Source organism: Watersipora subatra, chromosome 11 (assembly GCF_963576615.1).
Source record: "Watersipora subatra chromosome 11, tzWatSuba1.1, whole genome shotgun sequence".
Lineage (NCBI taxonomy): Eukaryota > Metazoa > Bryozoa > Gymnolaemata > Cheilostomatida > Watersiporidae > Watersipora > Watersipora subatra.
In genome coordinates, this window is record NC_088718.1 from 11187089 (window position 1) to 11256793 (window position 69705).

Genomic DNA, 69705 nt, shown 5'->3' on the forward strand with positions numbered 1-69705 from the left:
CTTCAACAATTGCTTATTTCTTCCACTGCTAAGTTATATTTCTAAATTTCTGTTTTCCAGTTTGTTTCTTTATCTATTTAGACCTTTCACATCATTTTCGAAGTTCTTTTTCTTTTTTCTCGTTCGTCTAATGCCATTTTTTGGGTCCTTAACTCAAGCAAGCATTTCTGTTAGTATTATAGCCTAAGCTGTTTTACATCAGGAAAGTTTTTAATCACGCTATAATTCTGTGCTTTAAAAATATTCTTCTTAAGAGTTGTTAATCCTTTGAAGAGGGAATTGAAAGTAGGTTTTCATACAAGATATAAAATTGTGTGTCACCAATTTTTGTACACTACCTGACTTCCATGCCATAGGGAAGTAGGTTCACAGGCTAACAATATTTTAAAAACTTTTTGCAGGATTGTTACTTTATAGCTACTGGTTATTGCAACTGATTAACAACGTCAGTAGGTGTTTCTTTTATTTTATTGTGTTTAAAAATGGAGCCAAAATCTGTTTTTGCAGTGGTAATTAATCATAAATTAAAAAATGCTAATTTGAATTTTTATAGCAATCCTAATCTATTTATGTATATATTTATTTCTCAAAGTTTTTGGTTATGTGTGTAGTTCTAACTAACATAATCTTGTAATTAAGAATCCGTAGCGCATAAGATTTGATCTCGGACCCTTTGGTTTGCCAGTTCACCACCTTCCTAATTCAGCCACACAAGCTCGCACACAAGCAATGTATGTCGCTATATGGGAGCAAATACGCAACGGATTTCTGTTACTACGCAGGGTGTTGACATAACGTCACGAGAAGCTGGTAGCTCTTATTAGCATGCTTACTCAAATGATTCATTGGCAATGAGTCAAGCTAATAGCAAGTGGCGGGCAACTCTCATTGCTTATAAGCTGATTTTTAATATCTGGGCAACACTGGGTAGCACAGCTAGTATATACATATAAATGTAAGCGTTTGTTTGTCGTTTGTCGGTCTGTAGATCCAAGTAAAGTGATAAAGTTTTAGGAACGAAAAAAGCAATTCGCATTAATATTCAACTCAGAAACCCTGGCTCTGCAGTCAGGCATTCTATCCCACTACACCACATGGACTACCTGCCATACTATGAAATAATTATGCACATGCTTATTACATCTACTAATCTTTTGCGCTGATCAGTTAAAATACCCACGCTTCACGCTACCGCTAGCATGCTTGGGACTATTAGAACAAAAAAACATGTGCTCAGACTTCCCCAAATGCTATAAATACATGTGTATATGTAGGATGAACTTAATTAAATTATAACACACACAAATAGATAAACACCTTCATTTAACAGTTAGAATGATAGACGCTGTATACATTGACTAAAAATAGATTTTCTGTGCAAAATTTTGTATTACCCATGCAACGCTGAGTATTCAACTAGTAAATCAGTATAAACTGGCACATATTTGAAAAGTTCTAATAAAAAGTCACTGATCTGGTGCTCATAGGGATGTTACAATTTTAACCTTTGCGAATTGAATTAGCAAGTTTTCAAACAATTCAAAGCATCAGTTTATAACTCTCCTTTGAACACTTTGCTTTGTAATATGCAATCCTATACCTCAAAAGATCATATCTCAAACAGTACTAGCTAAATGAATTTGAACATTTTTAGTAATACTAAACTTTGCCATAGTAGAAAACAAACTGGGTTTATTGGCATTGAACCTAATGCTAGAAACCTCAACTCAGACCTGCTATACATTGCCCTGGGCAAACAATATTTCTATAAGCTGAATGCGTTGGGTTAGCGCAAGTTTTTTATAATAGAACTATGAAAAATAGGATGTCAAAAGTATGTCTTGCAAAAAAACACTTTGTTCAGGTTCTCAAAATGCGATGTCACAATTATTATTTAGCCTTAGTTAGTTGATCGCTTTTGCTGCCATTGAGGCTGCGCTTTTCTGTGACAATCGGTGCTGGTAAACCCAGAGAGCGCTAATAATAAACTAGGATTCTAGATAATCAATAATGCCCGGGATCGTGCTAACGCCCGACCAATACAAACACATGTTCTCGGTTAATTAATTATGCTTCAATAAATGTACTGTCGTTGATAAAGGTAATGAAATCACATCGATTTAATTGTGACCTGCGGTGGCGTGGCCCTAGACCTACATGTCAATCGCACTTTCCCGAGATCACGCATTGCTTGAAACTAATTAGTCTCAGTCTGCGACCCTCAACATCACAATAAAATGAGAGGGCTAGTGCATAATATCATCGGGGAAAACATAGCATGGTGCTTGGAATCTGAGTTATTTATCATAGAAATAATTTGTACAAGGAGAACTAATGACACTGATTCCTTTGTCATCTTCATCGGTTCTCTGGAGTTGTCCTATCTTCGCCTGACACTAGTGTCATTATCGTAGTTGATAAATATAAGCGGTAAGCAATAAAATAGGCGGTAAGAGCACACAACACCGCACAAGAAAATTGTGACGTCACAATTTCCGAGCCTATGCCAGTAAACATTTTTGCGTAGAGCTCGGGAAATCCTATAAACACCAACCGATGTCTGTCTCACCATGACAAACAATAGCTCATTCGAAAGCCAAGACTGTGATATGTTGAAGTATACAATAAAAAAATTATGTAATTTATGTGCTTTAACAAACAAAAGGAAAAGTGGTAAATGCTTACTACTGGTATCAATGAAAACTGGCTTTGAAAATCTGTTTCCATTTCGCACATTTTTACTTTTCATAAATGCATCCGTTTAGATTAACCACAAAAATGAGGGATAACCAAACTCTAATAACAACCTGTGAATGAATAAATAGGATGAAATATTTATGGCATACACTGAACACGTTTTTTACAAGGTATTCATCCAATTATCTTAGTCTAAAACATGAAACTTTATGATGTTCTCAAGTCATGGCTTTTAATGGTACATCAACATGCATTCACTTATCGTCCATCCACAAATCCTGTCCAACTTGGTTACCTCATGTATCCTGCCCGAGGCAAAAACTACCATAATTCCCCTACTATTATGAGAGATACATAGCTAGACTTCTAGTGCTCCATCTAAACCCCCCAATCATGTAACTCCTTCACATAGTGAGTGTGAAAGACCCTCAAGTATTTACCATCAAAAGCTAACCGAAAAAGTAAGGCATGACAATTTTACCAACATTTTATTGTTGCACCCACATTAATGAGTAATTCCTTCTTATTGAAGCTGGCTTCGGATAATAGGCTAATCAGGAGAGGCTGTCAGATCTCTGTTTGTTCCAAGAAATCGCAACTCCAAACTGGTTGCTAGTTTTAAAGAAAAAATACCACTTCTTTTGGGTCCTGACAAATGGAAATGACCAAGAGAGACACAATTGTCATACTGGTACAGGGAGGCAATTATGCTACTTTGTAGAAAACAAGCCAAATTGGTGCAATTTAGGAGATTGCCAACAAAGTCACTGAATGAAACTACTGCTTGGTGAGGTATTATGCGAATGCTGGTGCAACGCCGACGATTGCTAGCTAGTTAATTCTTGTAGACCAATCCAGAGAAAGTTGCAGTTTGCCTTGTACTATGCACAAGAACAAAGATAAGAATATATGCAGCAATATTTATACCCTAGAGCAGGGGTGTCCAAACTACGGCCCGCAGTCCATTTTTAATTGGCCCGCAAGAAATTTTATAAACAGAATGGAATATGGCCTGCACTTGTAAGTTTTAACACCAGGGGGAGCTACTGTTGATCAAGGCAGTTGCTCTACCAAAAAGGCAAGTTAATACTAAAATAATAGTTGTGATATCTGACGGCAGATATAATATTTTATTACGTTCGTGAATAACGGCCAATATATTGCATACTTTATAGAACGTAGATCTGAACATAAACCGAGTTGCTAATAATAAAACTCAACCGGATATCGATATAAATCTATGACAGTTAGTTAATCTTTATTGAATTAATATAAAATATAATATTATTTGTGCCTCTATTTGCAGGCAAAAATACATATAATCTATAATTAGTAAAAATATTACCAAAAAATATTCGGTTTGTTCAGTCATTCAGTGCGTTCGGCCATTCGGCGCGTTCGGCTTTTCGTATCTACCGCCAAAAAGGCCAATTCCAGAAGAAATTTACCCGTTACTAAACATGGCAGATGGTAAAAAATCTATTCAACAGTACCCGTGTGTTAATAAGCATGCATATGTAGGTAAATACACTAAAGTTAAGGCTATATACCTAATTTCTAGTAAGTGGCGCAGCCCCTCCTATATTTTTATGTATGTGGCCCTCAGTGAAAAAAGTTTGGACACCCTTGCCCTAGAGGGAGGGCCTTAGCAAGTTCAAGAGGGTAAAGTAGATGTGTTACCTATCTATCATTAGTGTTACACGCCACAAATTTTTGTCATATTTTTTATCTTCGTAGCATGTAAATGACTTCAAACCTTGCATATTCAATTCTTTGAAATGATTAAAACTTTTGCACCCCTTTAAGAGGGCAGGGCATCTTAGGGGGATATTTTTGAAAACATTGCATCAGCAATGAAGTACTACATATGTTGTAAACATCAATATCTGTATTATTGCATAAATCTTTGCGATCGGAGGTTGAATTTTTATCGTCTTCATTGGTGATGTTTTTACAGCATCCCTACGCAGCTCTGTTTTCAACCCACGTGTTTGAAAAATATTATCTCTGGAATAAAAAATATTAACTCCGAATTTGAAAGAAATATTTTTTACAGGTTTTAAAATTGACATTTGACTTTAGACGCATTTTAATCGTGTCAGTTGCAATATAAATCATGCGCCCCGTTGTAGCTAAAAGCGCAACAGGCTAATATAAAAAACGCAGAGTTGTGTAACAAATTCTTCGAAGCATGTAAACTCGTCAGCTACAAGCGATTGGGAGTTGTGCAACCACTCCTGCGTATCATGTAAATACGTTCTCCTACGATCAAAACCACAACTTCAAAGCTCAAATATTCGTAGCATGTAACACTAGTGGTATAAGAGTTATGATGATCTGTAGTTAGTAGAAAATAGGCTCCACCCTCAACGCATGATTATACAATGACTAGTCCTATTATAAACATATAACTAGCTGCATTACCCTTGTTCGGAAACAGATTTACGTAAAGCAATAGTTTTATCGAGAGTTGTCTTTCATACTGTAAAATAACTCCAAATATGCAATCTACTGAAATTTTTGTGCTGATCAGACTGCATACACATATGCAGTCTGATATTAAAAAGGACATATATTTTGTTGTTTATGCCGGTCCACATCTATATTCCATCAAATACTGTTAGAATGGTGCGTTAACAAAGTGCATTTGATCTGAAATAGACTTTTGAGGTGTCCATGAACATTTATCACAAATTAATTTGGACCTTTTGCAATTGGAAAGCTTCTGTTTGTTAGCTGCCGCCGAATTTACCTGCTGACGGAACTCATTTGTTGCTTGAAAATGCTGGTCGGCGGAGTTGTGATGCATTAAAACACACGACATAATTGAAGCGTGTGGTAATTTTGTATATATTACAACTTTCTAATGTGCAGTAGACATTTACTGCTACCGCTTAAACCTTCCATGACATGTGATTAGCATAGCAAGTACTTGATGAACGACACGTAAATGAATCAAATAAAACATTCCCAAAGTTCGGCCACATGTGCTGATTGTTTGTTGGTTCTGATCGAAATCACGAAATAAATAAAAAACACAGAATTAATCGGCCGAAATTCACAGAATTGTCAGAGCTGTTGAAATCGTCGACGAAACGCTTTTAATTGCCTAAACAAGTTATTAGCGAGCACGATTCTAGCAACTTTCCCGATTGGTATAGTCTAAGACACGTATTACGACACACAATAAAAGTTCCAGCGTAGTTCAACATAGTACATACAATGCAACTGCTTAGATTGTGCCATTGTTGGTTTTTCATCGTTCGGACACCATAGCTACAAATCGTCTCTTTTTTAATAATAATAATTTCTTTTTTAGCTGCAAAAGTTCTGTTGTAGAAAGAGTTGCCATCTTTAGCGTAATCAAGTCAGTTGTATTGTATTTACTATGTCAAATCGGGTTAGTATTTTTCTTGCATGTCGCATTATGTGCCCCAGACTATATAAATTGCAAATGCTGCTAGAATCGTGTTCGCTAATAATTTTTTTTAGCCAATTAAAAGCGTTTCATCGACGATTTCGGTGGGCATGCACAGTTTTGACAATTCTGTGAGTTTCGGCCGAATAATTCTGCGTTTTTTGCTCATTTTGTGATTTCGGTCAGTCAATCAAATAAACATTCTTAGTGTTTAATGAACAGATTTTTTTTATAAAGCAAGCGTAGAATTATTGTAGCTTAAAAGCATACTATATAAAAACATCTCAAATCATGATTTTTAATGATGCGTCGATAGGCATATTGATTATTAACACTCAATGACCCTACTAACCTATGGTTATTGTGTAATCTTGTTTACCATAATCCTAATAAGCAACTATGAAGATTATATGATTAGAATGTGCATCCTGTGGCCCTCTCCATTTACACATAGAGAATCTAAAAGCGCATTCATATTAGTGAATTAGCCCCACCAATCCAACACACTCTAGATGTACGCACCTACCTATTTATGTCTCTTTAAGGCATATTAACAGATATTTACTTCATCTTGTCAGAGTTTTCTGTTGTACGTCATATTTCATCTTAAATAAAGCAAGGATCACATTTAAAAAGAATATATTATTAGTAAATGCTGAGATGAATGAAGCATACATTTGCTTTATATTGTTAGCACGTCATCTAGACTTATGTTTTGTTAAAGTGCAAGAAACGATCACAGAACTATATACTAAAGCTTGATGACAAGGTGAGTGCATAACAAGGAGATGTAGCATTTATTTTTACTTTCAAACCAATCATAACAAAATACAGCTGTTCATAGATAAAGCCTGCTATACAAGAATCTATCGCCCATAACCACTGTGTACATGTATATCAACTGTAAAAACAAAACTTTTTAGGGTTCACATGCTACCCTACATTTTGCAGCAATTTGGGAATATCCATTAACTATCCAAGCAAGAAAAGAGGTTAGTATCTATCATAAACTCTGTTCACCGTGACGTAGAGGGGTTTATTTGGTGACGCTATGAAGCATTCATGCATGATTGATGTCATGGCTTTAGGCGTAACAACAATGATAACCTAAGTTTTGTGATTTATGATGCCTGGACAACAATCACAGTATTTTGTATAAAGCAAGCGGAAGGCCGATCTTTATGAGTTTGGGAGCCTGCTACAAAAACTTATACATATGTTCAACCCTGTTTGGTTTCTTGTTGATCGTGCTTTCGTACAAAATAGCTTGAAGAGGCTTTGTAGGTGCTTTTAAAATGGAATAAATATTGCAGTAGCTGCTTCTCAGTGAGAAAGATTCTGGTCAAGCGATGATATCAGTTTTTTCCATCAAATTATTCCATGGTCGGTCTTTATACTGAAGCCAAATTATTTGGTTGTCAGTTTTTATACTGAAGCCGAATTATTCGATGCTCGGTCTTTACACCGAAGCCAAATTATTCACTGCTTGGTCTTCATACTGAAGCAAAATGGTTCGATTGTCAGTCTTTATCCTGAAGCAAAATTATTCGCTGCTTGGTCTTTATACTGAAGCCAAATTGTTCGATGGTCGGTCTATATACTGAAGCCAAATTATTCGGTTGTCGGTCTTTATACAAGAGCTTTATACTGTTAAATATGTTTCTGATTTAATATCCAAGTGTTCACATTGAGAGAACTATTTATGTTTCAGACTTGATATAGCAATCTTCGGAGCCACCAGCTATAGCGCTTGCCTTCAAACATGCGGAAGTTGATGAATTATATGCGAAGCTCTCACAGGTTTCATCGTCTCTGCACTGCGATGCACAACGGCTTTCACTTCCTGCATCAGCCATCTTATCTCCTAAACTGCATTGTCGTTTCACTCTGATATAGTAAGCTTCATTTTTTCCTACAAAGTACATTTGTAAAGAAATTTTATATAGTAAAAATTGAGACCATCCCTTGCATTCCTAAAAAAACCTTTGATTTTTTCCTTATAATTTAACAATTAATAATTTTTTACATGTTAGTATGAGGTAAAAGTTCAAATTGTGGCAGAATCAATTTACTTTCTCTGTATAAAAAGAAAAGTATTGGAATTTGACATTATGATTCTTTCTAATAAAGTGCCTTATTTTAGGAGTTGTTTACTCGATGCTGCGATTTCTAAAAATAGAAGATAGAAAATAAGAAAATAGAAAATAGGTATATGCAGCAAACTATTAAAATTTGGTGCGTTATAAAAAGGAGGATTTTGGAAGTGATTCGATTCTTTTTCAGTCTCAAACTTTATTTACAGAACCAAACGTGAATGAGAAAACTCTTCAAACAGATATTTTTACACAATGAATGTGAGAATTTTCTGCAGCTTCAAACCACGACTAGTTGGGGAGGTGTTTCAACAGGGTGCACTGGTAGTAATAATTATTATATTATCTATAATGAAAATTAATATTTAGCAAACTACAAAGTTACAGCGGGGGTGGGATGGGGGGGGGGGGTGCGAGCCGTGGTCCTACTTTCAACTAGCTACATACATGTAGATTTAATGAGCATAAACTACAAAATCAGAGTTACCCAAAACGGTAGGCTGTGTCCAACAGGCTTTCTGTTGCTCTACATCAGAGCATCCGTAAGTGCGCGACCTCCTTCGAACCCCAAGTCCGGCTGTTGAGTCACAAGAACTCCAGCTTGTCCACTCCATGAATGAGCAGTTTACTGCAAAGCCAAATTAAATTTGTGGTGCTTTGATATGCCATGGGTTGTGCAATAAGCTGGACAACTCAGAAGTTACAGTTTCCTTGCACAATAATAATCATATTCCTGTCAAATGGGCTGAAAATCACTTGCCAACAGTTTTTCAGTACAATTTCTCAAAAGTGAAAGCGTGAATAAATCAAAAACCAAAGCAATAAAAAAGCAAACAGGAAGAAGAAAAGTGAAAAAATTACAATGAAAACAGAATTAGAATTAAGTTTAGTGTAATGTAAGATTAAAACTTATTTTTAAATGTGTGTATAGAATATCAAGTTTGTAAAGATAAATTTAAAATTTATGTTATACTACAAATATACTATGTGCTATACTATGTGCTACAAAAGGTGCAGCATACCGAACATGTTGCCATCAAGTCTCTCTCTCACACTACCGTTAGCTGCTACCATCTGTCTCGAAGCTAAGACCTCATACAGTAGTGTTCATATTAAAGTTACCTTTTATTGCAAATAATAAACCTTGGATAGGTATCTTTTGCTTTGTGAGTGTAGGTAGTAAATTAGAACGAATAAAAACATATTTTTCCATTGCAACAACTTGTTTTGTGTTTTTTAGAGATTAGGAACGAATTACTTTTTATTTAGTTATTTTATAAAAAACCTGATTTGAGATACGAGTGCATTGACATATGAGCTCACTCCTGAAATGCATTAAGATTGTATTTTAAGGTTTATATAATTGTAAACTAGTAAAAGTTCTAAGATAATTTTATATCGAAAACACTTTTATTATACCTCCTTTTAAATAGGTCTCAAGGTCAATAGGTCAATTTGTATTTTTAAGCGTCATTTTATTTTTTAAACTAAATGAATTTAGAAAATTCTCTACTTGATACAAAATAAATCAGTTATAAAAACTAGCAGAGCATTTCTTCTCGAGATGACCTTGATGGAAAATGAAGTTTAACAAAAAAATTACAAAGAAGTCAATACGAAGGAATGAATAAGACTATAAATAAAGAAGCTAAATGAAACATTAATTTTTTAAATAAAGAGAAAACAAAACAGTTGCCAAAATAAAGGTTTTAGCAAAAATCGTTTGAACTATGCACAGTTAAAAGAAACGAATAAAGTTACTTAAAATCGTTATTGTAGATTACGTGTAGAACAACACAATTTTTTGAATTAAGTTTAAGTGTCAGAAAGATTTGCAAAAAACTTGATTTTTCTGAGTTTTGGAGAAGCTGATACATAATCTTTTAAAATTGAATCCATGAACTACAACCCAGTTAAAAAAATTATAACATGTTCTCTAAAAGCTCGGTGAGTGCCGTTTTAGGTTTAAGGCAGTTTATTGAATTTATTACAAATCTTTTACGCACAGCAATTACTCATTACTTATTATGGAGTATGCAGATGTGTTGTCTTCTCATTCATTTTGACCATGATTACATAAAGACCAAACAGTCCGCTATGCTATATTTTGATGTACAAAGTAGTTCTCCACATTTACACAAATCTCCGTCTTAGCTTATATTAAAATTATTGTTTAGTTTTATTTTTTAGTAAACAAATTCAAGACAAACTGTTGATTGAACACACGAGTCAGACTATTATTTAAATACTAGTTCAGACAAGTAATCATGCAAAAAAATATGGTTTTATGATTTATCTGCCCATCTTTCAATAATCAGAACAAAAAGAAAGTAATTCCTAATGGAGGCATTGGCAGCTATTAGTGTACAGTTGTTTGTAATATACAAATACAATAACCATACTATTGTTTTATCTTGAGCGTTTGGTGACTATAGCATTGAAAGTTGGCAGTAAATAGAAGAAAAAATGTTTTGATTCAACATCATACATCACTTTTTGTTTATTTCATCTGTAAGTATACCTACTTGTAATTGCTTTTATTACAAATCTGTCAGTTACTACATAAGGTATGTAGACCTTTCCATGAAGTGCGACTATGTCGACAATGCCTTCTATTTTAAGTTGACAGTCCAAAATTTGGTTTTCATTCTGCACACTAGTTTCATCACTGCAGACAACGACGCGACTTTTATTCAATGAGTCCAATAAAAAGACCTCGATGGGGTCAATGTTAGTTACTAGGTGATAACGTGGGGTGAGTGAGATGATTCGTTTGACTGCACTCGTTTCGGTACTCTGCTTTCCAAGAAGCTCCACAAAACTGCCAGATGTATATCGAAAAATGGCGCTATCATGTATCGCTATTGTTCCTTCGACACCTCCTTCAGGCATTGAAAACCCCATCATACTAGTTCCGCTGCCAAAGGTAATCGCCGTGCTGACAGTATTTGCAGTGATCGACAATACTTTAATTTTGTTAAGAGCTCGCTCGGACATGTAGAGAAGCTGGCTATGTTCGTCGTATACGAGTGCGTAAATTCCGCCAAGTCGAGCATTTTCTTTACTTCCGTCAACGTCCCCCTTATTTTCGCAAGCTCCAGCATAGTCAGCAGTGACTAACGAATCTCTTTGCAGAGTTCTGAGGCAGTGGTTCCCAAAGTCGGACAAAACGATTTTGTCAAGCTGCGGGATATAGCAGAGGCTATGCCAATTGAGAAGTAATTCATCACTGTTTCCATTTCTATACCTAAAACCATAAAATAAATATCTTATTGATGTTACTATAAGTAATGTAGGAGGACAGTTGTTGACCGAATAGGCGTCACCAACCAAAATGCCGTATTTCAAAAAGTGCCCAATCAGCGTCGAGCAGTTGCTGGCTTGTGATTGGTCAATTTTGTGTCGAGCTCTGTGATTGGCTAAAAATTTAAAAGATTTGTTTTTCTTTCTTTGGAGTACCTTTGGAGTGTTTTTGCCTCCTTTTTGACTAGTAAATTTCAAAAACGGAACTAGTTTGGCATTAATCTGATTGGTTCATCCATAAAGCTGAAATGAAACCATGAAAAGCTGCAAAATGAATATTCTATTCATGTTACTATACACTATATTTAGGATAAAAGCATTTGCATTGAGCAATACAAGGTTTATCTTCAAACAAAAAATTTTCTCTCTGCTAGCGAGGAATGGCCATAGGCTAGTGGTCTAAGGCATTTTACTTGAGAGCCTCAGGCTAGGGCTCAATTCTCACTAAAGCTGTTAGCACTGACAGGAAGTTCATATGACCTTAAATTGCTCTTTCTCTACCAAAACAACTCTGACAGGGAATCAACTAACTAACACTTTGTGACATAGAGATGACATAGATGATGATGATGATGACGATGATGACGACATGATGATGACATAGAGATCTCTCGCTGATAATCATTCTACACTGATAAACTTTTAAACACAAAGTCAATAACACAATGGCTATTCGCAAGTTTTATTAAAACAAATGCCATTCGCAATATCACAGTTACCCATTATACTAACAAAATGGGATGTTCATCCACTTTTAATTTTGAAAGTTTTGTGTATGGCTGGGTACTCTGACACACATGATGCTCACCATGCATAGTTTGGCTGGTGAGCTAAATGATTTTTCTTGAATGGAATCAAGACCCAATCATACCTGATTTGCAAACATATTTTTCTATTTTGATGGTTGATGTAAAGTCTGAAATCTTTTAGATTTCAGATTTTACATCAACCATCTAAACATAGCTCCGCTGTATACCGAACCAAAGAAGTAAGTTTACAGAAAAGCTTTTACGCCAAAGACTAATCTACAAATCTGCTGTTTTGTATTCACTGCTAATATTGTTTCACGTAATCTTATTTTTATCTTACTATCATTTTTATGTATTTCTTTGGTATTTTTAGTTTTTGCATTTTATTAGACAAAGTAAACAAAACCTGCACTCCCCACTAAAAGTCAGATCTGTGCAGCGTTTGAAATCTCTCACCATACGGCAGCAGATACGCATGCTGTCCAAGTATCTCACCATACAGCAGCAGATACGCATGCTGTTCAAATATCTCACCATACGGCAGCAGATACGCATGCTGTCAAAATCTCTCACCATACGACAGCAGATACGCATGCTGTCCAAATCTCTCACCATACGGCAGCAGATTGCATGCTGTCCAAATATCTCACCATACGGCAGCAGATACGCATGCTGTCAAAATATCTCACCATACGACAGCAGATACGCATGCTGTCCAAATATCTCACCATACGACAGCAGATACGCATGCTGTCCAAATATCTCACCATACGACAGCAGATACGCATGCTGTCCAAATATCTCGCCATATGACAGCAGATACGCATGCTGTCCAAATATCTCACCATACGACAGCAGATACGCATGCTTTCCAAATATGTTTTGTGCTCTAGAATAGAGCAACCTTATCATTCCTTCACTCATTGCTCTATCAATCAGGCGAATGAACTGTCTGTACTAACCAAAAAGGCTTATGCCTCTATTATTCCGAAAGAATGTAAGATATATAAAATATTTATTTGAAATTATATTTTAATTATAATTTCAAAGTTTTAGAAAGTTATAAAAAAATTAAATTAAAAATAATTAACAGAATTTTAAAAATACATTTAAATTGGTCTTATGTAATTATTTTGGTACTTGGGTAATTTTTAATAATCAATTTTGTAATACAGCTCTGCCTGTTATCCGATCTGTGCGGTGTGATTCAAGTACTGTATCTAATTATATTGCTACAATATCTCGAAAAAACATTTTGCTATCAATGTAGCGATGCATTGTCAAGCCTTGCCTTTCATAGGTTAACATTTAAAACAATACACATAGCTGTAATGAAAAGCCACCTTACCCGTCTATGTCAAACTTTCCTGCGAGTGTTGTATCATTTGTGGTGCTGGGGTCAAAGTGTAAAATTTGGTGTGATCGCGTTCCTGCTAAGAAGCTTTGCATGTCACTAGGGTCCTCGATGAGAGTTAGAATACGAGCAGGATCATTGGTTCCGGTCCATGACAGTTCTTCTTGATCAGTGTACTCAAACAGACTAACAAGGACGTAGGAAAGTCTGAGATGCGCCTAAGCCTAAGACTAACAAGGAAGAAACAAGAGTTTCACAGGCTATAATCTATTCTGTGTTGTTTCACACTTTTAACTGTTTTTCATCTTTTAAGCCTCAAATGAATTTAATTGAAATATTATTACAGTCTTATGGTCAAGATTATAATATATGGCTCATAATAACTTTTACATAAAAATCCTTCAGCATTCAACTTGAGTGAAGATTTGTGTCGACAGTTTAGTGAGCAAAAGGAAAAAGCTAGTAGAAATTGAAACCGAAACCTAAAAATAGTAAATATAACACATAAATGTGTTACTTTAAATAATATCCAGCATAAGTTAAGGTAAGTTTTGCCAAATACTTAGCTTTAATATAAATTTACCGTCGGGTAAGATACACGCATGTAAGTAAAATGCGTAACATTGATGTTCGAGTGAGAGAATTAACACAAATAAATAGAACTAAATAAATAAATAGACTCATAATAATAATTTCTTTCGCTGTTTATTACTATTTTTTATATAATTTTATATAATGCATGTCTTAATACTATATGCTTTGCGTTCAGTATTTATTGTCATTCTTTTTTGCTCTGGAACAAATTAAACAATACAATGAAAATTTTATCAGCAGATTTGCTCCATTATGTAATATACAAAGCATATCAAAAATAATTAACCATGTTTTTTATATATTATTAATATATTTATGTAAAACAGGAACATTTTAAGGACTCAAGGCTGAAGTCATTTATACATATGTTTCTATGCAGCAATGAGGGTAGCGAGTGGTCTCATTGAAGTTGAGAAAAAGGAAAACAGAGGCACAAAGGTATTGTAGCATTACCATGAAATCATGAAGATCAATAAAACCAATCATTTCTCCAATAAAATTTACCACAGGATAAAAAATGTAACAGGTACTTGTAACAGGTACTTGTAACAGGTACTTGTAACAGGTACTTGTAACAGGTACTTGCGTAATATAAAGTATAAATTTGAATACAGTTGAGTTTTTTGTTAAACTAAAAGAAGAGTTCAGCAGAACACAGATAGAGAAAGCTAAAAAACTGAAAACATAAGTTTAACTGAAAAATTATGCGTGTTTGAGCTGTAATGTTTCTTTAGAGAAACAAACGCACGCACTGCTAGTATCTCAACAAACTTTTATATAGAAATACAACTCAACGTCACCAAAAACTGTCTTGCAGTGAAAGCTATGTGGCGTGTTCGGAAATTTTTTTGCAGTCAGAACAGTCCTGACAAGTGAAAAGTCCTGACAAGCGACAAATCCTGGCAAATGACAAGTCCTGACAAGTAACAAGTCCTGACAAGTGACAAGTCCTGACAAGCGACAAATCCTGGCAAATGACAAGTCCTGACAAGTAACAAGTCCTGACAAATGACAAGTCCTGACAAGTGATATACAGCTTGCTAATCCAGATAAGAGAGAAAATGGCTTCGTGAAAGATTGTTGATGTATTTTTCTATCTGATTTGGTCAGTGAAGGCTTGAAATACAGCATTTAGAATCCAGCATTTATAATAAGTCAAGTAATTTAGAATGCTGTAAGCCTTTGGTGTTCGCTAATAGGTGATTTCGTGATACAGGCAAATCATAAACAAAGCCACAAGCAATGAGAGAGTAAGACCATAATGTGTGATGACAATGGCTATTACAGCCGGTCTGAAAACTCTACCTCAGAACTGTGACACTCAATTAGTAAGAATAAAAAATATTTAAGGAGGTTTTATCATAAAGGATATGGACAATTATGTTTGAAATCTGCTAATACTGTTTACTGAGAACAGCCTTTGTATTTCATCCATGAAATTATATGCAGAAAGACAAGTACTTCCACTATTAAGAACCAGTATTGATTGTTCTATTTGCACTTGCAGTGCTGATGGAACGATGCAGTGTCACGATGTGAGATAGGTAAAACTATCCATGACATGATCTAATTATGTATACCAAATCAATCACTTACAGTCTCTTGTATTCTTTTGTGCTAGGGACTATAAGCGATGTCAATGTCTATTTCAACGGGCAAACTAAAAGTCATAAAATATTACTTAATGTATTACAGAGAGAGGTTTAGATTGTATCAACCGGGGACTTGCTGCACGGCATTAGATTGAATATTTGTTATCATCTTATGCTGTAACTCTTCCATCTCATATCAACAGCCCTTAGGCAGCGAAAGGTTATGGTACATAACAGTAAGTCCAAACTTTATAAAAATGTGCAGATGACCTCCCCCCGCACTATTATGGCTATGAACATTTCTCAGTCTAACAAAATAACCTGTTATGCAGCCTATTTATGGTAAAAGTGTCAAGCTAGCCTATATTGTGGTCCTTACATAAAATGGCAGCCCATTTCACTCCCGTACTAACACATTTAGAGATTGGCTGGCCTACCATCTATTTTAACCATAATATTAGCGGTAGAAATTTCTGGTTATTATTATATAGATATTATAATATTATTAATATTATCGTAATAATATTTATTATAACATATTATTATAATAATAATATGATATAATATTATCATTATATAATTATTATCATATAATAATTACTATAATAATATTAGTTATTATAATTAATATTATTAATTATAATAATCACCATCTATTATTATAATAATATTATTATAATAATATTATAATAATATATGGTACAGCAGAATTCATCAACGACTTTGTCAGATTTTGTTAAGAAATTAAATTTCCAGAATAACTGCCTTTTTGTTGAGAGTAAACTTGCTGGTTCTGCTGTACAATGGCCTGATATTGATTGTTGCCATGGAGACATGAAGTTTTTACCTTACTTAGCATAGTTGAACCATATGCTATGGAGTTGGTTATCTTGTAGCTTACTGTCACTTATTTTATAATATCCATTGTATGAGATTTGAGCCTGGTCTCTACTAGCCTGCAATACTGCTAATTTGGAACACACTTGTTTTTTTTAATAATTTTCTACAAACAACATATATTCTTGAATTTTCTGAATTTTTACATACTCATAAGTTTCAAAAAATAACATTGACCTGTTTTGCCGCATACATGTATTATGAAACTTACGAAATTAAAGCCCTGCGTACAAAGGTTAATCCGTTCTGAGATTTTTCATATATTAAACTGTACATGTATGTTGCAATAAATATTCATATACAAATACCCTGAAATCTGCGCGAGTAGTTCAACAGCGCAATAATCTATGTTAATACCTTGAGAAATTCTAGTAAGGCAAATAAATACACGCAGCGCTGAAACAATTACAGTACACAAAACAACTAGCTGAAATACCTATCAGGGCTTGAGAGAAATTTTATCTTAAGATTATTCTCTTTATATTTTTGTCTATGCATCTATCTAATACTTTATTTCATTCGATGTATTTATGTACTCAGTATAATTGATGTGCTTACATTACTGATGATGATGCTTACATTATGATCAATTAGCTGTAGGCGATCGCTAATATATATATATATATATATATGTGTATATATATATATATATAAATCTCAAAGTTTGTGTGTCTACTTTTCTGTGATTCTGTACTTCGGTGTGTCTAGCTAGAGGTATAGAAACTTTGGAATGAAATATCCATTCCATACTGGATTGAACTCACGAAGGTTACAACCGAATATTTATAATCCAATTCTCTAACCACAAGTCTATTGTATTGCGATTGTCAAGCAATTTCATAGCTCTTATTATAAACGCACTCTGTATCTTTTTCTCGATTTCACACACTGAATGTGTACTTTTTATTATTAATTAATATTATCTTTTGCATTTGTTGTTTTTTAAATGTTCTAAAAGTTAGTTTTTTGCTGCCATCACCTAATTTTTTAATTTGTAATTTTGAAAGGCTGTTTCAATTTCAAATGTGCCCTTACAATCCTATTTCCGGTTTCCCCTAACGTTTGTTTGCCAGATCTGTAAAGGCTAAATTCTTTTCACGTGGACAATTGTATTATCTCGAGTAGGTATAGCCTCTTCATTCTATCTCCGTTCGGTCAGGCAAAGTACCAGATAAAGACAGTCTGATTTCTCATTTTTACATTTGTACCAGTATCGTCATATTCAAAGTTTTGATGGATAGCTCCTGCTGCAACAGTAACCTTTTTTATGCACACACTTCTATTCACTCATTGTTATTATTAATTCTACATATTCAATATTTTTATTTTTTTTTTCAGGTCATATTAATTTTATCATTGCAAAATAATTTTTCATTGTGATTGCAGCAAAACAGACTTTATTTAGCCATTACTTGCTAATTATTTCACATTTACAAATAAACACTTTTAAAGGTCCTTTATTTTTCTCTTTAATTTCTTTGACCTGCACAAAACATTTTTCTTATGATATGATGTTTGAAAGTTAGACCGGTAACTGTGGTTATTTGTTAAATAAAAATAACTTTTCTGTGCAAAGACTTTTATATTACCCTGGCCACGCCGGGCATTCACCTAGTTTCACATAGTTGTAGCTGTTTTGCAGTATGTATAACAGATGCACTATCTTATATATGTTACGGTCAATGTGTAAAATCAGCTAATTTGTAAAATGACTGAAATTTCCGGTCAATTTAAAAATTGCCTGATTCTCTCAGCCATTTTACAACATGATTAAAATTTTCAAGCATTTTACAAAATGATTAATTAATCAGTCCATTTATTTGACAGATTGCCTGAAACATTATAAAGTAAAACAATTCATTTATGTCAAGTAGAGTATAAAATATCACATAAATGTATGCTTACATTGTTTAACTTACTACTATTTAGCATTTAGAAAAGCAATTATTTTAACAAGTACAACATAATTATGATGTGTAATGTTTGATTAAGGATAAAAGGATTATTGACAATTAAAAAGACCTGAACCATATGCTTGAATCCGTTTGTTCAAGCATGGCTTGAAATTGAAGATTCACTCACATTGATGATATGTTTGATATCATCAAATGTACACATGTTTAAACTGGACATGGTGGCCTCCATAAGATGACCCAAGCAATGAATAAGTATGCAAACATCACATGCTACTCGCTTGAGCTGTACAAATCTAAACGCTTTGAATGTCAAAAGAAACGCAAGTGTCTACCATGAAAGTTGAAACAATTTTGGTTCTAGAGGTCAAGTGGACCTCATAGATGTGCAGTTCATTATGGTATACCAATTATAGTATCCCAAAACCATTTATTCAAGTATTGTGTATTGCTGTTTTTGACATCCTTTTGACTGTTGACAAAGTGGCGTGCAGTGCAGTTCAAACAAACCTAAATGTTTAAAGGCTGAAGAGATGTAACAGTAGATGTCATGTCATGGTATACTAATACCATAATAATAATATACATATAATATATATATATATAATACCCTAATAATTGGAGCAGAAGTTTCAATTATCATGCCGTGGCTATAAGAATTGAATGCAAGCAGTAATTCCGTAAATAACACCCTCACGGGTGTTATCAACGAAATTATAACTCGTGATTGAAGCAATGACAAAAATGTGCCCAAGTGTAAAATCAAAATTGGCATCCGCTTTAAATGACAATCTGTGACTTGATGTGAAAGTGATTTCATTTGCTACTCAAATTAAAAACTGTCCTAGAATCGTCTCCTGATCAGGCCCAGCTTGATAAAATTTTTCTCTAGACAAAATCTGTCTTGGGGTCATTTGCTCTTTTTACCTGATGCGATTTTTGGTCGATGAGAAAATTTTCCAAAGAATCGACATGAAATTAGCTGGTGTGAACACAGCTTATCTGTAGATAATCTTTCTAGCCTTAAAGGCTGACTTGCAGCAAAATTCACATTGCAGCCATTTGGTATCAAAAGATTCACAATGTTTTACTCTGTTGTGTTGTAGGTGCCAAATATATGGAAATGTGATTACAAGCTCTTAAAAGCTAGAAAACAAAAAGCCGCCATAGATTGGAATCTCTTTATTTCTCTGACATAGTCATTACAGTTTGATTATTGTCTTGTCACGTGATGTTCTCACATAAATTGAAAGGCCAATAAAAAGCTCAATATAAAACTTCTCGTAGCACTAGTTTATGACAAACACTTCGGGTTTTACCGAAGACCCCGTATCAAATATAGATGCTCGCTACTTTACAGTTTTGTTTCGGCTTGATCTAATCGTCAAGTCGTAATCTGATCATGTGACCCAATACTTCGCAAATAATTTTTGCAGCACTTTTCAATTATCACAGGTGACCAACAGGCTCATAATGATTATCAGACAATGATATGTACTCCTTTGAGGTAAGGTTAAAAAATTAAATGAATTTTTACGGTAAGTTCTAAGATATCAGTGCTAAAAGTGACAGCATTACAATGACGATAAAACAGACGCGTAAGAACAATAGACATGATTTTATTGAATGCGTGAAGTATATTTGTAAAAATATTTCGACGAATAAGATTGCATGAAAGTGTAAACAGAAACCATTTCCCACAACTACGTCACATTTGAGCTGTTTTGGAAAGAGAATCCAAACTACAGCGGGTCTCGCGTGGCTGCGATTAACTGTTTGTTTTTTAGCTTTTAAGAGCTTGTAATCACATTCCCACATATTTTGCAACTACAACACAGCAGAGTAAGACATGGTGAATCTTTTGATATCAAACAATTGTAATGTGAATTTTGTTGCAAGTCAACCTTTAATCAAATATTACACATCATATGTTGAACTTATTAAAAAATTAAAAAAAAACCTAAATAGTAGTAAATTAAACAATAAAACAATGTATATATGTGATAGTTGACACTTTACTTGATGTAAATGACTTGTTTTACTTTATATCAATGTTTCAGGAAACCTGCCAAATAAATCGACTGATATTGTAATCAATTTGTGAAATGCCTAAAAATCTCAGTCAATTGGTAGAATGACTGAGTTAATCAGGCAATTTGTAAGTTGTCTGGATATTTCAGGCATTTTACAAATTGACTGATTTTACATATATATAATTTCAACTATGAAACAGCAACTAAAAAAAACTCTGAACGCCATATGTTAGAAAATTCTTTGAGGGAGATTTAATAGGTGCTCGGATTTTAGATTGTATGTTGTGAAGTTCTTGTACTATGTTGATTGTAAATGGAGGCTAGACTACATTATAGCACCAACTAAATGATACCAACAAATACTCACTAATGAGCTGATAGAAGACTTTCACCTCGGCTATGCCATACAAATATTCTTTATTACATTGAAATTTAAAAACCAGCTACAAAACAGTGTATGCTTAAAGATGTGATTGCGCTAGTTTTTAGTTGATTTTAACAGAAAGTATCAATATTTTTCTATCATTTAAGACCTTGTTTGTTGTTTTAGGCAATCTCATTGTCAAGATATTTGAAAATTAAAATAGCCAAAAATTGATCGCTTTAAAAATGCTCAAAAAAAAGTGCTCAGACTTGCCTAAAATGATGCATATAGTGAGACAGTCTGTCTCTATCTTTCGTAGTTACATCGGCTATTGTGATAAAAGTCTAGTCCTACATGGCTCTATCGGCATATATTTCATTTTGTATTTACTCATGATTAAAAGGATAAAATTTTAAATCCAGCTACAGATACATTACTATAAATGTTTCAAAAGCCTCAAATAAGGGCAATTAAAAATTTTTCATATTAGTTTCTTCTAAATGCTGTGTAAACATTTGAGTACCGACTACGATTCTGCAAGTCTACGGTAATTAGGTCGTCGAGTTAACTTGTATCTTTGCGACCTTTGTATCAGCGAAGTTCTCAGTTGCAGCCCACACCGGAAACTAGTTACTAGATAAAATAAGCAAGCCGCATCATTAAAAATTAAATGTTCGAATATATGGCGAAACCAACTGCATCCCTAAAAAAGTCATGTATACAAAAATAAAAATGACATCAAATTGTAGAGATGTTTTAGCCTTATATTGATCTTATCTTCATTGGATCGGACTTCAATGTTGCAATCACATCTTTAAGGTTGGCACTGAATGTTGACAGTTAAAAAATGTCCTAGATTTGGGTCTGCAGACCTGATTAGCCAATTCTTCAAATTGCAAACCTTTTCAAATGTAAAAAAGGTTTATATTTTTGTATTTCTACTCGCCTTTATTTGGCTAATTGTACCCAGCTTATCAACTAAAGAAGTGGTAGGGCATCGGATTACTCATCGCTGACTAAACAAGATGCTAAAAGAGGTAATATATACCATAGACCCAGTTCCAGCCACCTGTTGACACAATAATGGTATGTGGCAACCATACTAATGTATGTAAACTTTTTATTTTATCACTTTTGGTTTTTTACAAAATACATATATCTTCAAGTCATAGAATTTTATATTTCACATATTTTATATTATATATTTATAATATACCTTTTATATTCTTGCGAATCTTCGTCACTCGTAGTGGCAGACATGAGACAGAAACTGAAGGTGATGAACACATGTGACAGCATGATTTATCTGCAGGTGTTGCTCGAGTGAAAAGTGCTGGCAGTTGCTTGCTGCGCTGACAGCTGTCTGGCATTGTAGCTGAGGTGCATGCAAGTTGTTATGATTTATATTCCGATGCATTGCTTAAAAGTAAATATTGATTAAAGCAGAGATATTTCCTTTTATTTCCGTCTTCCATTTCCTCGAACTGTAATTGTTGATGGACTCTTAATAAGTAATTTCCTTTTTTCGACCACCGATGACGTGATCTTTTTGTTTTTGGCAACTTCAAATCAATTTTGCTTCATTCATCAAATTTTGTGAAAGCTGACTTTGTTTGCTTATTCTGAGCTGAAAATATCATGAGGCATCTAAATCTATAATCTACAATGGTTTTCTGGTTAGCTTCAAAGATCAAACTGTGTATCACGATTCCGTCCTGCCTATTCTAGCTGTACAAATCACTGTTTTGTTCCATCTCAGGTTGTATTTGGTTTACTAGACGATTCCACTTGTGGACTAGTTCTATCAGCTTTATGATGTACATGTAACATTAGAGAGAAAAAGATAACTAAGTGCCTATGATATGTATATCTGGAACATATAGTACTTAATGCATAATCTATATATATATATTTCTCAAAGTTGGTCGAATATCGTCTGTAGGTGCGTCCAGCTATAGCTATAACTGTTGATATTACGTTGCTATACGTTGATTATTTTACCGATGCGACCACGTGTTATGATGCCCTGCTAAGAAATATTTTTCGTAAGGTTCGATTACTATATCTGGGGTCAAAGCCAATTCTTCTCGAGCGGACAATTATAATTGTATCCGTATTGTCGTATTCAAAGTTATGAAGGATAGCTTCTGGTGGAACAGTAACCTTTTTTACACACACACACTTTTATGCAAAAACTGCTACTATTAATTCAACATATTCACGAATTTTATTTTGTTTTCTCAGTTCGTATTAATTGTATCATTACCGAATCATCTTTTATTGTAATCATAGCGAAACCGACTTAATTTAGCTATTGCTTGCTAATTATTTCACATTTACATTTAAACCTTTTTATAGTCGTTTATTTTTTTATAGTTTATTTGACCTGCACGAAACATTTTCCTCATGATATGAAGTTTAAAGTTAGAATGGCAAATGTTGTTATATGTTAAATACAAATCAATTTTCTGACCGAAGACTTTTTTATTACCCGGGTAGCACAGCTAGTCTTTACTATAACAGGAGAGGGTCCTTCTCTCCTTACATGGTCATGGTTTGAGGTTGGAATAAGATATTACTTTATACAAGATTTGACCTCATGACTACCGGCTCAGTGCCTCACCACTCTAACTTCAGTGCTAATCGTTCACCTTTCACCATTCCAGAATAATTGTGAAGATATTTATACTTATTGCTTTATCATGAATGATCTCTCTTAGCACATTATTTAGACTGCCAGGATACTAGTATCTAAAATATTCTATCTAAAAAGTATCTACAACATAAAGTAGTACGCTTGCCAGTTTCGCGCACTTTGAGAGATCGTCATGAGTAATCAGCGCAGTGCGCTCTCGAGTTACGATAACCCTGTTAAACGAATTGTTTGCCCTGTGATGAAGAACGAGATAATTTTTTGATCTCTCCATGCAAAAAATTTTCGCCATACAATATCAACAAAAAATTCGCTCAAAATTCAAATTTGGCTGTCGGTGTGCTGAATATGTGTGAATAAAAAATATGCTGATATGCTATTCGTCAAAATCCCTCACACAACGCATGAAAGAGATTCGATGCTCGATCCCTCTCAGTTTGGCTTCATTGATTATGATAGCGGTTTGCGCTAGGTTCAAAGCTTGTAAGCGTTTAAAAGTGGGAATGAATCTCTGATTTTGAGATGGCCCATTGCTGTTGTATTGAAGCATCGAAACCAACAATTGCACAACATATTTACAACACATTCTTCCACTGCATTACAACAAAAAACTGATTTTATAAACAATGAAAAATCATCGACACAAACCTTTTATCGTCTTTAAAAAACACTCACAGTGCTGATACAAGTAGTCTAAAAACCAATTAACAGAATAAATGTCAAAATTTTCTAATCAGAAAAATTGTTTATTAATCATCAACTGTGTGTTGCTCGTTGGAACTAAAAAATCATAATGCCAAGATTAGATAGAGGGTGATTACCGAAAGTAAAAATGCGCCGAGACACAGGGCTGGCCATCAAATACATTTCGATCTCCCTGCCAAACCACCAGCACAGTTGTTGGTCAAACACACAACGCGCCGAATTAACTCTCGTGGTGCCTCAGACGTGAACACATCGATGTTTTAATTAACAAAGGAAAATAAAATTGATGAGAGAGTAATAGACAGAAAAGGCTACTTGGGTTATTTTACAGTTATTGTGAAAGCAAAATCAGAAACAGATAGGTGATAAAACTTTAGCCAATGAGAATACTGAAGTTCAGAAAAATAGTTATAAATGCATGCTAAAACTTAACTTTAAGTGTGTGTTTTTAACTGAATTCATTTAAGTTAAATCCAACATTTATGTTATACATCTGCCTTGAAGTTACGAACTCCCTATGGCATGTACTGCACGTAGTACATTGTAGTGCTACATTTTATTGCAGATCATAACCACTAAACACAATAAAGTTACTGTAAGTAACTTTATTGTGTTTAGTAACTATAGTTACTAAGGTTAGCACACTATTTTGTTACTATTTTTAATATGTACCAAAAGAAAATTATACAATTTTGATGATTTTAACCAGAGTTGTGTTTGCATTAGATGTTTACTATAGGCTTCTATACCCCTCTATACGAAATTTTTGCCTTACGATGCTAATCCAGGTTTTGTCTATATAGGTTGACCTATATAGGTTGACCTATATAAGTTGACCTATATAGGTTGACACTATTTGAATAATTTTTATTCTCTACTTATTATTCGATATTCATAATAAACGATAGAATATGGTAACACTTGTTAACAAGTTCTTGTTAACAATTGTTAACAAGCATCTGTTAACAATTGTTAACAAGCATTGCACTTGTTAAAAATTGTTAACAAGCGTTGCACTTGTTAACAGACTCTCATCATGCTTCAGGAATGTCACGGTGTTATGTCTTGACCAAGGACAGGACTCTTCTAAATGTGGTTCGAGGAGTTCAGTTTGCAAGTTCAGAGGAACTAGTACTGAAACCTATAGCAGTTTGGTAAACTCGTTCGAGATATAGCAAAAACAATAATACAATGCTACGTAAAAATGCTAAATTAAAAATTACCTTCTCTTTTTTTCCCAAGTAGTAGTATAGCAAATAGCAGACAACTTCTTATATTATGCAAATTGAGTTTGTCATAGATTGAAGCACTTTTGTGGACCCTTGCTTAAACTATTTGCTTCGTAATTATTTAATTATTAAATAATCATAATTATTATAATTATTAAATGATAATGATAAATTATAAATGATAAATAGATTATAATAATTATAATAATTACAATAACGATTATTATAATTATGAACATATAATTAATTATTATAATAATATAATTATTATAACAATTATTATAGTAATGAGAGTATAATTAATAATTATTATAATAAAATTATTAATTACATTATATTGTTATAAATATGATAATAATATAATTATTATAATAATTAAATTTTAATTAATAAATAATTAATTAAAATATAATTATAATAATTATATTTTAATTATGAAATGAGCTGGGTATAAAATTTTGCTGTTAGTACACCAGCAAAACATCTTCAAGATGTAAAAATAGAAAGTCACCTAAATAAAGTTTTGTTCTGTATACCTAGCAAAAATGGATTCGCTTTTTACTTCAACAATTACCTATTTGTCTACTACCTTCCATTTTCTCCTCCACCAGCCAAGACTGCTTATCATAAATTTAGAAATAAGGCTGTTATATTTCTAAATTTCTCTAGTCCAGTTTGTTTCATTCTTTTTTAGGGTGATGACATAACGTCACGAGAAGCTGGTAGCTCTTATTAACAAGCTTACTCAAATGATCCATTGGCAATGAGCCAGGCTAATAGCAAATGGTAGACAACTCTCATTGTTTATAAGCTGATTTTTAATATCTGGGCAACGCTGGGTAGCACAGCTAGTATACTGTATATATAAATGTAAGTGTTTGTTTGTCATTTGTTGGTCTGTAGATCCAGGTATAGTGATAAAGTTTTAGGAACGAAAAAACCAATTTGCATTAATATTCAACTCGGAAACCCTGGCTCTGCAGTCAGGCATTCTATTCCACTACACCACATAGACTACCTGCCTGACTACCTATGAAATAATTATGCACATGCTTATTACATCTACTAATCTTTAGCGGCGATTGATTAAAATACCAACGCTTCACGCTACAGCTAGCGCTCTTGGACTACTAGAACAAAAAACATCTGCTCAGACTTCCCCAAATGCTATAAATACCTGTGTATATGTACTGTACATGTAGCATAAAATTAATTAAATTTATAACACATACAAATAAATAAACACCTTCATTTAAAAGTTAGGATGATAGACGTTGTATACATTGACTAAAAATAGATTTTCTGTGCAAAACTTTTGTATTTCCTATGCAACGCTGAGTATTCAACTAGTAAATCAGTATAAACTGGCACCTATTTGAAAAGTTCTATTAAAAAGTCAATGAACTGTTGCTCATAGGGATAGTACAATTTTAACCTTTGCGAATTGAATGAGCAAGTTTTCAAACAATTCAAAGCATTACAAATAGCAAGTTTTGCTGTTTGAATTCATCACTCAATGTGCTTGTATTCAATATAGTATTACGGCAGAGCGCCATGATCAGGGCCATAGTGATTGACCTCCTGACTACCACGGTTACAGAGCCGAGCCTTTCGGACACAGGAGAAGGCTCGAACACTATTGAGGACACTCGAACAATCAAAAAGACCGTAATAGAAAACCGAATGGTGAACAAAGAAGGGGCAGAGCCTAAAAAGAAAAGATATCAAAGGAGCACGAAACGATCGTTTGATCAGAGTTGCATGCCCACACTTTCTGCATGTTTGCATGTGGTTTATTGTCAGTATTACATGTATTCTGATGTATACTATTTATTTATTTAAATTAATAAATGTTGTTAGAGTTTAACACTCAGTGTTATTATTTGAATGTATTGTGTAGCGTAAAGGAGGACTGCAGTTTCTTTCGTAATTATAACATTTCATCAATTTACACATAATACCCTTATGTTGGTGCAATTGGCCAGTAACTATTTATAGCTCTGAGTGATAGACAGAAATGCTGCCACAAAAAGCATAATATATATAGTTCTGTTTTGAAGCTTCCAAAGGATTTATAAATAATCTCTTGCCATCCTCTCTCTGATGTTCTGTCGAGAACCTCCCTCCAATGTTCTGTCAACATTGTCTCTGAGGATGTTGTTTGTGTAATCAGAAGCTCAAGGTAAATATATATCATATCTCATTCACAGCGTACACCAGCTTATAACTCTCCTTTGAACACCTTGCTTTTAATATGCAATCCTATACCTCAAAAGATCATATCTCAAACAGTACTAGCTAAATGCATTTGAACATTTTTAGTAATACTAAACCTTGCCATAGTAGAAAACAAACTGAGTTTATTGGCATTGAACCTAATGCTAGAAACCTCGACTCAGACCTGCTATACATTGCCCTGAGCAAACAATATTTCTATAGGCTGAATGCGTTGGGTTAGCGCTAGTTTTTTTATTGAGAGAGAGAGAGAGGAGGAAAGAGATGGGGGAGAGAGGAAGAGAGACTGAGCGAGAGAGGGGGAGAGACGGAGAAAGCAAGAGAGACGGAGTGAGAGACGGAGATAGAGAGAGACGTAAAGCGAGACGGAGAGAGAGACGGAAAGAGAGACGGAGAGAAACCCGAAGAGAGAGAGACGGAGAAAGAGAGACAGAGAAAGGGATGGAGAGAGAGAGAGAGACGGAGAGAGAGATGGAGAGAGAGACGGAGAGAGAGACGAAGAGAGAGAGAAAGAGACGGAGAGAGAGAGAGAGATGGAGAGAGAGACGAAGAGAGAGAGGGAAAATGGAGGGAAGAAGGACCTAGGCAGAGAAAAAGAGAAAAGACATCAGCTGGCAACGATTGTCAGGTTCTTTCAATTCTTTGTTGTGATAATTGTACAATTTATATGCACTCCTCCAACCTATTTGGGACACAATAAAAACAGCAATTCCAAGTTCATTGTACCTTTTTGCAGCCCTATCTGATATACATTTATAAAACATTTCTATACTCATATCACCCTTGAGAACAAATTTGTTCCAAAAAGAAAAGCAAAAAATTTGCATATGTAATGTTGTCAATACAGATGAACAACTATAACTTTTATATGATAGATGTGCTGAGTTTTTAGATGTAAGAATCCTAACGACCCCCAAAATAGCCTCTGTATGAATTATGAATTGCAAATACATCCACTAAACATTCTGCAGTCATGTTTATTTTCAGTGATAGTTAGGCTGTACATAGATCATATTAGGTGACCGTACATGCTACTGCAGTACCATATTGCATATTACAGCGTAAACATATTTATTAAAATAACTAGAACATATACAGATAAGCGGTTGGCCACAGAAATACCATTATCACCAGTTATTGAATGAATCTGACCAACTGCCTAAAACCAGAATTCTTGATTAATTTTACATCTAAGCGTTGAGGTTTGAGTAATTCTCCATATTAAACGTTGACTGCCACTTGCGTATGCATTTATAGTCTAAGACACGTAATAGTTTGTCATAGCGTAACACAAGACTAAACCTTTTTAATCATTATAAATAATGTATATACATCAATTATACATTTAACCGTTTGTCTGGCACCCAATCACCTTACAAGTTTAAGCTAAGCCACTCCCCCATTGGTTCAGACCTTTGGTTCTTTGCACAAAAATATACTTATTTATTTCCTCTGTTTTATCAGAGAAGAGTTTTAACGACAGCACTAAGGCATGTTGGGAAGTTCCAAAGCTCTAAGTTACATTAGTCGTACGTCTTTTGAAATCAGATCTTTTTATTGATAGTTTGACTTCATTTTCTTCTGGTTTGACGAGAGAGGATGGTGCGGTATGCATTCGTGCCAACTTACGATTCCGTTCCGAGATCTTAAGACTCATAGACTGATTTGGATTACGATAAATAACGCTGTCTTGAGCTCTTTTTATTACCTGCAAAATAATTCATGTTTGCAGTAGCATAAACATCAATGGGCTTTAATATAATATTATTTCTAAACAATTTTTAAAATTTTGCAATTTCTAACAAAATCAAACTTTGAGTTAAATCTGATAAACAATAAACCTAAAATAACTAGTAAGCTGAGCCCCAACTGTGAGTATAATTGAGCTAGTCATGTGACTTCCGCTACTTGTCTCGCTGCTGGACATGATATTTTTAAACAGACATGAAGAGCTCCCCTTCTCCAATGATAGAACTCTTGCTAGGTTATCTGTTAGTTAAATATAACTTAAGAAAATATATGTAGATAGTACAGATTTGTAAGAAGATAATACTAGTACTTTAAAAGAAGTGTTACCATTTATAATTTAAATGAACCCCACAACCGCCTCTTTAGACTAAATATATATCTATGATGAGGGACTGACAACTCCTCATTTTTGCCAATACTCAATGTGTTTTCAATTAATTTAGGTAAACCATGTTTTAGTATGACACCTAACAAAACTATACACACACCACATCATCACATTGTTTTTATGATACAGTCATACCTCGACATATGAGCCTAATGCATTCTGAGTACTCTCATATGTTAACGAGCTATTGTCAACCATCGTATTGCTTTTAATAGTAATAGCCAAACAGACTGTTGCATATTCTATGTGTTTCAACTTCTTTACTGTGAAATAACAATAAAGTCTGTTTGATGTAGAATGATGTATTTTAACAACAGTTTTAGCAGATCTCTTACACAAATTTTCGAATTCTATATGTTGAACAATGTTTATGCTAGCTATATGCTACTGATACGCTGCAAAATTGCTGCTTTTGTACAGAATGTATATTAAGTTTTACCTGCTTATAGGGTATATTACAAATTAAACAACCTTTGGACTGTATATGTATTGCCTTTACAATGCTGTAAGCCTACCCACCACTAACACCCCTTACATACTCTTTAGTTTATATATTTTGTCTAAGGACCTTACACAGCCTTAATTTCATTTCTATCTATATTATTATTCATAGTTTATCCAGTAACCACTCTTTGTCTACAAACTTAGATATTAACTTCTTTACCAGCACCACATACAAACCCTAAATAAGAACTCAGTGTGTGAATGACAGGATATATTCTCTTAGCATAATACATTGTACAAAGCACAATTAAACATGCGCAGGCGGAAACTGGCCAATCATTTATCGGTCTTCTCATCATCCATACAGCCTTATATGTCAGCTGTGTCAAAGGTTCCTTCATCCTCTCTTTAAACCGAGTCATGCTAGAATGGCCTCAGCCGAGCTGGGCCAAGTAGATCTGAGTCAGCTCGGCTTGGCGCTGACTCACACGCAGAGCTGGCCGGGGGCAATCACTCGTACACCTCCACCTCCACTTCATCAAACTCTGGTGGTTTGAGATCCAGCTGATAGAAAACTCACAACCTTTTGTACTGAATGTTTAAACTAAGCTGTTTTTGTAATATCAGTTTATACCAAGTTTGCACAAACCTAGTGAACAGCAAAAATACAACTTTGTTGCATTAAGAGTTATTTACTCTTTTCAATAGCAAAATAAAAAGAGGACAACTCTTAATTTTAAAACTGTTAGCAGCTACATGTACATGTAAATTTTTTTATGTTCATTATGTATTAGTTCACTGAGTTGTCATCTAAAGTTACTAGGAAAGTGATTGATAAGCTGATCATGAATTTTTGTCATGTTTTACAGTTCAACTGCGAATAAAGCTATTCTATTTTCCTTATAGATTTACCACTGAGTTACACTGTTCTTGAAATGTTTGATCATGCAGCTCTGATTGATTTAAACTAATTCATCTCACAGTCACTTTTTAATATGTCAGCACAACTTTAACTATATCTTAGATAACTCTCGTTATCAACTCATTAACAAACGCAAGCAAAGATTCACTTTAGTCAGTTTTTCCAATACCATAATATAAAGGTGCTGTTTTTTTAAGTTAATGAAGTTTTTACTCTATGTGCACAAACGTGGGTGATATCAGAAATGATAATCTCAAAAAATTGCTATTAAGCAGCTTTAGTTATAAATACTGCTGTTAGGACAGCAAAGGTCACAAGTTGAAATTCTTTGGTGCTGAGGTAAACTTTTATTTGACAGTTTTAAAACATGTGTTTTTTAGTGAAAAACTAAAACATTCATGTTGTCGATATGATTCACAAAAGCTAGATAGAGCACTAAAAATGAAAGCTTGAGTTGCATACAGAGTAAATAAAATTTGTATTGTTATCATGTAGCCAATGAAATTTAAAATTTGTTTAAGCTAACCTATCAGGAGCATACAATACTCTAAACATTCTTTTAGAAAGGCCTTGAAGCTAAGTAATTCTCGGTGAATGCTACTGGCATACCGGTTTAAGTTATAATATAATGACAGCTGGTTTATGTTTACACGCGTTGTAACCTCTTATTGAGTTTTAAAAAGGCGCCCTCTTGTAAGTCAATACATGGCAAAGAGGAAACAACTCTAAAAATGTAATTCAACATATCTGTAAGCATTAGATGATGACAACAATGCTTCTGTAATAAAATCAGAATTAGAGTGTAAGCTAGGGCAATGGTTGGTTTGTCCATTTACCACAATCTTAAGTTAGTTCATGGTAATGAGAACAAAGATCCCATTGGACAAGCTCCTATGAGATAAAATATTTTCCAAAATAACTTTTATTAGGTAAACCATACCTTTATATTTTCCAGCCCTTTCGGTGAATTTTTATATGGAGTATATCTGTTTGGCAGCTGGAGATGAAAGGCACTCCACTCTTTGTAGAAAAGAAAACAGGCGAATGCCCAACAGCCCAGCAAACAAACGATCAGAATGAGATCGACTATCTGTCCAAGCACCATCGTGTGAAATATGTCTTCTGGAACTGCCAGGTAACATAAAGCAATGTAAATATGTATTTAGTTCATATCCTACTTGTTTAAAGGTTGACTTACAATAAAATTCACATTTCAGTTATTTGGTATCAAAAGATTCACTACGTCTTACTCTGTTGTGTTGTAGGTGCACAATATGTGGAAATGTGATTACAAGCTCTTAAAAGCTCATAACAAACAGTTAATTGCAGCCATCAGGAAAACGCCGTAGATTGGAATCCCTTTCCAAAACGGCTAAAAAGGGACGTAGTTGAACATGATGGCTTCTGTTTACACTTTTATGCAACATCATTCGTCGAAATATTTTCACAAATATACTCAATATATACTATATATATAATAGTATATAGTAATACTATTATATATACATATAGTGTATAATAACTAGTAATTATATAGAATAATATATATAATACAATATATGTAATACTCATATATATTCAATAAAACCATGTCTATTGTCCTTATGCGTCTATTTCATCATCATTGTAATGCTGTCACTTTGAGCACTGATAATTCAAAACCTACTGTAAAAACTAGTTCAATTTTTTAACCTTAGCTCGAAGGAGTGCATATCATCCTCTGATAAACATGAGAAACCTGTTAGTCATCTGTGATAGTCGAAAATACTGCAGAAATTGTTCGAACCATTTGACAGGAAGTAAATGGGTCACATGATCAGATTACAACTAGATGATTAGACCAGGCTAAAATGAAACTGTAAAGTAGCAAGCATCTATATTTGATAAGGGCTTTTCGGTAGAGCCCAAAGTGTTATCATAAACTAGTGATACGAGTCATTTCATATTGAACCTTTTATTGGCCTTTAATTTCACGTCATAACATCACATGTCAAAACAATAACCCCGTCGAGTTCAGTACGTCATCGAGATAAAGAGATTCCAAAATACGGCGTTTTTCGCGATGGCTGCGATTAACTGTTTGTTTTTGAGCTTTTAGGAGCTTGTAATCACATTTCCACATGTTCTGCACCTACAACACAGCGGAGTAAGACATGGTGAACATTTTGATACCAAATAACTGTAATGTGAATTTTTTTGCAAGTCAATCTTTAAACCTTTTTACTTGTAGTACAGTTTAGATAAGCAGACCATTCTGCCAAGATACAATGCTGCCAAGATACAATGCTGCCAAGATACAATGCTGCCAAGATACAATGCTGCCAAGATACAATGCTGCCAAGATACAATTTGGGATGGTTTCTGACTTGGGTAGGAATTTTTTTGCTTTGTTAAAAAATTGTGCGCTTATCATGGCAACAAAAATTTAACGTTCCAGCTCTCCTCATTAATTTATACGCTATAAACCAATGTCAAAATTTAAAAAGTTTACAATTCATTTTTTTGAAAACATGTCTTTTGTGAATTCTAAATGCCTTTCAGTTCCTTTTTGTGCAAAAGTGGACCGAAATGCACTTAACAATCAACTTATGGTGTAATTGGCCATTGTTGGAGCAAAGTAGGCCAATCAAAAATAGCGCAATTAGATTCCACAGGCTTTATTGGTCTGGAACATTTTGTAAAAACAAACAGCCCATGGCTTCATGCTAAAAGCATACATGTATGTCCAGCTTTGTCCTTGTTTCTAGCAATATAACAATCCCTACACAAGTCATGTTTTGCTAGACATCATCACATTAATCTTCTCAGACCCAGCCAGGGCTTGCATGACTGGCTGACTGTTTGCTCTAAGAACGTCATAGAAGATTGATAAGACATCAGGTGCTCTAGTGGGTTTGCTGAATCAAACAAGTATTAATATGGATTGTACGTAATTTTAAAGCTATTTCAGTCGTGTCTGAAGATCTAGAAATAAAACAGTCCTCAGGGCATTATAAAACTTGAAGACGAAAATAGCCATAACAACATTGCCTAGGTTATAACAGACAGTCTAACCCACTAGATTACAACGGCCCTGTCATAAATGATAACATTTAGCTTGGTCTAAGTTAAGAGTTTGTCCAAGCCTAAAGTTTAGAACTCTGAGGTATCAGATAGCATTGCTGTAGACAGAGGGATGTTTTGTTGAAATGAATTCTGAACATTCAAAGCGCTTAAAAATATATTTATTAGCAGCTATCCAAACTTTAGAATTTTGATTCTTTTTAAATTTCTTAGTTTATCAAATATGGATAAGCAGTGAAATATCGATACACAGTCAAATATCGATACACAGTGAAATATCGATACACAGTCAAATATCGATACGCAGTCAAATACCGATACGATGTCAAATATCGATAAGCAGCCAAATATTGACACGCAGTCAAATATCGATATGCAGTCAAATATCGATACGCAGTCAAATATCGATACACAGTCAAATAATGATATGCAGCCAAATATCGATACGCAGTCAAGTACCGATACGAAGTCAAATATCGATAAGCAGCCAAATATTGACACGCAGTCAAATATCGATATGCCGTCAAATATCGATACGCAGTCAAATATCGATACACAGTCAAATAATGATATGCAGCCAAATATCGATACGCAGTCAAATACTGATACGCAGTCAAATAACGATACACAGTCAAATATCAATACGAAGTCAAATAACGATACACAGTCAAATATCGATACGAAGTCAAATAACGATACGCAGTCGAATATCGATACGCAGTCAAATATCGATACGCAGTCAAATATTGATACACAGTCAAATATCGATACGCAGTCAAATATCGATACACAGTCAAATATCGATATGCAGTCAAATAACGATACACAGTCAAATAAGGATACGCTGTCAAATAACGATACGCAGTCAAATACCGATACGCAGTCAAATATCGATACGTGGTCAAATATCGATACGCAGTCAAATATGAATACACAGTCAAATACCGATACGCAGTCAAATATCGATACGCAGTCAAATATCGATACGCAGTCAAATATCGATACGCAGTCAAATAACGATACGCAGTCAAATAACGATACGCAGTCAAATAACGATACGCAGTCAAATATCGATACGCAGTCAAATATCGATATATGAATTTAACTTTTCTCGAGCTTTGTGTGTTACAACTGCCATATGTTAAATAAAATTTTTGCTTGAGAACCAACTATAATACGTTTAATTTGCTCTACAGCTGACACACCTGCAATAGGCCTTTATAAGTCACTACAGCTAATTAAACACAACGATAAATAATTACATGACACAAAAGAGATGTACAATAATAAGAAGCTCACCATAAAGAGAAGCCGACAAAAATAGTTATTTTAATAATTATTGGCAAAAATTATTTATATGGTTTTATTATTATTTATAAAAAGAAATCTGATAACATTTTGTGTTTAACTCTTTCTCTGCTTTATACGCATTTTTGTAAATTTCTCAGCAATTGCTTTATAACATTCTTTTATTATTTGTACAAAACATGACCAACGATCTCCAGTATTTTTATGGTATTGCAGTGTTGTCGGAAGATTTCTCTATAAAATCAGCCTAAATTTGCGAAGCAATTTTAAATCTTTGTTTGAGAATTCCAAACTCCAAAACTAACATATTTTCTTTCTGACGTTCAAACCATTTAGTGTTATTATGACTTATGTAAGTACCTCTCGAGATAGAAAACATATAATTACTTATGTTGATGAGATTATAGCCGATTCAGAACTAAATAAATGCTCAGATAATGAAAGTGACAGCACTGACTCTGATAGTGGCAAAAGTAAAACTTTTGTAAGAATAACGAACATTGTACAGAATCGTTATAACTTCGTAGCGATCGTAGTTTTACATAGATTTAATAATGTTATGATATAGATACATGGAAATTTTTGCATAGCTATGTTTGTTAACATGTTGGCAGCATAAAATATGTTACAAAAAGGTTTTAGATAGGGTTTTGAAATTGAAAAACATTGTATACATATCATGCAGCAAAATTGGCAACTTTTAGTAATTTTTTAGTAATTTGGACATGGATGGCAGTGAAAGGGTTAAATGATATATGTATGATATGCATTACATTGTATTTTCACAGTCAAAATGCTGAACAAATTAAGTTGTTTTAATTTTAACAGAAGAGTTAAAAATCTACTTGTCTCTGATCAGTAGAACCAAAAATTCACAGTAGAACCAAACTTTGAGCTACCTTAATTTTATTCAAGTAATTTCTAAAATTTACTGTTAACTCTCTTCTACTAATTATCGTTGTCCAATTAGGTTTGAGCAAAACTTGATTAGGTCAGCAGATGAAAAGAAAGCTCACCAGGCTCTGTCTGAAATTGTATCTTGTTGCTGCGAGTTATATCATGGTCCTCGTAGAAGTGGCTCATTATCCAGGCCTGGTAGGAGACAGATGGCTTTAGGTCCTTCAAACAAGCAGTTTTATTGATAGAACAAAGCTAAAAGTGCATGTAAGTTTAACCGAGGATTCCTAAATTGTGGCTAAGAGAATGTCTAGATTCTTTGTCTATATGTGACATCGAGTTTTCAATTGTATAACCCTGAGAGGTGTAAAAAGAATTGTGGTAGCTTTTGTAAAGACTTGGGTATATAATAGTATGAGAGAACTGCCTATGATGTTCGGCTCCTTATCACACACCTCTCATAATTGTAGAAGAATTGTGGTAGTTTATGATGATTGATGTAGATGATGGTGACAATAACTGAATTTTTCAAGTCTCAATAGGAGTGTGCAAGTATGGATATGCCTCTCGATGTATTCTTAAAAACTTTTCCTAAATGCTTTTGTCAATAGTTTGCAAACAATGATAACTGATGTATTGTCGTATAACAAACGTGCACTGTGAGTAAAAACATAGCCGTAATAACTATAATTTTTACTATAATAAGAGTCATGCCGGCCCATCTTTCTGTTGGACACCACGCTAAGAGCGTCAGGAAAAAAGATTGCACCATACAGGAATTAAACTGGGATATTCTTGTTGCCAGCTGGCACACTACCAACTTTCCCACTCGACTTCCTTGCTGCAATGCGGAGTAATTGTGCAATTATTTGCTACACATGACGATCTCTCATGGCGCATGGGATTACCAGAGTACTACTAATAATAGCACCAGCCAAAACGTAACTTTAAACTTGACGAATTTATGCCGATATTTTCGTATATGTGAGAACTACTTAATTAGATATTGCTCTATAACATTAGCATGTTATTTAGTGAAGAAATACAGAACAGAATAGCAAACTTCGATCTCTAACTTTTCTAACTTTGACCCCCCTAATAAAATTCATGTTTTGTGTGCTGGTAACTAACGTAAAGACAACAACAAAACTGATTTTTATAAGACCTGCTGCCTGTTTATATAAGGTATGCTGTCAGTGTGATTTGTTGATATGATGTTTTATGTTTTTCAGCGGTTGGTTCAGAATTCTGTTAAAATATATTCGCAGGTTATTGGCTGTATTCAACTTTGCACCTATATGTTCTATCACTGCTTATTTCTTGTTAACTTTTCTCTGTTGAAATTAAAAAACTATAAATCCTCTGCTTTTGCTGATTAATTTATTTTCAATATTTTTACTATTATTATATTAAACATGTTCATTTGTTTTTTAATCAACATAGTTACTATCAACCAGAAAAACATAATTATTTATTAAATTCCGTGACTTTTCAAACATTTTAATCTATATACAAAGTACCTTAAAATTTTTTGTAATGATATTCATGTCTACCCAAAACCCCTGTTGGAGGTTGAGAAAAAGATTCCATCATCTGGGATTTGAACCCACAACAATGGGCTTCACTGCCCAACATACTACCACCTGCACCATGCCGGCAGGTTATCATGGTACAGACAATTATTTTGGGTTTTTTGGCATACCTGACGGTCTCCCACAACAAACCAAACTGCCAAAATACTGCATAGTATTGGTAAGTGAAATTAACTTTTTTTATCATTTTTTATGTTTTAAAAAGATTTGAAAGTGTTGTTAACTGATGCTGAGACGCTTGCATTGATCCATTTTTAAGAATGGCTACCACTGGCCTTGTTCAACCTTGCCAGCTGAAAATAACTAATTAGTGTTGCAGTGCTGTCAGATTTCTTATCAATTCCTCCTGAGAATGTCATACTTGCAAAAGCCTGAGATTACATTAGACACAGAATAACAGTAGCTAACTAATATCCGCTGCTACAGCTGCCAAATTCATACAATCTGATTGGTTACTGTGTCAGCAGAATTAGCCAATACGTAAAAAAGGATCTTTTGCCCAAGTATTTACCTTTCTACCTTGTACATAAAGTAGACGTTTTTAAGCATGACTTAGCTGAGCTGATTTGGAGTTATCTTCAATGTGGAAAAACAAATTTAGACCAACATTCAGACAAGACAACTCCTAAAGTAGTAGCAAAGATGTTTTGGCACTTCAAATTTCATACTATACAACTCAGAACAAAACTATAAAAAGAGAGAATTTAGACTGTAAAAGCTAAAAAACGACCCGTGTAAACTATATACAAACCTACTTTATAATAATTCACAAGTGCATCACTTAACCAATCAAGTTTAGACAATGCTGGAGACACAATACAGTTCAATACGCCAGCGACAATTGTTCAATTGAATGACAGAAAATTTTAAAATGCTTCTTTTAACATCAAACTTTTTAGGACCTATATCATCTACATAATAGATTTCGCAAGCCAGCACATTGTGCTTGGTTGATTTTTGTAAGGGTAACGTTGTTACTGGAGTAATGATGTAGCTATGCAAATACACAAGCTGCACAAATGTTGTACAAGCTGCACATGTAGCTGCACAAATGTTGTTGTAATCATAAATTGTTGAAGATCTGTATTATATGATATGCTGATGGTTCTTTGACAGAAATAAGATAGAATCAAGTAAAGATGGCTTCCCTTGATCGATGCCGATTTTCATTGGTTAATTTATTTGTTAATGTGATCAGTCATTCAATTTCGTCAGTTTGAGCTTGCCAATAGGTGAAATCTGCAGCTAAAGTACTCACACCTAATTGAGAGCTAGAGTTAAGACCAAGAGCTAATTGACCATTATCATAATGGTGTTCAAAGATTTGTCAGATAGCCTATTGCTCTCTCCTTCATTACTCCTTGCATCAAAACTCACTCAACAGTGTGAAATGTTTACATACGTCATGCAACACTAAGATAATTTCCAAGTGGGATATAGGGTTTTCAAACGAATTATTGGCTAATTATTAACAGTTGCAACTATGTACAGACGCAAAACTAGAAGTCTTTTTAGAGTTGGTATTGCTCATTAAATTAAACTTGCTGATTTTTCTCTGTGAGTCTGCATTTATAATTGGTGGTCTGATGTGCTGTGAGAGATAGTCAGGTGTACCGAAAAAGCAAGGACAATAAGCGTAATGATTTTAAAGGAAGGAATGTGAAGGATTGGTGCAGTGGTTAATGCGTCAGTCTACCAATCAAATTGTTATGGGTTCAAATCCTGTAAGATGCAATCTGTTTTCAACATCTAGCTGTGAACAGGTGTATGAGCATGGCTCTTATTACAGTAAAAATTTATTGAGTCTTGGATGTGTGCCTGATTATGCTAGAATAATGAATAAAACATGCAACTTTCAAACATCTGGCTGGTAGTTCAATCTTTCCACAGCAGCTGTGTCTGTGATGTCCTAAGACTCTTTGCCATCTGGTCCAGAGACATTTGACCAAATTAAGGCAAGGGAGCCCTCCTTGCATACTGCCTCTAATGATGTAAGTAGATAACCCTCAGCAATCATAAATAAACCAGGTTTTCTAAACTGGTCCTCTTTTTTACTAGTTGATAAAGCACCAAGTAACAATAAGGCCCTGATTTGCTAACTTCAGTTGCTACGCGCAGGTCAGTTTGTGAGAGGTAAATACAATATAATGGTTGCAAATATTTGTAAAACACTTGCACACCCATTTTGTAAATTTGTTTCCTTAAAATCATGTTACCTGAGAGGAAGCGTAACTAGTATTGAACAAGAATCTTTGCCCTTTCATGCGAACCGCTCATTTCCTCTAACGCGCTGTTTATTTTCCGGTTTGCCAAGAGTATTGATTTGCGAGACAATTTGCAAGAGTGTGACTCTTGCTGGGTAGCGTCTCAAGTGGCAATTAACTAGCTGTATCGTGATATATGCTTGCACTAAAATGTATTATGAGAGCTTGGCAGCAGCTCTGCACAACCCTTGTCTTTGCTGTAGAATACTGCTAACTAGAATTCTGCCCAACGTAGTATATTCAACTCCTTTCCATTGCAATGCTCAGAAGGGAACATTAAATAACTTCTTAGCCAATCAAAGTAGAAGCAGCGGCATTGTGTTATGGCTGTCAATAGCGAGGTTAAGCTGCAGGATATGAAATGTGAGCATAGACTATGACATAGATATGGGTAGGTTATATAGACATGGGTGAGATGGACAAAGCTAACTTGTAAAATGTTCCCCATAGAATTGGACTACGATGTGGTAATCAGTTGGACTGAGCTACTAATAACTATTTGGGTTAGTTACGATACATTAGGGCTATATCTATGGATACTTGTAATTAGTGCTATATCTATGGATACTAGTAACTATGGCTATACCTATGGATACTAGTAATTAAGGATATATCTATGGATATCAGTAACTAAGGCTATATCTACGGTTGTTAGTAACTGGTGCTTCAGCTAATCAAGATGCGATATACATATCATTAAAAATGCCTACTCATGACATAAAAAAAGTATTTTAACGCATGGGTTAAAACTTTAGCTAACTCTAGATTTTATATATAGTTTGGTGTAAACTATATATAAACAATGTTTATAATAGTTGTATATAGTTTGGTGTAAACTATATATAAACATTGTCTATAATATTTTACTGGTGCATCATTCAACCAGCCAAGTTTAGTTGTAGCTGGAGACCAAAAATATTCAAATATGCCAGTAACATTTGTTAAGCTAAATTACAGAAACTTTTAAAATACTATTATTTTAATATAGTTTTTTTTGCATTTACATCTTCTGAACATTAGATTTGTGCACTTTTAGCCCTGAGCCTTGACTTGACACGAGAGACAATAAGTTTCCAAGAGTTCCTTCTAACAAGAAAAGCATTGAAGTTTGCTGAGTCCTTAATATTCAAGCATATGGAACTAGCCAGACAGGTTAACTAACCTTCATGACTTTTCAAGTACTCCTGTTAACCGAGTACTAGTTTTTACCACAAGCTATTCATAAGTCAATTCACCTGGATTTAGAATGCTTGACTCGCTACTTTGAAAAGATCTGAGAAGATTGCCATTGAAATTGTGAATACAACCAGCTATTGCACCCACGCTCAAACCTGACTAGACATTCCATTATTGGAAACCAATCAATGCGTCTGTCATAAATCAAATTTAGCTTACATACTATATGAATGTACTACACCAATGAATATGAGCTTTATTGATATTCTAGGCTCCATGGGTGCATATTTTTCAAGATAGCATAGCAGACAGATTTTTTATAGATAAACAATCAGAGTGATTGATCTGACAATGTGATTCCATTCAAGTTTGTTTAGAAAGTATGGTTAGTTTTTAATTAAACCTGAAACAAAAAAAATTAAATGGTATTACGATTATGACCAAAGTAATGGTAAAAATTTAACTTTTCTTTTTTAGTTGAGTTGGAATATTTATTTTCAATGTGTGGAGTAACTTTTATGCAAACTGCTCATTTTGCTTGCGCATCTCAAACTCACGATAAACTTTTTTTTCGTTAGCTGGAAATGATATTAATAGTGTTATCCTAGTAATCCAGTTGGGGCACTATTTTTTGTAGCATTCACACTTTGAAGGGAGAGAATATCATGTTATATTATGATATTTGTCATATTATGTCATGATATAACATGACAAATCATGACCATGTATATCATGATATAAATCATGTTTGTGGAAAGTAGTTGATTCAAGTATTGCTACTATTGCTAATTCAAAGTGCTTCTGATGTTTTTCAAGTATTTTTAGAAACACTTGGGTTTTACATATTTTTAGTGCAACACTAATGTTTCTAAACACTTTGGTTTTAGTGTTTTTAAAGCATACTAGTTTTCTATAATGCCTTATTCTGCTTTTTAGATTTTAGGTTTTCCAATTTTGAAAACATGGAAAAAAAGTTAAAATAGTCCACCACAATATCTTCAATAATCAAAATGGTGGTACCACGCGTGTCAACTGGCAGGATTTTAATCATCAATATTTTGAGTTGTACTGCCATAAATCCTACACAAAAGGTCTCATTAAAATATTGACAAATGTATGTTTCTATCTAAACCTTATGAGAGGGCTGACTCCTAATAAGGATCGGTCAATTTGTGACAGCGTTGTTTTTTCAACAAAGTCCTTGAACAAGTCATTATCCCAGATTAATTAGAGTGTAATCCTATGCAAGACCTTCAGCCTGTGCTACTATAGCTGCCCTGTGCACAGTCAGCCACTGTCATTATCACATATCCTTGTTACATGGTCTGTTCATGAACAATCTAAACATCAGATCATTCCATAAAACTAGTGAAATCTTTATGGAATAGAGTTGTTTATGTAATTAGCAATAAATCTGCTCATAACTGTAATTTATGTGAGTTTCAGGCCAGTACATTTTACACTGATTTTTGTATAAACTTTTGCAAAAGTTAGGGCAGCGTTGTTATTCCTGCAGTTTGTTACACGCGATGCACTATATACAGATAAATTAGAATAGTCAACGTCTTGTGTCGAGCCTAGCAGTAAAATGCATGTCAGAGTGCTGCTTAAGTGTTCTGAAAAATAAAAATATTTTTAGCTATATGAGCAAGTTTTCCCCAAGCAATTAAATACTTTGTTTAAACTTTTGGTACCTTGTTCTACCCGCACATTTATATACTCAGCCCTCAAACTGAATAAAGTTTTAACCTTTGATTCTGAGTTTGACAGCAAAAATATGTTGCATGCTTATCAAGTGTTTGAAAGAGCGAATCTTGAATTTACAGATAGGTGAGTGAATCTATCTTTTTTAAAAAGATCCTTTTTTTCTTTTTTGTCAAAGGATGATCCTTCATTGGATCACTCTGTAAAAAATTGTAAAACAAGTATTATTTTGTTGATTTGCGAATATTTTATATATTGAAAGGCTGGTCCCTGGGACATAAAAACGCCATGACTGGTCAAGTATTTCACAGAAAAAAGAAAAAAAAGTTTATAAATAGATGTGAGATGATACAAGTAGAGAATAAATAGATGTGGGACTATACAAGTAAAGAATAGATAGATGTGGGACTATACAAGTAGAGAATAGATTGATTTGGAACTATACAAGTAAAGAATAAATAGATGTGGGACTATACAAGTAAAGAATAGATAGATGTGGGACTATACAAGTAGAGAATAGATTGATTTGGAACTATACAAGTAAAGAATAGATAGATGTGGGACTATACAAGTAGAGAATAGATTGATTTGGAACTATACAAGTAAAGAATAGATAGATGTGGGACTATACAAGTAAAGAATAGATAGATGTGGGACTATACAAGTAGAGAATAGATTGATTTGGAACTATACAAGTAAAGAATAGATAGATGTGGGACTATACAAGTAAAGAATAGATTGATTTGGAACTATACAAGTAAAGAATAGATAGATGTGGGACTATACAAGTAAAGAATAGATAGATGTGGGACTATACAAGTAGAGAATAGATTGATTTGGAACTATACAAGTAAAGAATAGATAGATGTGGGACTATACAAGTAGAGAATAGATTGATGTGGGAATATACAAGTAAAGAATAGATAGATGTGGGACTATACAAGTAGAGAATAGATTGATTTTGAACTATACTAGTAAAGAATAGATAGATGTGGGACTATACAAGTAAAGAATAGATTGATTTGGAACTATACAAGTAAAGAATAGATAGATGTGGAACTATACAAGTAAAGAATAGATAGATGTGGGACTATACAAGTAGAGAATAGATTGATTTGGAACTATACAAGTAAAGAATAGATAGATGTGGGACTATACAAGTAGAGAATAGATTGATGTGGGAATATACTAGTAAAGAATAGATAGGTGTGGGACTAAAAAAGTAGAGAATAGATAGGTGTGGGACTATACAAGTAGAGAACAAATAGATGTGGGCTATACAAGTAGAGAATAGATAAATGTGGGAGTATACAAATAGAAAAGAGATGGATATGGGACAATACAAGTAGAGAATAGATAGATGTGGGACTATACAAGTAGAGAAGAGATAGATATGGGACTATTCAAGTAGAGAAGAGATAGATATGGGACTATACAAGTAGAGAAGAGATAGATGTGGGACTATACAAGTAGAGAAAAGATAGATGTGGGACCGTACAAGTAGAGAATAGATAGATGTGGGACTATACAAGTAGAGAAGAGATAGATATGGGACTATTCAAGTAGAGAAGAGATAGATATGGGACTATACAAGTAGAGAATAGATAAATGTGGTACTATACAAGTAGAGAATAGATAAATGTGGGACTATACAAGTAGAGAATAGATAAATGTGGGACTATACAAGTAGAGAATAGATAAATGTGGGACTAAACAAGTAGAGAATAGATGGATTTGGAACTATACAAGTAAAGAATAAATAGATGTGGGACTATACAAGTAAAGAATAGATAGATGTGGGACTATACAAGTAGAGAATAGATTGATTTGGAACTATACAAGTAAAGAATAGATAGATGTGGGACTATACAAGTAGAGAATAGATTGATGTGGGACTATACAAGTAAAGAATAGATAGATGTGGGACTATACAAGTAAAGAATAGATAGATGTGGGACTATACAAGTAGAGAATAGATTGATTTGAAACTATACAAGTAGAGAATAGATTGATTTGGAACTATACAAGTAAAGAATAGATAGATGTGGGACTATACAAGTAAAGAATAGATAGATGTGGGACTATACAAGTAGAGAATAGATTGATTTGGAACTATACAAGTAAAGAATAGATAGATGTGGGACTATACAAGTAAAGAATAGATAGATGTGGGACTATACAAGTAGAGAATAGATTGATTTGGAACTATACAAGTAAAGAATAAATAGATGTGGGACTATACAAGTAAAGAATAGATAGATGTGGGACTATACAAGTAGAGAATAGATTGATTTGGAACTATACAAGTAAAGAATAGATAGATGTGGGACTATACAAGTAGAGAATAGATTGATGTGGGACTATACAAGTAAAGAATAGATAGATGTGGGACTATACAAGTAAAGAATAGATAGATGTGGGACTATACAAGTAGAGAATAGATTGATTTGGAACTATACAAGTAGAGAATAGATTGATTTGGAACTATACAAGTAAAGAATAGATAGATGTGGGACTATACAAGTAGAGAATAGATTGATTTGGAACTATACAAGTAAAGAATAGATAGATGTGGGACTATACAAGTAAAGAATAGATAGATGTGGGACTATACAAGTAGAGAATAGATTGATTTGGAACTATACAAGTAAAGAATAGATAGATGTGGGACTATACAAGTAGAGAATAGATTGATGTGGGACTATACAAGTAAAGAATAGATAGATGTGGGACTATACAAGTAAAGAATAGATAGATGTGGGACTATACAAGTAGAGAATAGATTGATTTTGAACTATACTAGTAAAGAATAGATAGATGTGGGACTATACAAGTAAAGAATAGATTGATTTGGAACTATACAAGTAAAGAATAGATAGATGTGGGACTATACAAGTAAAGAATAGATAGATGTGGGACTATACAAGTAGAGAATAGATTGATTTGGAACTATACAAGTAAAGAATAGATAGATGTGGGACTATACAAGTAGAGAATAGATTGATGTGGGACTATACAAGTAAAGAATAGATAGATGTGGGACTATACAAGTAAAGAATAGATAGATGTGGGACTATACAAGTAGAGAATAGATTGATTTGAAACTATACAAGTAGAGAATAGATTGATTTTGAACTATACTAGTAAAGAATAGATAGATGTGGGACTATACAAGTAAAGAATAGATTGATTTGGAACTATACAAGTAAAGAATAGATAGATGTGGGACTATACAAGTAAAGAATAGATAGATGTGGGACTATACAAGTAGAGAATAGATTGATTTGCAACTATACAAGTAAAGAATAGATAGATGTGGGACTATACAAGTAGAGAATAGATTGATGTGGGACTATACAAGTAAAGAATAGATGGATGTGGGACTATACAAGTAAAGAATAGATAGATGTGGGACTATACAAGTAGAGAATAGATTGATTTGGAACTATACAAGTAAAGAATAAATAGATGTGGGACTATACAAGTAAAGAATAGATAGATGTGGGACTATACAAGTAGAGAATAGATTGATGTGGGACTATACAAGTAAAGAATAGATAGATGTGGGACTATACAAGTAAAGAATAGATTGATTTGGAACTATACAAGTAAAGAATAGATAGATGTGGGACTATACAAGTAAAGAATAGATAGATGTGGGACTATACAAGTAGAGAATAGATTGATTTGGAACTATACAAGTAAAGAATAGATAGATGTGGGACTATACAAGTAAAGAATAGATTGATTTGGAACTATACAAGTAAAGAATAGATAGATGTGGGACTATACAAGTAAAGAATAGATAGATGTGGGACTATACAAGTAGAGAATAGATTGATTTGGAACTATACAAGTAAAGAATAGATAGATGTGGGACTATACAAGTAGAGAATAGATTGATTTTGAACTATACTAGTAAAGAATAGATAGATGTGGGACTATACAAGTAAAGAATAGATTGATTTGAAACTATACAAGTAAAGAATAGATAGATGTGGGACTATACAAGTAGAGAATAGATTGATTTGGAACTATACAAGTAAAGAATAAATAGATGTGGGACTATACAAGTAAAGAATAGATAGATGTGGGACTATACAAGTAGAGAATAGATTGATGTGGGACTATACAAGTAAAGAATAGATAGATGTGGGACTATACAAGTAAAGAATAGATTGATTTGGAACTATACAAGTAAAGAATAGATAGATGTGGGACTATACAAGTAAAGAATAGATAGATGTGGGACTATACAAGTAAAGAATAGATTGATTTGGAACTATACAAGTAAAGAATAGATAGATGTGGGACTATACAAGTAAAGAATAGATAGATGTGGGACTATACAAGTAGAGAATAGATTGATTTGGAACTATACAAGTAAAGAATAGATAGATGTGGGACTATACAAGTAGAGAATAGATTGATGTGGGAATATACAAGTAAAGAATAGATAGATGTGGGACTATACAAGTAGAGAATAGATTGATTTAGAACTATACAAGTAAAGAATAGATAGATGTGGGACTATACAAGTAGAGAATAGATTGATGTGGGACTATACAAGTAAAGAATAGATAGATGTGGGACCATACAAGTAAAGAATAGATAGATGTGGGACTATACAAGTAGAGAATAGATTGATTTGAAACTATACAAGTAGAGAATAGATTGATTTTGAACTATACAAGTAAAGAATAGATAGATGTGGGACTATACAAGTAAAGAATAGATAGATGTGGGACTATAAAAGTAGAGAATAGATTGATTTGGAACTATACAAGTAAAGAATAGATGGATGTGGGACTATACAAGTAAAGAATAGATAGATGTGGGACTATACAAGTAGAGAATAGATAGATGTGGGACTATAAAAGTAGAGAATAGATTGATTTGGAACTATACAAGTAAAGAATAGATGGATGTGGGACTATACAAGTAAAGAATAGATAGATGTGGGACTATACAAGTAGAGAATAGATTGATTTGGAACTATACAAGTAAAGAATAAATAGATGTGGGACTATACAAGTAAAGAATAGATAGATGTGGGACTATACAAGTAGAGAATAGATTGATTTGGAACTATACAAGTAAAGAATAGATAGATGTGGAACTATACAAGTAGAGAAGAGATAGATATGAGACTATACAAGTAGATAAAAGATATATGTGGGACTATACAAGTAGAGAATAGATAGATGTGGGACTATACAAGTAAAGAATAGATAGATGTGGGACTATACAAGTAGAGAATAGATAAATGTGGGAGTATACAAGTAGAGAATAGATAAATGTGGGACTATCCAAGTAGAGAATAAATAGATATGGGACTATACAAGTAGAGAATAGATAGATGTGGGACTATACAAGTAGAGAAGAGATAGATGTGAGACTAAACAAATAGGTAACAAACCCAGAATGTGTAAGCTGTGCAGTCCTTATCAATAATGACTGTTCGGTTGTAGCCAAATGTGGAGTTGATAGGACCACAGTGTAATTCATAGTATGATGTAGAACTGACATTGTTTGACCAGCTAAATGTAGCCGTGTACCATGATACGCTTGTCACTTCTATATTGGTATCTCCCAAGACAACTGCAATCACAGAAGACATACCCAAAAATGTTTACGCTAATGAGATTTGAAAACAATGGCCCAAAGGACAGGATATACTATCTTATGCTGTCTACCCTATGTAATATGGATGTTTGTAAAAAAGAATGGCTTTTAGTTAGTCTGATACAAATAGAAACATGGTCTCATAGCCATCAAACAAAAGTTTCTGATGCCAGAATCTTTGCTTAAAGGAGCCGTGGAAGTAACCTATGCTGAAAAACTTGAAACCGAATGGCTCCAACCTTACTCAATTTGGTTCAGCCAATCACAACTAAAACCCACATTTGATTGGACAGTTTAGACCGAAAGTCTTAGTGCTTTTTATACTACTGGTTTGTTCTCTAAAATAGGAATTGCGTAGACAATAAAGCAAGAATTTTCTGATGTCTGATTCTGTAAGTGGGAAAAACAACAAAACGGTAACCCAAAAGCTTGCATCTAAACATTTGATCATGCTAAATGTAGCTCAATCAGGCACAACTGAAAATTGTGGTGGATTGGCTAGCTGATGCAGTTGTCACATTATTTTTCTCTACTCGTTCATTCTTGCTGTTTAATCCACTCGAACCAAAATCTATTATTAAAAACATTTTTGAGACGTGCACAGCTTTTAGCGAGTTTGATTCAAGTGTTTATTTTTTGTGAATGTAATTTTTTACTTTGTTTTTTTTGTTGTCAATATTCTTCCACTGAGGGTATCATTGCTTCAGTCCTTACAAATTTTCATTGCTTTTGCATTATTGCAATAGCAGGCAAATCAGCAAAGTTTAATATTATGTCATGATACCATTATGACTTCTGTTTTTGTGTTACAATAGTAGTTATTTTAAATGTGCCAATTTTCATGCAATCACAAAATTGTATACAAGCAAGTAATGATGTGACTGCAATATTGCCCATTATGCGGTTCAAACCCACATCTTCCAGCTTAATAGACTGACGCACTGACCAACTGAGCTAATCGGGCACCTTCTAAAGCCACATAGTAATTGTGCCAATCAGACAATATATATTGTTTGGAGACAGAAAAAGCGAGCAGACAGTTGGATAATGACTAATAATGATCATCATCAGTGAAAAGAGTTTTGTAGTTTTTTTATTAAAGATGTGCTCGGTGCAGTGGTTGGGTGAGTGATAAAAACTTACAGTGTAAAATCATTTAGTTCACACTAATTATTTTTTAATAATTGAATTTATATACATGTAAGTTTTTATTATTTTTAATTTTTACAAACTTTTTACTTTCACTTACAAAATTGCAGTGTTCCAAAAGGTTTTAAATACCATATGTTGAAAATTATTTTATATATCGACACAATTGTTCGCTCAATTCTACATTGTGGAAAGAAACCTATATTCCAGCCTGGCTGTGATTCGACCCGGTTGAGAACCTACGCACTTCACTTATTGGCATCAACTCTAGAAACGCTGACGTCAACAAGTTTTAGAAAAAAGCATGTTAAATATATCTAAGAACAAAACCATGATAGCATATACAAGTGCCAAACACGAGCATTGCTACTGTGATTAAGGGAGTGAGTTCTTATAAAGCAATGGAAAAATATTAGCTCCGCCCCCATTCACTGCTCGGCTGGTCGGTGTCCAGCTAGTAACGATGACGACATCCACCATAAATATATATTGAAAGTTTTGTATGTAGAGGGGATCGTTCGTAAGTCGAGGCTCGGTTGTATTTCGACTTCATTAGGCATTCTTCCATTTTTTCTTTCCAAAAAAGACGGAGAAAGATTAGTAGAATTTGATGACTCCCTTTGACTTCCCTATTCTTCTCTTAGTTTTGCGCTGCTGACACGCGCCAGGGTCGCTGTTGACCAATCCAGGGCTGCTGTCTCTAATGAGAGTGATATTCATGCCAGCATACTTCAGTAGCTTGAAGTACTTGTTATAGCTAAGCACATGACATGGTAGTGTTGATTTGTTAAAACCGAGAAAAAACCTGCATTATTTACCAAACCTTTGCATAGAGGGTTTCAATTGGCTTATAAGCAAACTTCAATTAAATTATGAAGCAACGGAATTCTATCATAATTTAATGAATTGTAGATATGACATTTGGGAACAAGTAGTTGACATCATATTGGACCTTACATGAATTGTCTAAACATCTCAAATCTTGCACAAAATCATTATTCATTCACAAGTATCGTGAAGTTCCTACGAGTTCCTTGTTAAAAGTTTTAATGAGTTTTAAAAAATGTGATGCGAAAGTTATGGGCAGTAACGTAGGTTTTAGCATACGACTTTTGAAGTTTCTCAAAATATAACAGCTTGGTAATTGAAAAAGATGCTGTTAGAATTTGCAACTAATAACTGAAGCAACATACAAATATATAACCCAAGTTTGGTAATATTGTACCTAGTTACAGTAAGTTATGCTACCCATTTCTATCACCATGTTTGGCTCATTTTATGCATTGCGAAGTCTACCCTATCATTACTTGTGCTTTGCAAAACATTGAGTGTTTTCAAGCAGCAAATCGACACACTAAGCCTTTAGTCAGCAGAGCATATTTATTTCAGCACAAATACATGTAAATACATGAATTCAAATGTGTGTGCAACGAATGGCAACCATGCAGATAGCCTGAACTTGTTCCGCTGATATGATGGTGTTTTCCTTCTTTTATACAACCTTTTACAACTCTTTGTTAATTTTCCCCACTTTTCTATTTATTTATCGCTCGGACTCGTAATTGATTACTCCGCCATCTGAGCCTGCTCATTGATGATCGAGCCTTCTTTGATGGCAAAAAGGCTCAGTCCGGTGACCAGAGATTCGGTTCTTACGGCTCTGATCACGCCGCTCTGTAGCAACAGTATGTTGTATTTTGTGTAGTCAGGTATTACTTATTTTTTATTAGAATATAATACATAAGCTATTTCTAAATATTTTTATTTCACGCACTAATTTGATAAAACAAGGCTAGGGTGTTGGATGCAACAGGTACCACAATGCATTTCAGCCTAACCTGCTGTGTTATTATGATATTTATGAGAACTTGATTGCCCTTTATAGATTTTTTTTTTTTAGTTATGGTATAAAATAATGTGAAAATGTCTACACAAGCCTCTTTCACTTTTAGAAAAGATTATAAAAAAAAGAGATTACTTGTAGCAAAAAAATTAGCAGAAATGTGGCAGAAAAATGAGGAATTCAAACGATTTACTTTTTGAATAGCGTTTTGGTTGGATTATGGCTGGAAGCTAAGGTCAGATTATATTTTGATATGAGCACTGCTATAAGCTATTGTGTAGGCAACTCTAAGATGCTTAGTAGACACCGTTTAAACCTTAGATCAAGAAAAGCAAAACAGTGTTTCGTGCTTGCTACACTCCAATATCCAAAAGTTTTCGTGTTACACTTCCGTTAACTTAATTCTTACGGTTTCAATGTGATAAACTCAATCAATCAAACCAGCCTTCGTATAAAAGCATTTATGATTTAGCAAATACATGTATATTGGTAAAAAACACAGTCATAAGCTGTTATCTTATCGTAAATACTGCTAATAATTAATCTTTCAATGTAGATTTTGTTGAAAAAATAGCAATTTACAATATTGACAATTATCAAAAAGCAGATGGCAGGGTCCAAAAGTAAAGTGAATGGCTGACAAACAGCAACCAAATTTGTGAAAGTAAAGAGTTTTTTCTTACACTAGTTGAAATTAAACAATAATGGAGCTAAATATAAATGCACTGTTTGAAAATCCTGCGATCCACGCCACTGACCTTGACACAGTACAGTCTCTGACATTAGTATGACCGTAGTTATTACATCGGTGTTAGTCAACGTATAAAATGATATATCCGTGAGCTGATTTAAACGAGTTGATTTTCTGATGTGCCGTTGGCAGCTGACCAATGCTGCAACTTTGCATTCTAGCAAGGACGATCTAGAAAAATATTGATCTAATTTTGCCTAATGGGCCGTGGGCTAAGTGATTGGGTTTTTTGAAGTTTTACCGAAAGGCAATGAGTTGACTATAGGATTACATGATTATGTTGGTATTATGAAGGGCAACAGTAACCGTAGATCTTTTTGAAGAGCCTTTCATCTCACGTTGATTGCCATTAATTAATGTAAGCTAATTTATCAGGCTGCCGCTGCCGCGTGCATTTCAATTCTCACTCCTTCCTATCCAACAGCTAGTGTAATAGATTATCTACACATATATGCATCAGATTGAGGCATGTAGACACCAGCTGCCTGCTTATCATGGCAGGAATGCTGACGGGCTGAAATGATGTTCGATGTCTGCATAGCAAGACAGGCTTCAACAGGTTTGTCTCCACAATTGCTTCATGGCCACTTCTAAGTACACAAGATAGCAGATCTCTTGCTCACCACAAATTAGGCAAATCTTTCATAGCCACTATTAAATTTTTATTCAAACTTTGTGAATGACAATGAATTATGCTTATTGCAAAAGCTAAGCGCTCAAAGGTGATAAACTTTATTTTTTTTATTGCTATAGCGTAGCGCTATTTTGACTATATATTTCATGAGCCGAAAATCTGTTGTCTTAATCGTGTTTATAATTAGAAGCTAGCATGTGGTCATAGAAAACCAGTCTAATAGCGATCACGTACACCAATTTTCTATCTTACATGGAGCCACCCACCTGCAGTACACTCATTGAAAAAATATCTCACTTGACTCACTCATTGGCACATGAAGCTAACTCGCCAACCCCCTCCCTGCGCCATCACCAATTAGTCTATTTAACTGCGTGGAAAGGTTTCTGCACCTTTGCAATTTATTATCACTTTGCTGTCTATAAACAGGAATACTCCTTAAGTTAATCACTGCTTTGGTTAGTTAATAGAACTTACATAATTGTTACTTATAAAATAACTTATAACTTACTAAATAATAACATTAACAGCAAAACTAATAAAAATAATATATTGTTATAATTAGTTACTATAGTCAACTTATTTGACTAAACTCAGAGTTGATGTCTTGAAAACATAGCAAAAGATCTTCAGCTTTTAACTCTTTCGCTACTGCGCTAAATTCGCTATCCTGACCAAATTAATTCAAACGAATTTTCGAAAATCCGATATACCGCTAGTATTTATGCAATATCTCGAGAATCAATGTAGATATTGTTTTGCTATAAAATGCATCTTATTCAAAACCAAAATTTCTATAAGATAAATACAAAATATTTTAATGAATCCCATTCTTGCAAAATTTCTGACGTTTCCTTTGCATTGAACAAACGAGAAGAATTTCTTATTGCCATTTGGGTAGCGGTCTGGTTTTATCGTTTTAAAACATTAGTAGAAATGAAATTGCTTAGCAAAAAGATTTTTGATGAGTTGTACGTGATTGGCAACAAAAGCGTTTCATTGGAGACAAATTTTGATTAGTCTAGCTAATTTATAGGCTTAGCAATGAAAAGAAAAGTGAAACTCTATTGATTAGCCAATACATCGGCTTGCGGTCTGTACTTCTATTACCACGATTGGCGATACATCCGCTCACGGTAGCGAAAGAGTACTGAAATGAGCATTATAATGTTAAAATTTAAAAATTGATTGTTACTCAGAGAAATTAAATTTTTCTGTTCGATTTTTGTGGTTGATGAGCCTCCGTTATAAACAAGCACAAAAATAACTTTTTATTGAAAATTTACTAAATTATTGATTTTCAAGGGCAGGAGCCATGCTATCAACTGTATTGTCTTCTTGTCTCAGCTATTGATTTCGTCGTGTCAGAGTTATTAGCTCTTTAAGATCCAAGACACATTATTTTGTTCGCTGATCTTCAAGTTATGCTAGCATTGCTACATACAATGTAGGTCTACTACAGGCCTTATCTACCAGCATATACATACACTGTAGGTATTGTGTCTGGTAAGGTGTTTATACCAGGAGGATTTGCGGGAGTTGCTTCCACGCCGCCAATAAAGTCAATTTGGTGTAAAACGCAAATCGGTTGTAAAAACTGCTTTGCCTCTGTCACCGACACAAAATCAGTGAAATGCTGCATACTATATTTGTTCGTTTATGATGGCCATCACTGAGAGAGTACAAAAAATTGACCCATCAGATCTCATGATAGCGCCAAAAATACAAGCTTAAAAATGGCGGTGTATCCTGTTCTCCCAGATGATTGGTTAAAATAGCATTAAAATTGATAAATACTGAGCGACTAATTACTGAGTCACAGCCATGATTTTTTTGTCTGGAAACACAAATCCGAATAATTGGTCCTGTTCCTGTTATATTCCTAGATTGTTACTATTATTACTGATTAATATACTATATTCTATTATATATATATATATACTATACTAGAACTACTATAAGAATTAGCACGCATATGGTATGTAGCACTGACGTGACTTCCTTGTGCGTTCATGGTGATGGTGATAAACAGTCAAAATGGAATGGCTATCGATGTTATATTTCATTGGCTAAAAGGTGACAAATATTTTATTGTCAGAATTTGAGTTGGTATAAAGTCTTGCCAGTCTTGTGAAAACTTATTTCAAACCATAAACAGACGAGACGCTTTTCCAACTCTCTCAGAGGAAACACAATTCCCACACATCGTCCTGGTGTAAACACACCTTTAGCCTTTCCAAACTATAGTCAAACCTGTGATAACCCCTCCAGCTGTATAAGCGTTTGAGTAAATAATCATAAATGCTGTGCAGACTTGCACAAAGTTCTTGACTCCAAGATTTTGGTTCGATCTACCAAGACTTTGATTGCTTATTAGTATAGGAGACAAGCAGCATTGTTTCCTATGAAAAGACTCTATGACTCTGTCAGCATTTCCTTATTCCTCTTACCAACAACTAAAGCCAATAGATACATATGATAGTATGTATCGCAGTACGCCACGATTGCCTTCTTGGTGATTATCTGTAGACCATGTAAGCGTGAATGCAGTAATTATATTATCACACGAGGCAATACGGATATGTCAAGGAATATTTCTAGCTGTCAAACTTTCCTTACATTTCGCAGCATATCCAAAATGGTCTATGCGGCGTTCACCACTTTGGTGATTGGTGATTGGCTGTCACTGATTGCTTAATCTATATTTCCCTTCAGGATAGTTGCTGCGGGAGTGGTATTTCATCGTTTCGATGTGAACACAATGCCGCAGACTAATCGCTGATGTAAACATAGATGAATTTGTGATAGTCTGAACTGTGTTATTGCAGACAATCACTGATGTATTGTGGGATTACTACCAATATACTATGATACAGTGTAAACCAGTTTTTAGTTCTAGGCCTACTAAAATATACTGCGCATCAAATTCTTATTTCTGAGACATTGTGATGCATATGTATTACGAGATTGCAAGTTTGTAAAGATGAAATCCAAGTCTAATTTTGCTTTTATGTAACCTCAAGCGTTCACAAACTCTAAATGACTCAGAAGCCTTCTTACACTCACCATTGTTATAGAGTTTAGCAGTGTGTCTAGCTAGTTTTCGAGGTATGCTGCCGAAATGTCTGTGCTCGTTTAACGCTGTCATGAGAGCTGCTAGCGGAGTGCCTGACAAAGAATATCCCTCTTTGATTTTCTCCTCAAAGACCTCAAAATGTCAGTTCACTATTTGCGTCTCAGCGACTCAAACACCTGACAGCCTGTGTGCGTTGAAGGGCATCCACAGCTCACGTGTAAATCACTAAATGAAATGAAGCGATTCTTAGAATGAATTAAAAGTGGTACTGGAAGAAAACAGTCCTTAATATGTCTTTTTTGCCTTTGGAGCCTTTCAAAACTATTGCGGTAAATAGTTTTGATGATATATTAGTATGTATTTTGCTAACAGTGTCATAAAAAGTTTAACAAAATAAAAATGTAATGATATTTATAATACTAAGATTCAAGATGCTGTATTTCTTTTAGTAAAATAGTATATGACAGTGTCTAATTTGTGAAACTCAACATGCTGGTAGTGCGAATATTGAAACACTAATCAATGCTTGAAATATGAAATAGGACATTCTTTACAGGGATGTACCAGCAGGACTATAATAGCTGATTGCCTCACTGCAAACAAATGTGTGCTTTACCATAGCCTACTGCAAAGATGTGAAAAAATAATAGACATATCGTTGGCATGGTTTACTTAATGCGCTAAAAGCCCTTGCCACACATAATATGTACAAACTAAATATCATGTTTGAACAACTGAAGTATTTTGATAGAATTAAATTTCTTGCGAATTTTGACAATCAATGACAAAATATGCTTCTAAAACAAAAACTCTCTTAGCTGCGGATATAACAGATTAAACTCTATTCCAGTCCGATAGAACTTTGCTTCAATAACTTCAGCTGAAGACTTGTTCTATTGTCTGCTTGATTGCATTTGTTAGAAAACCTACAAAAACTTATTTAATCACTGAGCACCTCGACCAAATAATTTTTCTAATATCACACAAACAGACCTTTACCTAAGTTCATGGTAGTATAGTAAAATACAACGAAATGAAACAAAAAATTAAGAAAAGTAATCTTCTCTCATATTCCATTCACTAAAAAACATAACATTTGTAACAAACATTTTGATGTTCATTCTGTTTGAGCAGACAAAAACGTGTCTCTATATTCTTTAGTGTTGTCAGCTGAACAAATAAATACATAAAATGAAATACGTTTTCCTTGATGAATTATAGGCTCTATGAATGTAATTAATTATGCAGAGGTTGTTGACAGAAGATCTCACATATAGTCGTATCAGTAGGACAGCAGGTCATTGCAAGGTTACAAACATCAAGCAGTCAGCAGATCAACAGAGGAAACTAATCAATGATTTGAATAGCTCATCTAAATATTATTGATGCGAGACACCGTCCTTGGTCACAACAACGTTATTGTTATAGTTATAGAGTTATTGTTATAGCGTTATGGTTGCAGTTATAGAGTTATTGTTACAGTTATAAAGCTATTGTTACAGTTATAGAGTTATTGTTATAGTTATAGAGTTATTGTTATAGAGTTATTGTTATAGTTATAGAGTTATTGTGTTAGTTATAGAGTTGTTGCTATAGCTATAGAGTTATTGTTACAGTTATAGAGATATTGTTATAGTTATAAATTTATTGTTATAGTTATAGAGGTATTGTTATAGTTATATTTTAAAGTTCACTAGGATATGAGCTGCATGAGGTGTGACAACAACCGAATCTTCAAATTTAAGAAGAAATAATATCGGGCATGCAGTTTGCGTCATAGCGATAAGTCTTTAAAAACTCTGTACTCTTCTGCATTTATCATTTTAAGTTACGGTAGTTTTATTATTTAAACAACAAAAATTAGGTTTCCTATTTTAAAATATCTAAAACCATGAATAATCCAATTTTTGTTGTTTGCTATATAAAGCTAAACAGAATATTGTGCCTCCAGCTAAAAACATTCGTACTAAACAATATTTGAATGTACAGGTCTTAAAAGACAAGGTTTTAGGTTTAGTTTTTAAATGAATCAGATGATGAACAAGTTTTTATTTCTAAAAAACTGTTATAATCTTTTATTGCATGTTGCAAAGGTTGTCTGGGTCGCGACTACAACCCGCTACGTTGATAGAGATTTGCTAGTTATAATCTAAATAGCTAACATAAATTTCATAGCTGAGTGTCCAACAACAGTTAACCATCTCTTTAGATGAGCAACAATGGAATTAGCAGATTAAAGACTTATTGTTATGATGGGTTGAATAGCAACACATTTGAATAGCCAGAAATCTTTCAATGCGCTGCTGATTTATGGACAATGACCTTTAACCTCTGTAGAAAGTCAATTGAAGACTGCCAGTTTATGCAAATATTTCAATCTTCTACTAACAAATTAATAAAAGATTTATGCATTAAGAAAAAAGTAATTCCAGTCAGATAGATTTATGGACAAACTGCTTCACCATCATAAAAATAGGCTAAATATACTATTACTCGCCAATTAGAAACACAGGCTAAATATACTATTACCAATCAGAAACACAGGCTAAATATACTATTACCCAATCAGAAACACAGGCTAAATATACTATTACCCAATCAGAAACACAAGCTAAATATACTATTACCCAATCAGAAACACAGGCTAAATATACTATTACCCAATCAGAACCACAAGCTAAATACAGTATACTAATACTCGTCAATTAGAAACACAGGCTAAGTATATTATTACTCAATCAGAAAAATAGGCTAAATATACTATTACCCAATCAGAAACATAGGCTAAATATACTATTACTCGTAAATTACAAAACATAGGCTAGATATACTATCACTCGCCAATTAACTTTCTAATACTATATTATAAAGGAGCTATGAACTTGCGACCACTCTATGGAAATGTATGAAGATAATTAAAGAAGCACACACTGTATGTATGTATGTATAACTGATTATTGGCAACCATAAAAAAAATGATGTTTTTGGTTACGAGCCAAAACAAAAAAGAAAAGACAGAAATCATGAATTATTGGGTGAATTGGATAGACAAGTTGTAAAAGCTGGTAATCTAATAGCGTTGCTAAAGAATTGGGAGAGTGAATTGTAGGTTGTGGTAACAGAAAGTTTATAAACTGAAACATATGATGGTAGATGTAGTATGTTGGTGTCACGGAATAGAAAACAATGTTTGTTATATGTGTGAAAGGATACATATAAATATTCTGGGCATAGTTTACACAAGATTTTGAAATCTGTAACACAATTGCACAAATGAGCAAGTTTGGGAGAAGGCGGTATGAACGTGATCATATGATCACCCTCAACAGATAGTTTGGTCTATAAATAGCCTGTGATATTTCTAGTATGTAACTACATTTGTAAAATGGGACAACGTAGAGTCCCATGGCTCTGTAGAAGCCTCAGGCATCTCCGCAGGCTAAATGATTAATTTCTGAGTAACTGGAATCAATAGTATATTTGCATATGCACTCTTAAAATTGGTTTATCATCTACCAGTGTAGGTAGACAGCAGCCGAGGTTCGGAGCATATCTATATGCTGCCTTGAGGAGGACCAGTGTTAGGAAGCAATGTCGGTGAAGCAATCTACCAAATACTATATCTTCAGTGTTTAGTAAGCATACAGGGCCACTACCTTCTACTGAAAAGAAGGGGCCGGTTAAACTAGCTGGGAAATTATAAGCAGGGAAACTATAGCTCTAAGCTATGCCCAGTGTCAGTTTAGCCAGTGATAAAAGTAATTAGCAGTTGGAGCTAAGGCTATAAGCAGGCGCTAACAAATTTTAAGGTGGTACTGTACTTATCTTCGTAATCGAAATTCCAGGCTGATGATTGGCTGACAGGCGTTCATGGAGATGTGCCATTTGAAAATGTCTGGTAGTATTCAATTATTTATTCCACAACTGTTGCTGTGGAACTCAGTATATTAGTTTGTGTTTTAACAAAAGCGCCGCTGTAACATTGTACCAGCTTTATACAGAAATTATTTTCATACTTAAGTCTATGTCAAGCTCACAATTAAATTTACACGCTTTTGTCTACCCCAAATAATGCCGGCTACAAACTACTGCTGCCCCTTTAGTACCTTACACAAATACGTTATAAATAGATTTGAACCTTTCTCTATAATGTTAACCTGTTCTGACATTTGTCTCATATCACAATAGTCATAGATTGGAGCAAATAATCTTAGGAGAATATATTGTATTTAGTTTAATTTGTTACACATATTACAAAGATAACAATATCAAATGGAGTTTATTACATAAAGCATTAGAACAAAATTTATAAAATAATGCGTAAAACGAAATTATATGTTCAAAACTAAATTTTCATATTACTAACAAAAAATTCTTGTCACTTCGGTTTTTGGAGAGGTAAGTGAGATGAAGGCCTGATGATTCGGCAGACAAGTGATGTTTAAACAAAAGAGATAATAGAGATCTGGACTGAGTCGGATTAGAATTTGTAAACTTGAACACAAATTTTTGTTGCGTTATATTAAATATTTTTTTCGTTTATCTTTATAGATCCCAGCTAGCATTCCCAATTTCACATATTTTAGACTTTCATTATGCGCCTAACATTCACATTTTGCTCAACATAACTATTAGAGACACTCAAATCTTTGTAAAACAATCAATTAAAATGTGCTTGCTCATGCTTGTTATTGTTTATTTTAATGTTAAATCTTTCTTCGTTACGTCTTCTACATTTTGGTTTTCTTAGATCTATGATCATCTGTACAGATGAATAGACTTACAAAGCTGTAATATGTTCGTCTAATTTTTGATGACATACATGTACGTGTGAAATTACTTTGTATGTCAAGACAAATACTTGCTTCAATTTAGCTTCAAAAAGATTGTATGTAGAGAGGATTGTGGATCGATGTAAAACTGTATATCAAAAGCCTCCTGGAAATTTTGCACAAAGTCACAACTACACGTACGCTGTGATAGCTCTCAATATGCTAGTCTGTAGTTGAAGGTGCCAGCTCTGATAAGCAGTTCATAGTAGTATAGCACTGTAACTTTAGCAGTCTAGTCTCAGTTCCATGGAAGTTTCTCTTTATATTTCCAAAATAGCTTAGAGCAGAAGTGTGGTGGAAATAGCCATAGATAATAAATTATTAAGGATATTTGGTGAGACCGTTGTCACTATTGCAAAATTTTCAGATGCTTTACACCATCAGTAAAAAAATCATGTGGAGTTTTTGATTTTCGATTTTGTAGATGATAACATTGACATTAGACACAAAATTGTAACAAGTTTTTAAAAACGTGTTAAAAATTAATCCTAGAGCAGCTGTGAGCCAACAGGACACAATTAAAAGCGTTCAGCCAAATTGCCTAGTTTTACTAAATTAGTTTGCCACTAAATTTAGGACACCGGTGTTCTATTTGAAATAGCTGAAGGACCTGATCAAGTTCTACAAAGTTTGAGACACCTGTTTTATTTCATTATTTTTAAGCTGTGTAGTCATGTGACATGTCACGCGCCTGCTGTCTATGTCAGATGTCTATGAAAACTACCTGTTCGGTCAGAGGGTACTGTTGTATTACACAGATAGAGATGATGGTTTGGATTGAGAGAGATATAAGCTCGTGTTCCACTCAATTTTTTTGTTGAATTGAAAGTGCATATTAATTGTAAAACATGAATATGCGATCGCTAATACAGAGTTGTCTATTCTTAATGCAAACACAAACATGTGATGATGACTCCTACTTGTAACAATGCTAACAGTACAACAGGTATTACCAATGCAGCGATTCTACATTTATATGGCTGTTGTAGGAGAACATTGAACCCATAAAGTTCCAATAAAACCAAAGTCTAACATTTGCTGTCAGAAAAGGCTAAACAGACGGTCATTCATATTGAAGCTGGCAAAGCTCGGTTGATGCCCAAACATCCAAAAAGCCTGCCAGGAAGAGGATATGAAGCACAGGTGATTAATTTTAAACATCCGATTGGACACACTGTGGTCCACCATTACACACACCAGACACCATGATGAAAGTAGGTCATATGTTACTTATACTAGCGCGGTAACCGATGTTACAGGAGACCTGTCATGGGAGAAATTCTTGTACTATGCTATACAAATCAGCCAAAAATAGTTACAGGTAAATAATAGTTTATTAGCTTAAAACTCATGTTTGAAAAGGATATGAAATGTAGAAAAATTTGTTTTAGGCTTGTCAAAAAACATCTGATAACAAAATAATTTAAATACCAACATCAAGACGGTTAAGGAGAGAACAACTCCGCTGAACAGCTAGCCTACTAAGTCTAAACTTGATGTGATTTCAACGTCCTTTAGGCTTGAGTACTGAGTGGATACTTTTAGCGGATCCCGCATTTGGCCTCAAATGTCGGCTGCACCAGGCGAGAAGTGTGACGGCAGCGAGTGAAAACCAGGTGATTATGTATGAGAAATGTTCATTGCGCAGGTAGATAATAGTCTGACCTGTATAAGAGGACAATGTCTGCAGTCACAGACTACAAACAGTATACACATGGACATATGCATGAGGTAAATAAACCTCAGCCCTTTGCACATTAAATTCAGCCCTTAAATTCTCAGGCCTTTGCACATACAAGTGTATAACGACACCAACAGTTTTCTACACCTGCTATATCCATATCCAGCACACGCAATGAGTTGTATTATTTAGTCTAGTCTGTCAGATGTGACAGCTTCAGACAGATTTGGTTTAGAATAACATTTGAAACTTATCGCTTTGAAAAAGACAAACTTGAATTAAATATATTTATTTGGAACTATCACTGCTTGAGACAACATATTCATGCTATGAATGCTTGCAGACCCTAGTAACCATAAAAACAATTATTTTAATGGTAAGTGTTATCACAATAATACAAAAAATCAAAAACAAGGAATGATTATGAAAGGTACCATAAATTTCTTGTTGTTCTAACATGAAATACAAAGGTGAACAATTGGAATAATGATAATAATATAACAATTATATAATAACCTATTGGTCAATGATTAGTGACCAATCAGAGGGAGCAAAATGGAGTGAGAGACCAATGAAGGGATATAGTGAGAGAGAACATAAAGACATGGAGGGAGAGAGAAACACAGAAAGAGACAGAAAAATGAGAAAGAAAGAGGAAAAGAGACCAAAATGAGAGACAGAGAGCAATTAATTTAATGAGAGAGGAATAGAGAGACACAGAATGAAACAGAGAGTGACGCGGAGATGTAACGCCAAAGTGAGAGACAGAGAGCAAAACACGGAATGAGGAGATCTAATGAGAACATGAAAGAGAGATTGACAAAAGACGAGACAGGGAATGCCATTTAAATCTAGTGAGAGATTGAGATAAAGCAGTTCACAGTAGTATCTATGGTTTACCTGCTATGGGTTTATTGGGGATCTGCCACTGGGCAGCCGATTCCGCCTCATCAAAGAAATATGGCATGGTACCTGCAGCAGAAGATATGCTATGAGTGGCAAGAACAGCTCAACTATACGACAAAGCTATATAGTAGCATCTTCCTTGCTTTCAAATGCTTTACACCATAGCATGTAAAAATGCAGCACATGCGGCATACTTGCTGTGTGTAAATGTGACTATACCCAAGACCTGTGTATACATTTTATCATGTATGAAAGATACTTCTAAATACAAAACACACCACTAGCTGTTTAAGTGGACGAGCAAATCGGTTCAAATTTGCCCTGCCTGCTCTGCTATTGGCTAATGTCCAGCAACTTCCTGCCATCCCATTGTCCTGATTGTTTTCCGAAGGTAAGTACAGTATGTGTCTCACTTAGTGTCAGTCGCTAGCGAATTTCAGTGAGCGCTTAGCCTAGCCAAAAGTAAACAGAAATACCATTCATAGTGTTTATTCGTTGTTTCTCTGTTCTTTATTGTCACGTGTACTTTTTATTTCTTGCGCATCAATCTAATTCTAACACTTTGTTACCGGCTTTAATCCTCATTTATACTATAAACAAATATTATATCTGAGTTATGTGGAGCTTGAGACAGATTAAGGAGTTTATAGGGCAAAATGCATTCTTACTTATAAAATCTTTTGCTTACGTAAAGACTCCCGCAAAAATTAATTTAGTAAAAAAAGTTTCTACTGTGGCATATTTTTATTACTATCATAATTATTTATAAAATATATTTGACAAAATCTTTTCCTTTAACCTGTAATAAGAATTTTTCACAATAACTTTTATGAAGTAACAGAGGATGATAAGACACACTTTATAAACTTTAATGTAAGTAAACAACTCAGTTACTTGTAATGCTACGGAGAAAATAACTCTAGAAAGTAAACAGAGTCATTATGGAGTTGTCCCACCTTTAACTAACAGAGCGTGGCCTTTGGGATTCATCAAGTGTATATATAGACATCGGTACCTCCAAATAAACAATGAGCAATGTATACAAAGTGGTGTATGGATGATGACTCATACCTGCAGCTTTGGCTATGTCAGGAATATTCCTCTTTATCCACATGTTAAGCCTTTTATCATAGTCCTTGGCACTGGAGCCCTTTTCATTCGTCCTGTAAAGGCCTACCAGTTGCTGTTCACCTGAAAAACCAGGGCTAGCTCAGTAAGGGGAAAACCAATGCTAGCTCAGTAAGGGGAAAACCAGTGCTAGCTCAGTAAGGGGAAAACCAGTGCTAGCTCAGCAAAGAGAAAAACAGTAACATAATAGTTAGTCAGAGGCCAGAACCATCCACTACTTGAGACCCTAGTAGTACAGCAGGTGCCCCTACAACATAGACCTCCTTTTATGTAAACTAATGCGTGCACCGTGAGAGACCGTCATGACTAATCAGTATATAAAGAATTAATCCATGAAGCGGTAAGGCACTTGACTGGTGTAGCGATTAGAGTACCCAAGTTCAATTCCTGTGAGAGGCAATCTTTTTCTTTAACACTCTTAAGACAGACGGATAGACAGACATTGATCTTATTATAGTAGATATTCAAATTGACGTAAAAAAATTCATGTAAATGTTTTGCTTTGTATTACACAAAAAATCCCAAATAACAAAGCGTCAGAATGGTGCAAGTTCTCAAATTTGAATAATGAGAGTCCCATAGTTAGCCTTAGAGTATCATGTGCACTCCCCTTAACATAGCTTAAAATTACCACAATCATGAACCACAAACCGAGTGAAAGTGATAGGAAAAAAGAGAAAAGTTGTCGATACAAACCAATAAACCGGTTATAATCATTAAATTGAAAAATCCACTTTAGTTTTTCCCATTTTTTTAGTCGGTTGCTTGCCATTGGTGAGATGTTAACCGAAGGCAAATACTTACCAGTTGGCCTGTGGATATTTCCGGAAGCTTTCTGGTCTCTTGTCACCCATCCTCTGCTGACAAGCACCTCTTCACCCGTACCAGATAGTTTAAAAGGGGTAACAACGTGGACCCCAATTGTATCACTAGATGAAACCAAACCTCCCCCTAAAGCGATGTAAGTAAACTGTAATAAAATGAGTACATAGCCACAAATTGAGCTTGGAGCCAAAGTTGTAATAGTATACTGCTGTGCAACTTGCTGTTATAGAACTGATTAGAGCTATATGCAGTTCAAGTGAAATTCAAAACAATATTAAACTACCAGAGCAGTTAGACAAACCTTTTTGAAATTACAGAAAGTTGAGATTATTTCATGGAGAATCCCACATATGTTAAATTATGGAAAATCCTAAGCATGTTCAATTTTGGAAAATCCCATGTATCGTCAATTATGGAAAACCCAATACGTGTTCAATTATGGAAATTCCCATGAATTCTCAATTATGAAAAATCCCATGCATGTTCAATACTCCGCTAGTACCTCTTTCACTCAGATCTTTGTCAGGAACTAACATGATAATAATAAAAATAATAAATGCAAAGCAGTATTTGCAACTAGTTTTTATATATGTGAAATTATTCCATTTGCCAAGTCTTTCACACAAACACTAATAGTATGCAATAAATCAATAAGGGAATAAATCTATGGAGTTAACTTTTTGATTTGGAAAAACGCATCAACCTTGAAACAATTTAAAAGAGATTTGCTCAGAATATAAAAACTCCACATGTGATGACATTTTTTCCGCCTTAATCAGTAGGCTGATACCTACATATACAAACACCAGCATGTTAGGATGAATAAGTTATCATTGAGACGTGTGCCTACAAATAATGGTTTCATATCAGCTTATGCCAACAACTTTCGGTTCTGAATCAAAGCGTACAGTGGTGTTCGAAATAAACTGGTCTTCTACATTAGAAAACAAAAATTTGCATTTACAAAATTGTTACTCATCATGAATTGAGTCAATAGTCCTAAATTTTATGTTATAATAATCCTCATTTTGTTCTGATTTCAAATATGTAAACAAATAAGCTGCATAACAATGTTGTACATGAGAATTTTAGTTATGTGACAAAATGGTCCAGTCTATTTCACATAGCATAATATGCACATCTTCGTACTATTTATGTGACTGAGCTTACGGCATCTTGTTTCATATCAGCAGGTGTTTGCTATGCTAGTAATCTATGATGCCACTGAAAGATATCAAAAAACAGCTTGTTATGATGTTGATGTGCCTTTACATACCATTCCGTGTTATACAGCATAATCATACTGATGTAGCTGACATATCAGAAAGTATTAGTAACTAGGCCTTATCTAGAATCTATGTCTCAATGAATTACTACCCCACTTTAGTCTAATGAAACACACTTCCACACAACAAAACTTAACTGGGTTTCACAACACCGATAAAGGTCTTCTATAACCCACCTGTACCACTGTGATCCACCTTAGACCGTGGTCCTATATACATTTCTCTGCTATGGTCAAATGTTCCACGCAGGATAAATCTCTCATGCTGTCGGTCAGCAGTGAGTTGCACAAAGTCAGCTGGTAGCTCTGTGCCAGGCCTGTAGATAAGAAAAACAGAATAGGAATGATGACATCAGTTCCACATTTGCTACGACAGCTGGAGAAATGATAATCCTGACATCTAAAATCAGTTTTAACAAAAGAATATTTATCCCAACTAGTACGCCTGCCAATCTTGTGCAGTGAAAGATCGTCATGAATAATCACTATATGGCAAATTGTTCCATGCAGCAGCAAAGTACCCGAGTGCTGTAGTGGTAGCGAGTTTGCCGTTGAATCTGATTCCCCGGGTTCGAGTCCTGTGTGAAAAAATATTTTTTCTTAATGAGCAGCTTCAGACAGACACGCCTTTATTACAGTAAAGACTAGCCAAATGCCCGGCGTTGCCTAAAATTATATGTATTAAAAAGAGCTTATAAACAGTGACAGGTAATGTAGTTGCTACTAGCTAATTTGAGTAAACTAGTATCCGTATTGCTAAACTTACTAATAAGAGCCGTAAGAGCAAGCTTTAATGACGTTGCGCATAACGCGAAGTTGCAATGCGTATTTGAACTCAGATAATGACTCATATCACCCAATAAATCCATTGCATCCCGTGAAGCTTTATGGGTTAGTCCGTCGCCTCGTGGACGGCGGGTTTCGAGATCAAATCTCCTGCGATATGGATTTTTTTTGCTAGATTTTAATCGCAATAGCTACACAGACAGACACCGAACAATGACAAACTTTGAGATTTATATATAGATTAACATGGTATTAGTAAATGCCAAACAACGGTAGTCTTACAACAAGCTATGAATGAGGCAATTTAAACAATCAGTTTAAGATCTGTTCACTACATACGAAGATTGCTTTTTATCCAATTCTTCGAGTAGGCCTAGCTTCCACTTGCGGCGTCTAATCTGCCAGAATCCAAGGTATGTGCAGGTAACCGGAAAGAAGAGCATCATATAGTCTCTAGGTGAAATCGCTTGCAGTCTAGCAACAAGGGATGAGTTAAAACGTTTCCCGAAAGGTGTTTTAGCAACAGGGCCAGCTGAGTTTCTCCACAACAAATGGCGTTGACATCTGCACTGAATTTTTAGCGAAGAAGCCAGCTGGGACATCATCGTGAGCTGAAATTGAAAGAAGTAATTAATTTCTCGAAGTGAATGTATGTGTGAACAAACCTTAAAGGTTTTATCGCTGAGTGGTGGTTTGCGATAAGGGTTGTACAAGCCTAGCCCCTTTATACATGTGTAAGTATCCCCTCCTTTGCTGTTTTCAATGATAAGTGACAGACTTAATAAATGATCCTATCGATTATAACCGCGAATGAATCCATTTAACATATTTTTAGTCTTTTATATCTTTAGTTTGTGTGACATATTCTTTACATGGTAAAGGGTTGGTACTGTAGTCTACAAAAATGCAATAATCTTGAGATAGTTTTTAATGATGCTTTCAATTCCTCCTAATAGGGGGTACCTGATTTTCCTATTACATACCATAGTGTACCGCCTTCAGCACAAAGAGTGCCAGAATTCCTGTACGATTGTGAGAGTACACAAACGCTAAAAACCAACATGATTCACATATCCCGACCCATTAAAAATGGTTAAAAAATTGAATCTTTTTACAGCCTTTTTAAAATATGAGTTAACCACAATCACAAAGTAAATTTGGGGTGTGTCTAATGAAGAGACTTTGCAGAGATAATGTAACAAGTCATCACACAAATCTACAACAACAACAACAGGGGGTCCTACCACACAAATTTGTCGTCAGAATAGTCATTTTTAAAATCACTGTCGTCACTTTTAAAATCTCTGTCGTCACTTTTAAAATCACTGTCGTCACAATTGTCACCTTTTTCCTTAAATAACAAAAACAACCTCTTTATTCACATTCTTTATTTTAATACAAATATCCGTTTTGGTGGCACTGGGTTGCGTTGAAAACCTGAAACTTGCTCAGCTTGAACTTCCGCTAATCAAAGGCATGGCTCAAACAGCGACCTTCACAAACTTATGAGTGATGTTTGGAAGCATTACTGATTACTCCGCAAAACTGACAGACGCCTTAGGTTTTAGAGCTATACTTCCTGTATACCTACTGAAAATAGACCAAGATTGTCTTCAATAATCACTGTCAGTCACAGACTTGGCAACGGATTAGATCCCAGTGTAACATGTCATTTCATTGCTGTCCACATAAATTACCTGTCAGTCTATGAATGCTTCAAACCAAAACTAGTGAAGTCTTGTTTGATCGTGTTGATTTATAGACAAATGATAAGGCAGTTAGTAATCCTACTTATACAATCATCGTCACGTCCTCAACGTTACCTACAGTAATAAATGGTCGTCTCGC

At 34.3% G+C, this 69705-nt stretch overlaps 3 protein-coding genes across 3 annotated transcripts; 1 reads left to right on the forward strand and 2 right to left on the reverse strand.

Moving 5' to 3' along the window:
- Window positions 1-28093: 28093 nt before the first annotated feature.
- LOC137407817 (octapeptide-repeat protein T2-like) lies at window positions 28094-28414 on the forward strand. Its single transcript, XM_068094197.1, has one exon. It carries the CDS (start codon window positions 28094-28096, stop codon window positions 28412-28414), a length of 321 nt encoding a protein of 106 aa, XP_067950298.1.
- A 397-nt stretch (window positions 28415-28811) lies between these two features.
- LOC137408628 (uncharacterized) lies at window positions 28812-56585 on the reverse strand. The gene is made up of 5 exons (XM_068095219.1): window positions 56405-56585; window positions 48756-48937; window positions 36720-36822; window positions 32273-32460; window positions 28812-29537 (listed from the first exon to the last, which is right to left on the reverse strand). The coding sequence occupies exons 1-5, from the start codon at window positions 56484-56486 to the stop codon at window positions 29343-29345; spliced, it is 750 nt and encodes a 249-aa protein (XP_067951320.1). The 5' UTR covers window positions 56487-56585; the 3' UTR covers window positions 28812-29342.
- A 5846-nt stretch (window positions 56586-62431) lies between these two features.
- On the reverse strand, window positions 62432-68473 carry LOC137408644 (surfeit locus protein 1-like). Its single transcript, XM_068095231.1, has 6 exons — window positions 68197-68473; window positions 67249-67388; window positions 65766-65912; window positions 64905-65024; window positions 63828-63899; window positions 62432-62911 (listed from the first exon to the last, which is right to left on the reverse strand). The coding sequence occupies exons 1-6, from the start codon at window positions 68460-68462 to the stop codon at window positions 62751-62753; spliced, it is 906 nt and encodes a 301-aa protein (XP_067951332.1). The 5' UTR covers window positions 68463-68473; the 3' UTR covers window positions 62432-62750.
- Between the last annotated feature and the right edge of the window lie 1232 nt (window positions 68474-69705).

Coding starts and splice junctions, on each gene's coding strand:
- LOC137408644 (XM_068095231.1), bottom strand. CDS start 68,462: ATGATGTCCCAGCTGGCTTCTTCGCTAAAAATTCAGTGCAGATGTCAA. Junction 63,900..64,904: donor TGACATAGCCAAAGCTGCAG/GTATGAGTCATC, acceptor CTTCTGCTGCAG/GTACCATGCCATATTTCTTT. Junction 62,912..63,827: donor CCCCAATAAACCCATAGCAG/GTAAACCATAGA, acceptor CCTCTTATACAG/GTCAGACTATTATCTACCTG.
- LOC137408628 (XM_068095219.1), bottom strand. CDS start 56,486: ATGACAGCGTTAAACGAGCACAGACATTTCGGCAGCATACCTCGAAAA. Junction 48,938..56,404: donor TGCTAAACTCTATAACAATG/GTGAGTGTAAGA, acceptor CTGTGATTGCAG/TTGTCTTGGGAGATACCAAT. Junction 29,538..32,272: donor AAGGGCTGGAAAATATAAAG/GTATGGTTTACC, acceptor ATTATTTTGCAG/GTAATAAAAAGAGCTCAAGA.
- LOC137407817 (XM_068094197.1), top strand. CDS start 28,094: ATGGGGGAGAGAGGAAGAGAGACTGAGCGAGAGAGGGGGAGAGACGGA.